Source organism: Bidens hawaiensis, unplaced genomic scaffold (genome assembly GCF_021521415.1).
Source record: "Bidens hawaiensis isolate Kalapana, Puna unplaced genomic scaffold, B.hawaiensis_p1.1 tig00004685_1, whole genome shotgun sequence".
NCBI lineage: Eukaryota > Viridiplantae > Streptophyta > Magnoliopsida > Asterales > Asteraceae > Bidens > Bidens hawaiensis.
In genome coordinates, this window is record NW_027491287.1 from 1,105,418 (window position 1) to 1,158,254 (window position 52,837).

The following is a 52,837-nucleotide window of genomic DNA, read 5'->3' on the forward strand; positions in this document are numbered from 1 at the left end:
TAAAAAAAAGGTAGGGATGTCACGGGTAGGGTAAATATAACTTTTGATAATTTTAGCTTTATACATTATTATAAAATCGTGTACTTAACCCGATTTTGAATCCGTCTAGTATCCTCAACACAATCAATACCTATTGAACTTGCGGGCATGATTGTTTATGATCTTGTATGGTTAAAAGTTACCCGTTGGAAAGTCCATCACGCGGAATTTAATCTTAAACTCACCTAAAACATTGATTTTATTAAATACCAATAGCACGTCTAAAACTACCATAGCTTTAATAGTTTCAATTTCTAACAACTTCAACATGCTATTTTTACTAGTGAAAATCTTCAAAATATCCTTTTAACCATAGTTTTATCCAAAACGTCTCGTTGACTTATCCATTCCACAATGTCCCATAAACAAGGGTGTATGATCTCTAAATACTGGTACAGACAACACTAAAAAAACACGGTCGTCCAACCTCAAAAGAAAGTTGTTCGCATACAAAAATTTCCTATACAGTATTGTTTTATTTTAGTTTGAATATTATGTTATTATAGTTAGTTTTTCTCATAAATTTATCTCTACTATAACATTTAAAGTATAATGTTTTGTAAAATTTTGAATATACCGCGAAAATATACTTCATGTCAAAATAAATTTTATTTAAAACCAAAAAACTTGAAAATTTGTCAAACTTACCACTATCTTTATATGTGGATAAGTAAAAGTAGGTGATAAAAAGACATTAAATATAAGAGGCAGTTTAGTTTAGACTTTAGAGTGAGTCCAAAAGCATAAATGTACAACTGTTTGCAACTGGACCTGCTGTAACATATGATCTGATCTGCCCATTGAAAATAATAAGATCATCTCATTCCAACAATGCCAACAAACCTGATAAAGAAAGAAGCTACCTTTAATTTAAGGGCAGTCTTGTCATTTCATTATCTTGAAAAAGAAAACACACTCTCCCTACTCTCTCTCCTCAAAAACCAAACAAATTTGCTTCAAATTTCATCTTTCAACAAAGATTTTGTAACAAATTATACATCAAAAAGTTACTAAATTTCACATGGGTTTTTCATTTTCTTTCACTAAATGATAATGGTGATGATGATCTTGAAGACCCCATTGATGAAATGAGGTGAATTTGAGGAAAAAGATTCAAACCCAAGTGAGCAAATTGCATATTAAACATAAAGTTGAAGTCTTTTTGCAATTTCCTCACATACCCAAAAGCAGTTTCTTGTTAAATTGCAGCATTATATAGTTCTTGATAAACCATTGTTGAAATGAGGTGAATTTGAGCAGAAAGATTCACACCCAAGTGAGAAAATTGCATAATAAACACAAAAGTTTAAAACTTTTTGCAATTTCCTCACATACCAAGAAACATTTTCTTGTTAAAATTCAAGCATTATTTAGTTCTTGATAAACCAGTGATGAAATGAGGTGAATTTGAGCAAAAAGATTCAAACCCAAGTGAGCAAATTGCATAATAAACACAAAAGTTGGAGTCTTTTTGCATTATTGTAAAGAATCAAAGATGAGGAAACATGGATGGCAGCTTCCATATCATCCACTCCAAGTATGTGAAAAAAAGTTCATATTTTTATGCTTGTTAAGGGTTTTTAAAGTTGAACTAATTTGTGCTTTATTGTTCATTAATATTTTCAGGTGGTAGCTGTTTCTGTGTTTTTGGCATTGGGCTTTGGATTCTATGTTTTCTTTGCTCCTTTTGTTGGTAAAAAGATGTACCAATATATTGTTATGGGGATCTACACTCCACTTGTAAGCTCCAAATTATCAATTTATTATTATTATTATTATTATTACTATTATTATTATTATTATTATTGTTTTGTGTTTATAATCTGATTTGATTGTGAAATTTAACTACTTTTTGTGTTTTTTTTTTAATTTTCATGTTTTTGTGAATAAATTTGCTAGATTATATCTGCATTTGGATTGTACATATGGTGTGCTGGTGCCGATCCAGCGGATTCGGGTGTTTTCAAGTCGAAAAAGTATGTTAAGGCCCGAAATAACAAAGAATGTAAACTAGGAGAGAAACAAGATGCAAGTGTTGGGGAGAAACATTCTATGAAGAACAGTAAGAATCAAGATTCAAGAACAGATGATAATGTGTCTCAAAATGTTGAAAAGACATCGAATTCGTGTGGTTTATTGGCTTTGGTTCCTTGTGCTTTGATGTGCCATTGCTCGAGCTCGAATGATGAATCTTCTGAACTTCAAATGAGTGAAGATGGCATGTTTTATTGTAGTTTGTGTGAAGTTGAGGTAAATTTCTTGGAGCCAAAGTAATTAACCCATTGTTTAAGAAATAGATGGCATGTTTTAATGCCGTTTTGTTTAAGAAATAGACGCCAAACGTAAGCACAAAGATAAACACACAGAATTCTCAAAGAGAATGATATTCTATTGAATAAATAATATATTAAGGAATTTTAAATTTGTCAGGTACCGCCAAATATTCGAAACTGAATATAATTACATAAGTAAATGCTTAAATTAAGGCGATAAGTGATTTATGCATTTTACACTAAAAAAAAAGAAAAAGTTGAGTATTCGGTGATGAAACTGGAGCTCTAATTGATGGAATTCGGGTCCGACAGATGGAACAAATCGCCTATGGCGTTTGTCACATGATCCAGCTCGTCGAGACCTTTTCGTCCATTACTTAGGGCCCAAAAGTCCAATTGTAGCCTAAGTTATGCTCTTTTTAAGGAGCCTGTTAACTCTTGGATCAACTTCGTATCAGAAATTAGTAATCGGGCATCGAAAATTATGTGACATGATTGTTTTCCTTTTGCAGGTTTTCAAGTACAGTAAGCATTGTAGAGTTTGTGACAAATGTGTTGACCGGTTCGATCATCATTGCAGGGTATGTTAACATTAAGTCATTAAGAATCATCAATTAAGATTCTCTAAAGACATTTGATTCAATAAAATTATGATTATCAATTTATTATTGTGCAGTGGTTGAATAACTGTGTAGGCAAGAAGAACTACAAAAAGTTCTTTACTCTTATGATCTCTGCTCTTCTTCTGGTAAAAAATTGACTTTGGTGTTGACTTTTGTCTTATGGTCAAACATTGACTTGCGCTATTGGTTAAAAAATGCAGCTCATACTTCAATGGTCAACTGGAATTCTGGTGTTGATATGTTGTTTTATTGATCACAAAAGATTTAATATAGACATTGCTAATAAGCTTGGAAGCAGTTTCTCATTGGCACCTTATGTTATAGTTGTGGTGAGTACTTGCTTTATTCTTATAAGTCAACTTAACTACTTTATAAAATTAAATTAACGCTCATATATATGCTCGTATACCATCATTATGTTTCTTATTGGTTTGTTTCTATAATAGTTTTCATGTAGGCATTAGTATTTTCTTGAAACCTAATGAAATCACATCAAGTTCCAATTTCTAAACGACCCTGTTTGACCCGTAAAAGTCAAACAGAATCACTTAATCTTAGAAAACTGTCTAGACTGTCAAATGTGTAAACTACCCTTTGTCATCGACAACTACAAAATTTGTTGAACTTTTCGTGTGACAGGCAGTTTGACGATTTTGGCTATGTTATAGTCGTCGTGGTTACTTGCTTTATAATTATAAGTCAAACAGTATCACTTCATGAAATCAAATTAATGTGTGTATATAAACTCGTATACCTTCATTTTTTATGGATGTTGTCTTTTTTATATCACCTTTTATGTAGTCATCAGCATTTTCTTGAAAACAAATGAATTCCCATTAAATTCCAAATTTAAAACGACCCCATTTGACCCGTAATAGTCAAACTGCAATGACATAATCTTAGAACATTGTCTAGACTGTCAAATTTCCAAAGTACTATTCGTAAATCGACAGCAATAAAAATATAAATTTGTTAATTTTCAGGCGGTGTGCACGATTTTGGCTATGATCGCAACGTTGCCACTTGTTCAACTTTTCTTCTTTCACATTCTTCTAATAAAGAAGGTGAGTTTCATATTCGCCATTAATATTCTTGAAAGATATTAATCTTGTAAAATTACAACTTTGCCCTTCACAGGGGATTAGCACATATGATTACATCATAGCATTGAGAGAACAAGAACAAATAGGAGTTGGTGGTCAACAAAGTCCTCACATGTCACCTGCAAGCTCTATAACCGGTTTAAGCAGTGTCAGCTCGTTTAATAATATCCGTCAAGGAGCTTGGTGTACGCCCCCACGTTTGTTCGTTGAAGATCAGGTATTTCCATTTTTGTGTCAAAGTTAAAAAAACTAGTTTTTCAATTGACCCGTTAGAGATTAAAAAAATAAATTGCTGATGTGGCACTTAGGGGTGTGTTTAAAATTGAAAAATGGATCTATAATCAAAATAACCGAACCCAAACAAAATCTGAAGCTTGGGATTTCATTTTTTAAATTAATAAAAAGATTTAGGCACAAAGTTTTAGGCCCAACTCGGGGGGGGGGGGATTCTCGGCCCAAATGATAAACCGATTTTTCAGTTTTTGGTTCAGTTTGAGCCCAAACCGACCCATTTCCCACTTCTCTAAGCATTTGGTTAAATATTAATCCCTTTTACATCCATGAATCTTTTTGCAGTATGATGTGGTCCCACCCGACACTGGTTCAGTTAGCTCACTCGGGAAGAATACTACAGTAGATGAGCCGATCAAGAAAAAGAACCTGGCAGCTGTAAAGATCAGCCCGTGGACATTGGCCCGTTTGAATGCAGACGAGGTATTGAAAGCTGCAGCAGAGGCCCGAAAGAAGTCCAAAATCATTCAACCTGTTTCAAGAAAAGAAGCCCAACAAACGGGCCAGTACGGGCTCGAAAGGGACAGCAGTATCGGAAGCAGTGAACGTCGGATGTTCTCTAGACTCGATAACAACCAAAGAATAGGAGGCATGCGGGCCCACCTTCAGGAACATTTACAGCCCAAAGCAGGCCCACATTCAGGATCGTTCTCGAGTTTGGTCCCATTGCAGCTCGAGGCCCGTAGTGTGTTCCGGCCCATGGGCCCAACCGGCTTTGTGGGATCTTCACCGGACAGTAGCTTAAACTCGCCTGATATTCATCCGGTTAGGATCTCATCATCCTCTGGGGCCCACGAGAAGACTGGGGCTGTGCCACTGTCTAGGTCCACAAGTGGCGGTTATGATGCATCGGGTGGGGAAGATAGTGACCGGGTCCCAGCTCGGTTGGTTCAAAGATCGAGGAACTGAAGTGAAACGGTTGCAAGATTCAAGACTCCGTCTTCTTAAACATTTACTTAACCGAACGAACAAAAGATATGTGACTGTTTTTGCAATTATTTCATTTGTTAGATTTGGAATCATTGTAAAGAGCAACCAATATGTTGCTGAAACCTTTAAGCTTGAGCACTTCTAGTTTTTAAAACCAGACGCCTTTGTACCACTCGGATATTGTAGCATGTGTTTTATAAAGTGTGGGACACACCAAAGCGATAGGATCCTAGAGCCGAGATAAAGACTCACAAGTGTATGCGAAACAAAGACGCATACGCAAGGCGCTCAAAATAATTCAGTGCAAAAAACCAAGTGAATGTTTAGAATGCAAAACATATAGATAAACTGCAAATAAACAACATATGTTAAAAATTTGAAAAATTGAAAAAAGTATTTTTTTTTCTATTAAATATATAAAGCATGAGTTTTCCAGTCAAAAACGTTTTCTCGGCGACCTGCAACGGAGTTAGTCCCCCGTTTCACGGATCGTTATAAACAATGCACATTTAGTTGGGACTGTCATCAGCCAAGAGTGAAATTGAGACGGTTATTTGTCAAGAGTGAAATTGAGACGGTTATTTGTCAATAGAGCATAACTAGGATTAATCTAAAACCAATTTTCTTTTATCAAAAGTTTATAGCAACAAAAAAAAATATTATAAAATACATAGTATATAAATAGATAGATTTATAAATAAAAATAAAGAAAATGTATGTGTTGCAGACTTGCAGGAACAAACAGGTGTGCATTTTCAATGTTTAATGCAATTTACTCCTCAACAACCTAGCTTACCTAACTTCGTAATAATTCTCTTTAAACTTTTTTTTCTCTTGATTTAAAACAGAAAAACAGAATTGAGGAACATAAACTTGCTGAAGGCATGGCGAACATGACGAATCATATCCATCGATCGTCTATTAGAAGCCTAGGCGCACACAAGCGCGAAGCTAACATAGTCACTGGTAGGAATATGTTTCCTATATGTCAATAGCCTGCAGTCACTAAAGCGTAATACCCCTCGCCACGACACATTGACACATATCGTAGCACCCATTTTGTTGTCCTTATGCCTAAGTAGTGTGCTTGGTTGGATTATGCATAATGTGACATCTAGCTTCTCATACAAACCAATATTGTCCACTTTGCACAATAACAGAAGTATATCGAACAATATATATACATCACAACCTTGAATCATTTGCTTCATTACAAGGCATTCACTATATATATATATATATAAGTCTTCATTACAAGATTTCATAACCACAAGTGACAACAAACTAAATCACATTACATAAAACATTCACCTATGTAAAAAACAAACTACTAACCTTAATCATATCAAACCGAGACAACCGTAACAACATGAGGAACCTTCTCATCATCCAAAGGCAAGCTCATATACTCATAACCAACATCATCAACCTCAATAGCCAATTCACCATGCAAAGCCTTACAATAATTATACAACACAGTATTCGCAGCCGCAAGCCGAAGCAAGAACATCAATATAAAGAACAAACCAAGCATCATAACAACAATAAAGCGTATATTAACCGAACACATCCACACAATCAACCCACTAAAAACCCAAAAATACAACCTCACCAATAACGAAACCGATCTCATCCCCTTAACTAAATACGAGCTTCTCATCAAAGCCGAAAACCCCCATTTCGACTCGACGACAACCACGACCGAAGCCAACGACCATTCGATATGAAAATATATAACAATTGCTATCAAAACCATACCTATGAGTACCGAAAACCACATGAAGTAAACCGAGTTGTAATCTATAACAAACCCTAAACCTAAACTATAAACCAACATATTAAACAACATAACAAGTGATCCAACTATTATAACAAAGGTTAATGAGATCAAACTAACGAGAACATATTCGATGATTGCGGTGTAAGCAAGTGGGAAGATGGAGAATAATAAAGACTTGAGGGTTTGTGAGATCTTGATGGGTTGACTAAAGAATGCATGGTGTGTGGAGTAAGAGATGGTGGCTATGGCACATAGTGAGAGTGTGTGGATGAGTAAGGTGTAGAGGATATAAGATAATATTATGGCATGGTTTTGATGATTTGGATGATGATCAAAGAAGGGTTGGTTGATGAGAGAATAAGAAAGAGGTAAGAAGAAGATGGATAAGGTTAAGAAGTGTGTGTAGTTTGATAAGATTATTCTCTTTGATTCGGATAGGACACCGGTTAAGTTGAGGGTGTGAAGTGGTGTTAGATCCATGGTGGTGGTGGTGGTGGTGGTGGTGGTGGTGGCAGATCTATTGATGAATGTGAAGTTGTTGATTACTTGTAAACTAGTTGTGTACTTGTGTTCATGTGGTTGTTTAATATTCCAGGTTATCTAATGACTGTCTGCCACGTGGAAGCTTGAGTAGGTGGAGTTGGTGTCTATGACTTTATGGTTATGTGGGTCAGGTTTTCTAGAACTTGAATCTATTGTCTTCATTAGACTTATTGAGGAGGAAAAGTCAAAAAAAAAAAATCTACTTAGAAAATTATGCTTTTGAAACAAGGTATTCTACCATAAACAACTTAAATAAACAAAAGTGCAAGAATAAGAAGGTGAAAGGAAATGTGTTGGAAAAATTTGAATTAATAGAAAAAAAAAGTCGCTTTTTTATTAAGTATAAATATGTGACTCGTGTTGAACAACGAATCCTTAATCCTGTTTTATTTGTTTTATTTATTTTGTTTCCGTATACTTGTTTAATTGGTTGTAACTTTTATTTCAAAGTATTGTAATTTATCGCTTTATTTATTTTGTAATGTAGTTCATATTATAAAATTTCCTACAAAATGTATTGGGAATTCTTGTTCAACACGTTTATCTTAAAGTAGATTGCGGATCTCTTAGAATTCACGTTCAACAAGTTTTTATACGAACTATCTAAATAATTAGACGGTCTGTCTAATCATTAGGGCTAAAGAAGTTTTGCTAGGTTTTGAGTTAATCAAATTTTAATTCGTTTTCCTTTCCAATGTTAGCAAAACTCTTTGTTTAAACCATTTTGGATAAATGGTTTTGGTTTGTTTATGAGGATTCCAACTTAGAACTTAAGTACTTAACCAAATAACTAATATACGCTTCAAATTAGGATCTTTTTCATTCGTATACTCCAGGGGTGGCAATCTTGACCAAAACCCTTTCAAATGAGTCAATTTGAGTTGTTTTAAAAGTTAAATTAGTTAGTTTGGGTAAAAGGTTTTAAATAAATGGGTCAAAATGAGTCATTTGAAATTCCATCCTTTTATTTTCGGGTCAAAATGGGTCGACAAGTTCAAAGAAATGGGTCGATGTGGGTTAGTGTCCTAAGGAAATGTGACAGGTTTCGGATCGGAACGAGTTTTCGTACAAGACAAGTTTCGGCACGAAACGGATTTCAGATCGGAACGGGTTCGGTTCAAGTTTCAAGTCAACACGAGTTTTCACCCGTGACGTGTTGGGGTTTGGTTTCTTTTGTTTCTTTCTAGTCGATTACGGACTCGTTTTTGTTCGTTTTTCAGTTTTGTTTTTGTTCGGTTTGAATTCTTTTAGTTTCGTTTTGATTGATCTTTTCGATTTCGATTGATGTGGTCCGGTTTTGGCTTTTTGTTTCTTTGTTTCATTTTCGTCGATTCTTTCGGTTTCGGTTCGATTCTAGATGGGTTTTTTTTTGTTTTTTTATTTTTTTATGAAACGAGGACAACGTATGAAACATTTTAGTGTTTTTACTTTTTTTTGTTTATGGTTTATATTTTGAGTTATAATTTTTTATTATTTTTTTCGAATATTTTTTTGAGGGTTTTTGATCTTAATAGAAAACCCCTCAAAAAAATCAAAAAAAAATAATTAAAAAAATCATAACTTAAAATATAAGTAAAAAACGAAAAATCTAAAAAAACTAAAATGTTTCCGCCGTTATTCTCGTTCAAAAAAAAATCTCGGTTTGACCCTAACCTATTTTGACCCAAACCAAAACAACCCTTTTTTAATTGATTTGTTTTGACCCAAACTTATTTTAACTCATACTCGTTTTGACCCATGACTCATTTCAACCCATGACTCGTTCGACCCAACCCAACCCATTTGCCACCTCTAGTATACTCAAAAATGAAAATGACTTTACTTTTCACAAATAAACATACCCACAAGAACATCTTTGAGCAACAAGTAATTAAACAGTAACAACTTTTAGGGCTTTCTCAGCATCCGAAGGCAAATCCATATAGTCATGACCAACCCCATCAGCAACCTCAATCGCCAATTCGCCATGCAAAGCCTTGCAGTAATTATACAACACAACGTTCGCAGCAGTGATCCGAAGCAAGAACATCATTATAAAGAACGAACCGAGCATCGTAGCAACAATAGCATGTACATTTGCATAACACATCCACACAATCAACCCACCAAAAACCCAAAAATACAACCTCGTTAACAACGAAACGGATCTCATCCCCTTAACTAAATACGAACTTCGCATCAAAGCCGCAAAACCCCATTTCGACTCTACCACAACCACCACAAAAGCCAGCTTCCAATTCAAGGAAATATAGATAATAACCCCTAGTAGAATCACACCCATGATCGCCGAAAACCACATGAAGTAAACCGAGTTGTAATCAATAACAACAAAGCCTAAGTTATCTACCAACATAATAACTATTCCAACAACCAAAACAAAGCTTAGGGAGATTAAAACTATTATAACATAAGCTAGGATCGTGGTTGAAACAAGCGGGAAGAAGGAGTAAGTTAAAGACTTAAGGGATTCGGAGATTGTGACCGACTGCCCAAAGAAAGCATGGTGTGTGGTGTAGGTGATCGTGCCAATGGCACATAGGGCGAGAATGTAACCGATTAAGGTGTACAAGATATAAGATATTACAAGTTTTTGATAATAATAAGTGTTATCATCGAAGTAAGGTTGGTCAGGGAATTGATTGAACATGAGAGAGATCGATAGAGGCGTGAAGAATAAGGATAAGGTAACGAAGTGCAAGTATCTAGACAAGATAATCCTCTTTGACTCGGATAAGACACCGGTTAAGGTGAGGGTGTGTACATGTGCTATTTCCATGAGGCTAAAGATGTGTTAGCACTTAGCAAATTATGAGTTGTGAGTTTGTGTTCTTGTGTTTGTTTTAATGTTTTATATACTATGTTTATGAATTTAATTATTCAATGATCATCTTCCACCCGGTTTCTGTCGGGTCAAATTTGCTTGAAACTGGAATCTCGTGATGAAAAACGTGTAATATTATATCATAAAGTGTTGAATTTCTTATTGCAATTTGCAGTGAATGAATGAATGAACTTAGACAATCTTTTCAAACGAGTCCAAGAACCTATATTATAAAGTAACAAAGATTGTCAATCCGGTTTACACACATTTCACATTTGTTCCATACGCGTGCGATTTGATGTTTAATAGAATCTTTACTGAGACATAAATTTTGTTTGAGAGGCGTTCGATTCGTTTTTAATAAATTTTATATTGGAGTGCTAAAGACATAACATGGCAATCAAGATATTTGTCTTCAAAGAATTATGCACATAACTTACACAAATTACAAGATTTTATAAACATAAATGACAAATATATAACTGAATAGCAATGCATAAACACATTAGTTTATACAAAACAAGGTATAAACACACCAGATACAACCGTAAAAACATTAGGCACAACAGTAACAACATGAGGGACATTCTCACCATCCGAAGGCAAATTCATGTAGTAATCAACAAACCCCTCAGAAACCTCAAGTGCCAATTCACCATGCAAAGCCTTGCAGTAATTATACAACACAGTGTTGCCAGCAGTGATCCGAAGTAAAACGAACATCATACAGCCCGAAAAAAAAATTATATCGGATACAAACATCCAACTATTTTGAAAATATAAAAGTCCAGAACAAATCCACACGTAAATCGCACCCCAAGCGCCATATAGCAGCATCATTAACAACGAAACCGATCTCATCCCCTTAACTAAATACGAGCTCCTGATCAAGGCCGCCAATCCCCATTTAGATTCAACAACAACCACGACAAAAGCCAACGACCACTCCACGTAGAAATATATAACAATCGCGGTTAAAACCACGCCCATGCTTACCAAAAAGCACATGAAATAAACCGAGTTGTAGTTAATAATAAATCCTAAGTTATGCACCAACTTAAGAATTATTCCAACGAGTAGAATAAAGCTTAGAGAGATTAATATTATAAGAACATGAGCTAGGATCGCGGTTGAAATGATCGGTAAGAAGGAGAAGGTTAATGACTTAAGGGCATCGAAGAACTTGACCGTCTCACCGAAGAATAAGTTATGTGTGGTGTAAGTGACTATGCATATGGCACATAGTGTTAGGATGTAGGCTATAAGGCTAAAGATTAGATAAGTAATTAGAGATTCGTCCGGTAGCAGTTGGCGGTGGTCGAGGCTCGGGCTTAAGATAATGAGAGTGACACAAAGAGGGGTGAAGAATATTGATAAGGAAACAAAGTGCCAGTATCTGGACCAGATGATCCTCTTTGACTCGGAGAGGACGCCGGTTAAGTTAAGGGTGTGCACATGTGTAGATGCCATGGAGGCGCGACAGAACATGGTGGTGGTGGCGTCTGCGGCAACCGGATCTAATGGTAAATTAGTTATGTACTTGTGTTTTTTTAGTTGTGTTCATGTGTTGGTTTTATGTTACAAGGTTTATCCAATATTAAACATGAGGGTCATGTTTGTTTGAAATTTTGGTGTGTATTAAAAGTTAAGTGGATTTTTTCCAATGTTTTGATTAATGAAGAAAATTTCAAAAATGGGAAAAGTCAACTGAGAAAATTATGCGTTCACACTTTTTATAGTTTTATAGTCAAATTAATGAATGGTGTCCATGAATCTTTTCTTGCTTATTTTGAACATTTCATCACAAGTAGATATGTCTTTTAGATGTAAATGAGGTTGTTCCTTGGTATATAGTTGTAAAAAAAATTGAATTTTGGAGAACAGGTTTCAGCTTGGTCAACAAAAGTAAAAACTGGTTTTTAGTAAAAACGCCTCTGGTTTAACTGGCGTTGAGCTTGGAAAACTAGAACATGTTGGAATCGTTTAGATCTTATTGAAAGATAATTATTTCACCAACAAGTTATTGACGTTATTTTCATTTGTAGTATAATAAAGAATCCATCGATAAAAGGTTTGTTGGTATGGCTTGGCTAATAATTCCATCGGTAACATTTTGAAAACAAACATTTTTGGACGACCATACAAAAGTTGTCGGTGATTAATTGTCGGTAGAGTGTCCCATAGCCCATAGGTGATCGTTTGTAAAATCCGTCAGTAATATGTTGGAAATGAGATTAACCACAGTCGTTTTTTTTATAGCTAATTTTCTTTCCACCTTTCACCCCATGTCTCAAGTGAGACTAAAACGTACATTCATTTGGTTATAAACACAAACTAATGACAAGAAAATGAGTTGCATTACATAAAGCAAAACCATATAAAACATCAATTTGCATAAGGTATATTCATGTACTCATGAACAAACCCCTCACCAACCTCAAGTTCCAGTTCACCATGTAAAGCCTTGCAGTAGTTATACAACACAGTGTTTGCCGCAGTGATCCGAAGCAAGAACATAATTAAAAAGAACGAACCAAGCAGCGTAATAACAATCTGAAGAGGTAGGTCCCAGCAGAGCCCAGTTGGACCCGCAAGACTCACCTCAAAGAGGGACGTCTGCGCAGTTGAACCCGCAAGACTAACCTTCAACAGGGACGTCTGCGCAAAGGCTAAACTCGTAAGACACCTTGAAGAGACGTCTGCACAGAAACCAACTGGATCCGCAGGCCCACCATGCTCAGAGACGTGACGTCCTTACGCGCAGTACGCAAGCTGTTCCCGCAGGAAAAGCCTCCCAATGGTCGACGTACTCCGCCTGTTCCCGCAGCAACGGATACTAGCCATCAGGGAAGGCTACCCGCGCAGCAAGGCTACACGCACAAGGCACTTAACTCTTAAATAATTCAGTAGTCACCTGAAGAAGGAGTGAGCAAGCCGGGAACACTCCCGCACAAAGCCGGGAACACTCCCGCACAAATGAGCCAGTCCGTACGATACTGGAGGATCTTTTGTACTGTACCTGACGAGGTATGGATAAAAGATCTGACCAAAGATACGACAGCTCACTGACAACAGTATGACAAGCAGCACGCTCTTGTACTGGATCACTATCAGCCGCTGCCTACTCACCAACCTGTCGGAGGACGTGCGTAGCCTGCAGTTGGTGGAACAGGAATAGTACACAGCCGGCCTGGTCACTATCAGCCGCTGCCTACCCACCAACCATCAGCATGGCACGTGCGTAGCCCACAGTTGGCAGAACAGGAATACTATTCAGCCGGCTGTACCTCCTTGGAAACCTACCTTCGGCTATAAATACCCCAACACCTTGGAACGGTATTATGATCTCATACCATCATATCTGCTCTAGTCATTTCTCTTAATATACACTTATATTCAAGAGCAATCTAGTCTGATTCTCACGCCGGAGTGTGGTCACAAGGAGGTACCCCCTTCTCAGTGACGAGCTCACGGTGTCTGTTTTGCAGGTCATCAGAAGAATAACCATCTTTGCCGGACCTAACCCTCGTGGGAAACATCTATTTAACCCCCAGATTATCCGTAATCTGCCCGGGGTCGATTAGTGTTTCTTCACAATCGTATGCATATTTTTAGAACATATCAATACAATCAACACACCACAACCCCAAAAATACAACATCACTAACAACGAAATCGATCTCATCCCCTTAACTAAATACGAGCTTCGCATCAAAGCCGCAAATCCCCATTTCGATTCCACCACGTAAGCCAACGACCATTCCACGTAGAAATATAAAACAATCGCGATTAGAATCACACCCATGATTACCAAAAACCACATGAAGTAAACCGAGTTGTAGTCAATAACAACAAGCCCTATATTATGTACCAACATAAGAATTGTTCCGACGAGTAAAATGAAGGTTAGGGAGATCAAACATATAATAACATGAGCTATAATCGCGGTGGAAGCGAGTGGGAAGAAGGAGAAGGTTAAGGACTTGAGGGAATCCAAGAAGTTGACCGGTTCCCCGAAGAAAGCATGATGTGTGCTGTAGCTGATCGCGCATATAGCACATAGCGCGAGGGTGTAGACGATGAGGAGATAAGTAATTAATAGTTTGTGATTATTTGGATGATCGTCGGTGAAGAGGCGGATGATGGAGCTAATATTAATGAGAGAAAACGAAAGAGGGAAGAAAAGAAGGAGGAATAACGAAACGAAGTGCCAGTATCGGGTTAAGATGATCTTCTTCGACACCGAGAGGACGCTGGTTAAGTTTAAGGTGTGCACTTGTGTTGATTCCATGGTGGTGGTGGGATGTATTGGTAATGTAGTTGTGTACTTGTGTTCATGTGTTTTGTCTTAGTTTATAATGCAGGCTTATTTTGTTATGTTGACTAAGTGAAGGAACTGGTCTCTTTGGGTGTGTGGTTAGGTTTTATACTTTTAATTATTAATTGAAGTTAATTTGAATATCTTGTATTGGTTGATGAATAAAAGTCAATAAATGGTAGAAGAAGTCAACTGAGAAAATTTATGAGTTTGAATATTCGAATTACATATCAATTTCTCATATTAATATATGATAGAGTTAGAAGATGAAGAACATTATTAAAAATGAATGGTGTTCATGAACATTTTTATTTATATAGAACTTAACATAAGAGAAATAAAGCTATAAACTATATGCTACAATTTAAATAAACAAAAGTGTAAGAACGAGATAAAAAAGAATGAATGTAGTTGACTAGTTGAGGATTTATGTTCAATACGTGTATTCAAAACAGATTGCGGGTTATACAAGAGAAATAACATATTTCTCAGAGTATAACATGATTGTGTCTTTATACACATGGCTTATAGCTTCTTAAAACGATATTCCATTAGGATCATAAAATACATCAATTTGGTGTGATTTGTTTATGATGCAAGTTTAAGACGAAGACGCGTTAAAACGATGAAACTATGCTAAAGTTGGAAGAAATATAATTAGTTGATCGTCAAAATTCAAAACTCATCCCAATCTTTAAAAGGACATATTTGGCAATTTGATTAAGTTCATGAGAATACTTACCAGAGGAAAGAAGATAATAATTGGTGATACATAATTCACAGCTCACAAATGAAAATGAATCAAGTAGACTAAAATTGAGATAGGGTTTCCCATCTTCGTTTAAAAGAACAATGAATACGGAAATTTAGATCCGCATATCTCATCTCCATTAGCCATTAGGTGTTTGGGATTCTTTTGTATTAAAGTGGTGTTTATGTTGATTTCTTAGTTAAATTTGATTTGATACATCATATATGCACGCTAAAAAGTATTTAAGATTGTTTATAACTTGAAGTTGGAGTAAAATGCCAAAAGCAATGAGTTTACAAGTCATTTATAAAAGTATAAGGAAGTCGAGCCGTATATGAACTAGTTAAGACCAATCTACTAGATAACGAACTTGACCGAGCTAAAAAGAGGCTCATATTGTTTTTAATATCAAAAGTTGCTGTTGTTTAATGTTTTATTCAACTGTTCTGGTTAGTTTCATACTAAAGATGGTCTAACATTCCAGTTGAGATGACACAAGGGTTAAAAAAGTATAACGCCGTTGCCGGGGATCGAACCCGGGTCACCCGCGTGACAGGCGGGAATACTTACCACTATACTACAACGACTTGCTTGTAAGTTTTATTAATTACAATAATTTTAATAACACTTAAGTGATATTGTGCTAAACTTCTTTTGGTTTAAATTCTCTAAGTTAATTTAAAATTACACGTAGAATATTATTTTTCATCATTATTAGATTGTTTTAAATATATATCCATTCTTATATATGCTAATTGTGTCAATTAAATGATGGTAGTTTTTAGCATTTAGATACGTTATTGTAATGTTTGGTTGCATCATTATGATCGCACAGTTCATTCATGTGTCATATCCGGACGATTTAATGGATATTTCAAAGTGAGGTTAATGAGACTAAACGAAAGATGGGCTGCATCAGACCACCTCTTCATTGGCAAGGTGAGCCTACTAATTAAAAAGATTGGTAGTTTCCTATCAAATGTGCAATAAAAAGGCTACAAGATGGCTATTAAATATATGAAAAACATATAATTAGCATATATAAATCAATAAATAAAGTTATTAATTCAAGAAAGAATACAACGTTGAATTATATCAGTATAATAACCTATATTAAAGAGCACTCCTAGGCCCTTAATTAGTTTGATCCTCTAAAGAACATATCTAGTGAATCAAGATCAAAAGAACTCCAAAGATAAGCTTCATCTCCCTCCTTGCTACTCGAAGACGAAAACGACTCCATACTCATCAAAGTATGCCCCTTCTCTAACTTCTCTTCTACTACATTACCTAAACTATTTTCGCTGTTATCATTCGGACCAAAGTTTGATAACTTCTCATTCTTTCGGTTCTCCGTCATCTTCAAACATTCAGATATCCCGTTAAACGCATAAAGCGAAGCGGACACATTCCGTTCGAACTTCATTCTCTTCATGGCTTCACTAACCATGGATGGATCCTCAATGTAGCTTTCCTTGGTTATCTCTTCTGCTATCTCAAATAAAGAATAGTTGATAGATGATTCAACATTGTCCACAAATAATAAATCAGTCAAACCCAAGTCAACCTCTTGGTTTCCTTCCATTTTAGCCTCATCTCCAACTACATAATGGTTGGTATCATCTCTTGAACAATATTCAGAACTTGCACTAAAACTATCATTACTATAATTATTACCATCTGGGATGTGGTCAAAGATTTGGTCAAAGTCAGAATCTTGAACATTGGATGACTCTTGAAAATGATTATTTTGAAAAGAATGTGAAGACTCTAATGGTGGAGTATAATCACCATTAGTTTCAATATTACCACCATTCTTTGCTCTAAGTCTTTGAAGAAGAAGATTAGTGATTTTGGAAGAAAGCGCTGGCGATTTGTTAGACGGATTACACGGCCAAAAGTTTGTTCGTGTGTTCGATCCACGAAGCAAACACGCAGCTTCATCATAAGCTCTAGCAGCCTCCTCAGCAGTATCAAATGTCCCCAACCATACTCTTATTTGTTGTATAGTGTCTTTAATCTCGGCCACCCATCTTCCCGAAGGGCGTTGGCGGACACCAACGAACCGTTTTCGTGCACGTATGGGGCCTCCGACAAGTGGGCCACCACCGTTGTTTAATGGATCCCATATGGCTTCATTATTACTTGTGTTTTCACTATCTTCTCCCTCCACAATATCCTTCCTCTTTCTAATCATTTTCATTGTTGGAATAATAATATCTAAGAGTTTTTTTGGCTTTGGTATAGGTAATAAAGTTAAGTGTAATATGTATGTATATATATGTGTTGAGTAGAAGTAAAAGGTATAAGATATAACTATATAAGTATGATGTATTGTAAGGATCGTCAGCCGTTTGTTGGAATATATTTGTCTAATGTGTAGTAGTGCTGATATGCTGATAATAATACAATATCAGTACGGTACTACATAACAATATATTTGAATTTGACCTAGTCATATGTAGATTAAGGCGGTTAACAAAATTATAGTATGATAAGAGCATCTCAATATACAATTTTGACGCGTTTTTGAGCTTGCGTGGAGGAGAAACCGTTATTGGTTGTGAGAGAGGCAAAACCTGGACATGGATGACGTGACAGTGTTGTCGAAACTTTCCATTGTGAATGCTTTAAGTTATAGTTATTATATACTTACATATTACATTTTTAAACATGAAAAATATAAAATCATTACAATAATTTGTGAGTTTGCAATCATAGAATGTTGGTTCTGGTCACTTGTAAGCATACACTAATACAAAACTAGTCTACACTTAACAAATTGTTACATTAAACATTTAAACTTCCTTACTAGTGAGGATATTATGTGTTACAAGTGTACGCTAGGTTCATATATGTTTGTACCCAAGTGACAAGTGTGCACTTTTTATATAGTAATTTATATCATTTTCTAAATTTTTACAATGTTATAAATTTATGTACATATCGTGTATGGTTTGCCTATATTTTACCTTCTTAGACCTTGAGATTTTACTAAGTATGGTGGTGTTGTATCGTGTATATGTTTATAACTATGAACAATGAGAACTATGCTCCTTAATTTTTTTTTCTAGACCTAAAAGGATTTTAACACCGGGATGGATGTTGTACAACAATTCCGCGGTGAAGAAGTCGACTAACATTGTTTGTCGTGGTAGCAATTCCAATATCAAATTTGAGGGATTGGAGGGAGTTATGGTCAAAGAAAAAGAATCCTATATGAATCGAACATAGTCAAATCGACGCTATAAAATTAGCGACCCTTATTTACGGGCACAAACTTTAGCTTAGATGTGCTATATTGAACTAAGTGTAAAAGGGTATTTAGTTGTGGATGGTTGGTTATTAAAATGTTTAGAAGTAACAAATTTTAATGTGTTCATCAATATATCTCACAAGAGGGTCCAAGTGCTTGATACCAACGTATTCATAAACATTAAACCAATAAAATTAATAAAAAAAAGGCTGGCATTGGAAGATTAACCCATGATAGTGAAGTCTCTAATCGTTTTGCTTTTGTCATTGATGATGGTTCAAAACTTACGATTTGGCCGATGTCAAAGCCCTTCAAAAGCATTAACAAATAATAGTATACATTTGTTTAGTATATATAAATGTGTATCCTAATATCCTTATAATCATAATGCACCAATAGAAAGTTTTAACTAGAGATGTAAATCATGTTAGGTTGACGCAGACGGGTTGTGGGTTGACAAGTTTAGTGTTCAACACGGCCCATAATTTTATTTGTGTCAAAAAAAAAAAGTTAACCGTAACCTACACACACTTAAATATGTACAACCCAAGCGCGGCCTTAAACGTGTTAAATGGGCAAACGGGTTGATTGATATTAATAATTAAGTAGAAAAGTGTTAACCGGGTTGGTGGGTTGTAAAAAATATGTTAAGCATATCTATAAACAAATTAGTGGGTCCACACGTTTAATTAAACATGTTGACGGATTGGCCTGTTTAAATAACCATGTAACCAGGTTAACCAAACACGACTGTTTCTTGAACAAGTTAAATATGACAACCAAAAACCCGATTGTTTTCGTCTCATGTCAAAAAGTGGCACCCCTAATTTCTAATTAATGCTTACGCTATTCGTATTAATATTGAAAACATAAAAACTATGTTCACGATTTAGAACATTCATCTAAAATTTGGGTACTAGACAGGATTCCAATTTGCAGCAAATCCATGATATGTCTTTTTGTGTTGTTTTGTTCTATCTTTATAATTAACACCCATAAAAGGTATATCCAAAGCTTCTAAAACATTAGTACAAAATATAACTAACTGTTAAATATTACAGTTTTTACATTGTTTACATACATGCTTACATATGTACTACAACCATATAGGCCAAACAGAAGTGCCAATCTTCGGATATTTAGATGAAACAATCAGCCGTACGTTTTGGATATTTAATAAAACCACGCATTAGTTCTAGCACGTTTGTTTGATTATTAACGCTCAAGATTTTTAAATGCGGAGCTGATAATGAAGTTCGGGTTTTTGACTCGCTCACTTTCACACGCAATGTCATTTGGCATAACTGTGAGGAGCTGAGAATAAAAGATAAATACCATATGCAAGCCCAAACATGTTTTGACATGACACGAAGCTAATAAGAAATTTGCGACTTTAGGTTATATCTATATATGTTCGGGTCAGTTTCACCTAGAAACCAGGAAAACCTTTAGCTAAACGGTTGGTGTCAACCCGACAAGTTCAGGTTTGATTGTTTAGCACCTTAACTTTAACCCATGTTATTTTTTTAAATTGTGGTTATTAACTTTGAAACATTGAATAAGTCAATAAACAAGTTGGGATATGAATGTTTTCCCATCTACACAGTCCACAAACAAATCTCAAACTTACCTAAAGCCTTAAATCATAGTGTATTTGGGAAAATATAGACATATAAAAAGATGTTGTAACCAGACGATTTGTCGTAATAAGCAAAACACAATGACAAGTCCCCTCGATTTACAAAAAACCATGACATTGTAATAATTTGCATATCCATATGATCACATATGCCATGGTAAGCTGAAAGAGTGGAATATGATCATATGGAGCCTCACAGCGATGGCTTTTGTTGATGGAAGTAACTATGTTAATGGTTTCCAAAATAGGTTAGTGTTCCATATGTGATATAATCTAATAGTAAGCAATGAAATCTAATACTTACATTTTTAAATAACATGTAAAATAGTTCTTTACTTCCAGTTTTGAGTATGAATGAGTATAAATATCAAAAAATCTAAAACCAAAACCAAGTTTCATCTATTGTATTAATTTAGTTATAACAATAAAAGTCGTTGTAGTATAGTGGTAAGTATTCCCGCCTGTCACGCGGGTGACCGGGTTCGATCCCCGGCAACGGCGTAAATTTTTTTAACCAACTTTTTTGTATTTAAAGCTGTAAATGCTTAAACAGTTAAGCTGTATAAGAAAAGTTAATAATTTATAAGTTACTAGCTCAAGTTTGTAACTACTAACTAATACAGATTGTACATGTTCCGATAAAAAGACCGCGAAGGTGCAAAACGAACACTTTTTCATCAACACTTCTAAGTTACTGAGCTTTCTAATATCTTCACCCGGGTTTATAAATGTGAAAATCATATATTTCACTAAGCGTTTATGCTATCTAAGTCGTTTTTCAGACAGTTAGACTAGCAACTAACAAAGTCAATGTTTTAGTGTGTAACAAATTAACAAAGTAAACAACAGCTTTTAGACTTGCAACTAACGAAAATTTACGACAAATCCCTTGGCTAAAACCGTCCCAGAAATTGTCACTAAAGTCATCGTAAAGCACTGTCATCTCTCTATCTTTCATATTTTCGTTATCAATATGTCTCTCGTAGTACATTTTGTTGATATCACTTAAGCTTAATTAGAATCAGCGGACTCAGAACTAAAGCATGGCCGTATGCTCTTAAATAAAGCACACATTGATATGACAAGATAAACAAAATTTAAAAAAAATGATAAAATAGGTGTTCCAAGATTAAATCTTTATAAACATACTTTTAATTATAGAGAACAGAGAGTATAAAAAGTGTCATAAACCAATACCAAAAAATTAAAAATGAATCTAAGATATTGTGCAGAGGCCGCGCGAACGCAAGCCTCCATTGCCACAAATTATGACATAGGCTCGGCCACTTGGGCCAATCTAACAAATTATGACGTAGGCCCGGCCGGCCGACCTTAGATCGACACCCCTCCTAAGTGCAATGGAGGTCACCAACCTAGGCCATGGACCTTCTTGATCGCTCATTTACCCAGTCCAGGTAAGTGAGTAATACAATAGCTTCTCTCCCAATTTGTATCACACTCCCCACCACTTATTCTTCTTGCATTATGGATGTGGGACTCTCAATTAATTTAGCCACAAATTCAAATTAATGTATGAAACTAAATTCCTATGGAAATCAATATGAGCAAATTTCAAACTCTACCTAAAGCCTTAAGTTAAATCACAACGTACTTGACAAAATCAACGGATAGAAAAATGTTGTTGCCCCGTAGAACATTAGACCAAACAATTTACTTTCTACCGAATCCGTAGGTAATATAACCAAAGGGTATGTATGTGATTGGTAATGTATTATGTGTATATATTTGCTTGTGAAATGTCGTCGCCAAAACTACCATTTTTGACTGATGGATAGACAAAAACTCATTAGTATAGTGATTGGTAATTTCTGTGAATACCGGCATAATGTGTTGAAGTGCTCAACAGTATTGGATGTTATGACATTAGAAGTTTAGAACACGTGTGGGAAGTGTTTTCAAAACAAGGTAAATTAGAAAATGTGGTACATGGAAGAGCATGTGCATGTCGATGATGTTTCATAGTTTCCTTAAACTATGAATGTCCCTGGCATATATATTCATAGCCTCGGATGCGATTGGACAACGCATTCCATGGTAGGAATTTGGAGTGATATGTGCATAACTAGTCATGTAACGTGTGATTTACGTTAAACACGGAATAGCAATTGCTTTTGTTAGATCTTAACTTGATAGAAAATATTGTTTGATGCAAGATATACATATATTATTGTTATATGATCGGTACATAATTTTGATTGATACAATGTTCAATATGAAAGGCTAACTTAATTTACGGAGCTCAACAAAGGCGTTGTAGCATAGTGGTAAGTATTCCCGCCTGTCACGCGGGTGACCCGTGTTCGATCCCCGGCAACTTTTAATCAACCTTTTTGAAGTAAAGCTTGCACCATGTGAATCTACAGTTCTACACAGCTTTTAGATCAAATATTACAAGTATCTTCATATGTTGCCTCAGATCATGATACTTATCGAGCTCTCGAATGCTGCCCGTCTTCACTCGAGTTTATAAGTCTAAAAATGTGTCCGTTTATGATATATCTTCCAACAACGATACAAATTAAGCCGCGGGCGTTTTAACAATCACAGATATAGTGATTGTGGTAAAAATATTAATGAAGTTGCAAACAATGCAAATATTATTGTTTGGATTAAATGATATACGTAACATTTGGGTCACGAGTAAATTGTTCATTGGAAGAAAAGAAACTCTAATATTTTTGTTATCATGTTACTTCTTCGTTTTGCCGAATCTATATATTATGACTTCTTTAGATTATATGAGAGATACAAGTGTTGTTTCATTTGTGATGACATCAAGGTCTTGGTTTCTTTGGGTGATATATGAAGCAAAACAACAATCACTAGAACGATCGAATTTGTGAAACTTCCGTTTCATTAATGTATCCTTACTACGTTGATATGTACTATGTAGATCTAGCTCCAAAGTTAGAAGCTTATAAATACTCAAATTCCACATTCAAGAAAATCATTTGATAACATTCTTGTAAATGCACTTATTATCACGTTACATCTAGAATGATTGGTTAATATATAATCCTTTTCATTTCATTTAATCTTGTTTGTGCTCGATTGTTTCAGAATTCAACTTATTCACGAACACAAATGAACATGTATTTATGAAATAAAAAGAAGAAAAAACAACATTTTTATTCCAAAACATTAGACACCTTAATTAAATATAAGCTAAGCACTTGAGATAATAATAGTCATAACATAAATTAAATTTATGGTTAGTTAAAGCAAGACTTTATAAAACAAACAATAAAAGATTATATGTCAAGTTGCTTATTACAAACACAATATTATAAAAACAAAAAACAAACATTTAACCAACGAACAAAAATAAAGACGTTACAAAACATTCAAGAACCACGAACGCGCCTGTTCATGCTCGTTCATTTATTAAATAAACGAACTTTCTACCAAACCGTTCACAAAACTGTTGATATAATTGGGGATCATCTTCTTCACTGCATCTGATAAAACATCAAACCCTAACATCATCCATCATCAATGGAGAAACACATTCAAATCTTCTTAAACAAGATCTCAATCCTATCAATCACCATCGCCACATTAATATTATTAATATCCATCTTCCAATTCCAATTCCAATTCCCACAAGCCTGCAATACACCAAACCCTAACCCTAACCATCCTAAATCCTCCTGCGCTGCCGCCCACCGTCCAACCACCACCATCCACCGCAAAAACCACCGCCTCTGGTCCTCCGCCACGTGGCGCAAATCCGTCAATTCATTCACCACCATTTTCCACCACCTCCAAACCCTAGATATTATCTCCAATCAAACCCACGCCGTTGTTGTGTCCGCCGGCGGTGGCCAGGCGGTGATGGCGATGAAGGAGGTCGAAGTGAGTGAGGTTGTCGGTGTGGAAGTGGTCGGCTCGCCGCCGCTGGTGGACCGAGCCGATCCGCATAAGTTGCCGTATTTTGATGAGGTGTTTGGGTTAGGGTTTAGTGCGGGGTTGGATCAGGCGGTGTTTCCGGGGAGGTATGTGAGGGAGATGGAGCGGGTGGTTCGGGTTGGGGGTGTGGTGGTGGTGTGTGTGGAAGCGTGTGGGGATGACGGTGTCGGTGAGGTTACGAAGATGTTTAGGCGGTCCGTAATGTTGTTGAAGAGGAATGTGACGGTGATAGGGTCGAAAATGACGATGATTAGTTTAAAACGCGTACAAAAGCGTATTTAACGACGTGTCTGACAACTAGATACAACAACTGTATACAGTGTCAGGTATGGAAGGGTAGGACTCCATACGACTAGTATGTCAGGATTATTATTATTCTGGATCTCACATCCATTTCGCTAGCAGAACTGTCAGGTTGGTCATTTCTTGTTCTTGAGCTTGGTTTGGCTCTTGAACGGAATTGATTAAACCTACTGTTCGTTTCTCTTTTCATCTTATGCCAGCTCTTGCAATGTCTTGCAATGAGAGACGGGTTACCACATACAAAACAAAGTTTTCTTCTATCTTCCCTATAGAAACCGTTAGAATGATAATACATGGGTTGTGGCGAATAAGGATATGGCTGTACGGGAACAAACAAGTTGTCAAATCTATGACCCCGATCATCAAAAACATTTGTATAGAAAGAGTTAACATAATCTTGTGAATAATAACCATAGTAGCTATTATCAAATTGATTGTACAGTTGAGGTTGATAATATTGATTAGTAGATTGATAAAAATTGTTTCTATGAGGTGGCACATATTTACCAGATGTACTTGTTTTTTTCCTTTTCAAAACGATTTTCATTAATTTTAGTCTCCTCGTCTTTACAATCTTTTAACGAGCAGCTGGGTAGGTTAGTATTCACAAAAACCGTCTCATGCACAGTTCTATCAACAATGGTTTCATCAAAAATAGTTTCGCAATCATTATCGGAAATAGAAACATCATTTTCATTTTCAAGAGTCGTGCTAACATGAACACTCTCATCAAATACATCATTGTTCAAATTGTTTTTGGAATCAATAGATGAATCAAAAAGTAAGTTTTTAACTCCACAACCCTTGTTTGTTTCCACACACCCCTTTTTTTCTACACAACCCGCTACAGAAGATGAACTACTATTAGGACTAACTGAAGGAACAACTGAATCAACAGTCTTTGGAGCAGCAGGAACAAATGTCTTTGATATAGGCACATGACCAATACCATAGACCATTTCTTCCCCTGGTGGTGAGTTAAAACTAAAGTGAGGAAGACTAGTATGGTTATCATTGATAGGAGGTGGAACTGCAGAACTATCATAGTCGATTCCTAACTTTACTCTTAATCCCATTTGTGCCCCCAATTAGTTTATTCAGTTTTTCAGAAGCTAACTCAAAGTTTTCTATGTCAATCTTCTTTTGGGTTAACTCAATCTCTAATTTAACAATCTTAGCGTTTAGTTAAATTACATGATTTTCATGACGTTTGGCTAAATTAGTAGCAATGGTAACTTTTTCCCTAAGATTTGCCATATCATTACCATGAGTTTTTATCCTAGTAACATAGATCTTTTCAGCCTTTTTATATTCATCATTCTGACATTTAATGCTCTGAATTTGATCTAGAATTTTAGCATTATGATTTCTATAATGAAGAACTTTGTCAATACAAGCTTGTGAGCAAAGTTTGTGTACCTCGGGAATGAGAGAGGCAGGTGAAGGAATTCCATCAGGGGTGCATGACGAGGTTCTTGTTTGACTACTTCCACTTGCAGCACACTCGAGGATAATATGACTTGCTTGACTGCTTATACCCGCAACACTAGTCTCATCTTTATTTTCTTCTGATTGATTGTTTATTCGAAGGTTGGCATCCATTGATTCAAGAGACTTGATGGTAGAAGTCAACTCTGAGAGTGTTAAGGTATCCAGGCTTGTCGTTCTCTTGATGGTAATCACACTGCCATTCTATGCGTAAGGCAATGAATCCAACAACTTCATGTTGATCTCAGACAACTCAGGGATGATACCGACACTACTCAATTTAGTAACGAGTGACTCAAATCTGTTGATGAGAGAGGCAATCGATTCTCCTTGAATATTTTTAAACATGTTGAATTCTTCTTTTAACATGTCTTTTTGGCCTTCTCTCATATTGAGACTTCCTTCAAGCTTAGAATTATAAGGCATTTTTTTTAAACTTGACTTGCGATTGTGAGTTGACTTTGACTCTTTTGAAATAAACCAAAACGCTTTCTTGTACCAGCCCGAAAAAAGAATAATCTTGTCAACCTTGAGACCCGAAGTAAATAATGCTAACTTCCCGAAATAACCTGCAAGTTAGACCCGTGTCAAACCTGGTTTTGTTTATACCAAATAAAGTTGTTTTCCAAAAATACACAAGTTCACAAGACAAAATACATAAATCATTCCTTTTTTTTTAATGTAATCCCCAAAAATTGTGAGCCACACACAATACTTCAATACTCAAATGCCAAAAAAGAATAATAATGTATACTTCAATCTTTCATTATATCCATTTTATCTTTCTATTATTTCTTTAAAAAAAAAAAAGAACCCAGTCCTTTGCTTTTCTTCAATTTCACAAGATGCAAACCCAACCTTAAATACAGATCTGAAAAGCCAAATTCAGTTAGCAACCCTTGTCCCCAGTCAAGATCGACAGACGGTGGTTGTGAGAACAGTAAGTTTGTGAGATGGATGGTGCTTGGTTACGAGATGGACGGTGGATGGTGGTTGGTTGCGAGTTGCGAAACAGAGAGTTCTAAGAACTACAACTAGTAGAGCCCGAAAGCTTTGATACCAATTGTAGGTCACTAAACCGGATCAAACAACAAAACAAACTAAGAACTAGTTGTCTTGGATCAACCTGTTCACGGGCGGAAACAACTAGTAAGGACCGAGATCTTGGATCTTGTGGTGGTGTAAAGGAGGCCGAAAGCTAAGAGGGTGGGTGAGGGGTTAGAGAGAGTTTTGAGTTAAAGAGAATATGGAATACTTGGATAATAATTCGTGCAAAGGTTGTGCTGTGTATTCTATACACACACTTTATATACTGCGTGTATTATCATACACTCTTCATTGATAATGCCCAATGGGCTCCAAATACAAAGGCCTCGGCCCAATACATATAAACGTAAATGATCTAAAACCGTAAATAAATTAATTACAAATACGAAAGACTCAACAACCAAAATTGGGCCTTACAAAATATCCCTTCAACTTTCATTTTCTTTCAAAATGATATGTTTAACTTTCTTAATGACCCGTTTTAGGTTTAACTTCCAATAAATTTATCTTCCAGCAATAATGGAAAAATATAGGGAGTGTTTAAGTTAAGGGCAATTTATACGCGTTCCATCCTCTAAAAAATCACAAACAAAAACGTCACCTTGAGTTTGCCTGAGCACTTCAGAAAAATATAACCTGTTGTAAAAGAAAATGGGTTGTAGTATTACTGTATATTACCAATCATAAAATCTTGTTTCTGTTATTCTTTAAAGTATATTGATATTCAATGTTTGTGTGTGCCATGCATTAAGTCCGGGCAACAATTGGTATCAGAGCGTCTCAAGAAATAAAAATAGAAGTATCAGTCAAGCAAGAAGAAATCATTGATCACCACTAGAAGGTTTTGATGTTTCTTTATGTTTTTCTTCTCTCGGTCATAGCAAAGCAAGAACAATAGATGTGAAAGAAAGTAAGTCGGGTTCACATTCTTAAATCGTTGTGAAAGATAGATCGATGTACGTAAGTAAGAAAGAAAGTAAAGAAGTAATCAATAAAGAAAAAGAAAGAGAGAAATGTAGAAAGAAAGAAGGAAAGCAAGTCAAACAACAAAGACATAGATCTAAGCAAGAAATGACGTAAAAACAAGAACATATAGCAATAAATTAAAACATAGCAAGAATGAAGTAATTGTAATTAGCAAGAACAAGAAGAAGCATGGTCAAATCAAGACAGTAAGTAGTAAGAACATCTAAGAAGCAAGAAAACAAAATTATTTGGTGGAAAAATAGAAGGTAACAAAGCATGGAAGTTAACAATCAAAATTTATGACGTTATAGTAAAAGGAGAAACTATGATGATGATTCAATATTGATATGAAGTATCAGTGGGCCGGTTTTAAGATTAAAGGGGGAATACTGGAAGTTAATTCTGGAGCGTGTTATCAAGAAAGATAAACGAATTGTTTTGAAAGATATGAAAGTTGAAGGGTTGGGTAAAAGGATTCAGAAATTATTTAGAAAGTTTATTCTGTTAATTTTGGTATGATATATATATTCTGAATGATAGGAAAGCAAGTCAAATAAGGAAGCATGGTTTCCAACCTAGAATGGGGTTTCTTGTTTTTTTAAGTTAAGAGGTAGTTTGTGTGCAAGTATTATTCAGTAATAAAAAAAGAGTCATGTTTTATAGGTGTTTGATCATAAAATCATGTTTTTGACATTTTTGGTTTATCGGTCTTAAGTGTTTGCATGTATCACTGAATCGGGCCTAACATACAATCCTTTCCAATCAAAAATTTATAATGTTATCATTTTGATCAAACCTTGGTTTAAAAAAGCGCGCTCAAGGCGAGGTGAGGCGAGAAGCGACCCAAGGTGAGCACCTCAACGCTTTTGCCTTCCCAAGGCGAAGCCTGTTAAAAAAGCGAGCGCTTTTTGCGCTTTTGTGCGAAGCGAAAAAGCGAGGAGGCGAAGGCTTTATGTACAAAAAGCGACCAGTTACCCCATTTTCAACTTAACCTTTATAATTAGTCATTTCTAGACTTTTCACATGTGGTAATAAACTTTTGAAAGTTGAAACACTTTTGAGTAGTATTCTTTTGGAAACACTTTCGAGTAATTTGTTACTTGATAACTTGTTTTTATGCGACTTTGATATTTCGGGCAAGTAATATAGTACTCGAAAAATTGTTCTACGCTACTTTTGGAATTTTATGATATATATATGTTGATGTTTTAGACGTTTAATATATATTATAATTTGGTTTGTATATAATATGTGGCTTATAAATAATTAAATATTTATTAAAATAAGGTCGCCTTGTGTTCAAAAAGCGTTCGCTTTTGCGCTTTTCGCCTCGGCTTAGGACCTATTCGCTTTTGTTCGCCTCACGCTTTTTTAAACCAAGGATCAAACTGCTTCAACTCCCTTCTTTTAGGTTCTTTTAGAAGGGTTATTACCAGATAGTGAGGGGAAGATAATGATTAATTAATTGCTTGTCTGGCAGTTTTTCATCTAAGTATCTTGAAAGCTTTGATTAAGTTCATCAAGAAATGATGTGGGCCCAAGTGTAGAAGACCGAGTCATGATGTTTCTGGAGGCCCAAGATCCTGCTTAAAAAGGGGCTGCATGAAAATGGGCATAACTTGGGCTACGGGCCTCCGTTTCAGACGAGCTACTAGTCAAAACGACCGTTTGAACGTGGGCCACGTTGTGGTAACCTGCGATGGATTATCCCGTTTATTTTTTCGAAATAAGGCTTCTAGATACACTTTTGGGCCACTTTTGTCTTTTTCGTCTACTTTTCGGGTTTTGTTTTGGGCTATTGTTGAGCCTTTGGCTGTTTGTTATGGCCCAATCCTATTTTGGATTCTCTATTAATATGTATTGAATGTTTGTGACTGTTCAAGTGTTCATTGATCAGAATTGAATAAAAGTACTTTATCTTTTCAAATTCTTGACTTTTGGGTCGAATTTGGGGGTTTGGAGAAGGATCTTCATAGGTATTCCAAAAATCAACGTGATTAGCCTTCGGATTCTCATAGGACGCTGCTGCATCAAGAAAGAAAACTATGTATCTCAACTAGTAGATGAGAATCTTAATTCAAACAGGAAACAAATAGAAAAAAAAAATATTCAAATTCAAATTGTTTTATAGAAGGATTAAGAAAATCTTCATTCCTTAACACCCCACTTTATCGAACTTTGAGCCCAACCCTTTGATGTTTAACATGAGTGCCGTAGTGTTGATCAGTTCTTCATGTATATAATAGAAAACATGGATGTTATGATAAACCTACAATTAAAACATACATGTCACAGCAGAGAGAGTGGCCACGGCTGATTAGTACGATCCAGACGACATGACAGTCAGCTTGTTCGGGTTCCCCTTTAGGATGTATATTAGTGATGGGGATTAGGGTTCTTGAGAAACCGAATAATATAGAGGGAGAGAGAGAGGCTCACGAATTTGATGTGAGGGTTTAGGGTTAAGTTATGTGATGTTAATTAGTCTCTCCATATTTATATACATCCAAGGGGAAACTCTTAGTTAGCAAGAAAGGGTAATTTGGTCCATCAACAATTACCTAGCTAACATAATTATAAGGTATAATTTAATTAACTTTGATCTATTATAATATAAATGATCATGTAGGCCATACATAAATATACATATCTATATATTTATTCTTACACGTAGATATTGATGCACCATAATATGCAAAAGAGACAGTTGTGGGATGAATATAATGATTATGATGAACTCCTCAACCGCAAACAAAGTACTTAAAATAGTAGGTATTGGCCACTACAATCAAATTCATTTTGTTCATTTAATTCATGCATGCATTAGTTATGAAGTTATTCACATCTTAAGTTCTCGATGGATCATACTAGCGGTCGATTGATGTCCAAGAAATCATGTATTATACTTTTAAGACGATTTTAACTACTAGCTTTCTTGTTCTTAATTAATTCGGAAATCGGAAACACATTAACAAGTAACATGATATGTAGGTGATTTTATAAAAAATAATTATAAATAAAAAAATAAAAAAATTCGTTATATTTATTGCAAAACCGCACTCAAAATATTAAATATGCCCTTGAAGCATCCACCGGCAACAACCAGATTAAGTGAAGATATACTAGTTACAAAATTTTGTCTTGGTTCATTTCAAAATTTTGTAGGTTGCATGTACGTTTCATGGTGTGTGTACGTTCATGGTTTTATTGGTTATGATTAGTTTTCTAAAAGTATGATATTCTACTTTAAGAAGATCCTCGTTGTCTTATTCAATTAAAATTCCATACTAATAATATTTTTCAAAAACAAAAAGAATAATAAAGAAAAGGCAGGAGCAGCCTGTTATGATTACATACACGTACCTTTTGTAAGTAAATATACAACTGTGCTCTAGAGTGACAAATTAGAAGCAAAATCTAATGAAACATTGTACAACTTCTACTTCAAGGGTTACGATTTAGTGCGTAGTTGAAATAGGGTTGTGAATTTCTGACACTACACCAAAACCTAGCATGAAATTTCCGGGTTTGGTATAAACGGACACTTTCGGGTCGAAACCGTAGGGCATTTAGCTCAACGGGTCGAGTTTGGGTCACCCCAGCAGATTCATGGTTAAACTAAGTAGAAATTGTTAACACAAGATTTTTTTTTTAATTAAAGTGTGAGTGCGTGTTATATATAAATTTATATATTTTTGTTGTAAAATGTAAATCTTAAAGTATTAACTATTAATAATACATTAAAAAAAGAAAAAAAAACCTTACAGGTCAAATGGATCAGGTTTGTGTCAAACCATGCTGCGAATATGCGGTTCGTGTTCGAGTTTAGGGTTTACGTGTCTTTCATGGTTTTCTGAATCAGTTGGGGTTTGTGTCAAATTTTCAGGCATCTGTTGGATTGCATCCACGAGCAAGATCCAATCAACACCTTAGACTTTCCACATTCACAACTCAATGCAACCCACCCAATCTAACATTAAAAAAATTAGTTTCTCTCTTTTCCACCTACGCAATCCAACCCAATTTATATTTTCACTCTTATTCAAATCACAAACCAACCCAAACCGATTTTCTTTAATGAATAAAAATAGTTACATATTTTTAAAAAATATACACAATAAAACAAAATTTTAACATAGCAAGTTTACGAGCCAATAATATTGGGTTGAAACTAGCGTTGTCATAAAATTTCGGGCACGACACAATAAGACATGATGATCTGTGATACTAAACACGAATACAACACAATAACTAATCGTGTCATTTTTTCCAAACACGAACACAAACCTGTTTAGTAACATGTTAACACATGTTAAAACCTGTTAAGGGACATGCTTAAACATACAATGAATAATACATGCTTAATGAAACAAAAGTGTTAAAAACAAGCATAAAAATGTTAATTAATATATAATCCATATCAATGTAACATATTTGAAACAAAAAATCACAAATCCTTAACATATTTGAAACAAAAAACTATAGAAGCAAATCATAACATCTATTAAAAGTATAACATCGGGTTATAACGGGCAAAAAATGAAATGTCGTATATAAGTATGACTTTAGGTGTATATGACTTTAATAGAAGTGTATATTTATTTCTTTTTTCTTAAATTAAAAATCTACAAATGTTACTAACATGTTAACAGGCCTTTAACCTGTTAGAACACGAATTTTATCATGTTTTAAACAGGTCGACCTATTTAAGACACGAAACATGTTAAACTCAAACTCAAACTTGTTAAAAAGCGTGTCATGTCGGGTCGTGTTAACATGTCCATGTCATAAATTGACAGCCATAGTTGAAACTATCCTTCAAAAATACGTTTTTTTATAGAACTTCGGTTTTTATGAAACAAACATCAAAATGTTCATTAAAAAAATAAAATAGAATAAACATACCTATTTATTAGACAAAAATCAGTTTTTATGTAAAATTCATTGCTGTAGTAAAAAGTTAAGAAACACGTATGGAGAGGTGTCAATAATCTTTTGGTGCAATCAATTAACCTGAAGATTGAGGTTGTTCGGCCGTGCAGGTTGAGGGTGGGCTGCTTCTCAATTTTAACCACCCGAACGTTTTGGTTGACGATGGGAGTTGTCTAAGTTGAAATATGAACTCCATCACAATGATTCGGTTGGCGGTTATAGTCTTTAACAATTGAACAACACTCAAAACATCCTAGTGTCGATAACATTTTATCTTCTATATACACCCTATAAAGGGTGTATGAATAACACATCCCTTATGTAATTGGAACAACATTCAAAACACAACATTCCATTAATGACAACTTATTTACCACCACCAACAACTAGTTATCGACACTAGGTTACCATGAAGGCATAGCTACCACTCTGATGAGTAGTTTCCATTGACTGATCAAATTGCCATTAATATTCAATATGACTAATGATAGTGTAAATTTCAATATGACTAATGATAGTGTAAATGCAAATTTCCATCAATTATGCAAAGCCAAAGCTACTTCAAGTAGCATTCCAATAAGGCAACATAAAAATATTTTCCACCTAAATGGGCAATGAGACCCGCACCTCGGGCGCTGCCCTTTGAACCCATGGTTTGTTGGTGCGTAAAATAATAATAGGCATGATCGAGCATGCGCTCCATACCTCCTAACGTAATTTGCGTTGATTAGCCGCCGCAACACTCAGGTTTTACAGACCAAATAAATAGCGTTTTAAATATGTTACTTTTTTTAGGTATTAAGCTATACGAGTATTTTAGACGTTTACTAATGTAATTTTTAGGTTTACTGCTAGTACCGTGACGAAGCTCACTTATACCTACTGAATTCGTGTTACTTTAATAATAAGTTGTATTTGCTATTTTAATATGTTTACTTTTTTTATTATAAGTTATACGAGTGTCACTATTGTCTTTTGCATTGGCGGATTACATTTTTTCGATACAGTGTTAGTATCGTAACTAACTTACCCACCAACCAAATAACAAAAGTTTTACTACAAAAGTAGATGGACCAATAGAAAAATGAGTTTGGAACTTAGGTGACAAAGTTATAAGGGCCAAAAAGTAAATTCTTGAAACTTAGGTGTCATAACTATAAATAACCAAATTACATTACTTATTAATTTTATGTAAAAGTGTTTTAGTTGAGGTTCATGTGTGAAATGTATTAATGGCGATTGTGAAACTTACCAATATCTAACACTTTCTATTATACTTTTAAATGTGATGCTACATAAAGGGAGGGGGGGGGGGGGAGATAGATTAATTTAGTTAATTATTACCTAGTGGTTGGTAAGAATTTTGTCGTGCATTTACTTATATAGCCAAGAACGGTGCAAATGTTTTGTGGCCAAATTTGCAATAGAGACGCAGCGAGAACTCAGTTCGTATCAATTCGATTTGCTATGATAATTGTTTTGTGACCAAAGTTGAATGTGTGAAAGTTTTATTTTAAAGGTGTAAAATTTTGATGGCCAAACTTGAAATGCTAAAAGTTTTGTGACAAAAGTTTGATGGCCAAAGTTGTAAGGCTAAAAGTATTGTGAGAAAAATTCGATGGCCAAAGTTTAATGTTAAAAGTATTGTGTCAAGTTAAAATACTAAAAGTTTTACTATAAAAGTTGATGGACTAAAAGAAAATGAGTTTGTAACTTAGGTGACAAAACTATAAGGGTCAAAATGTAAATTACTGAAACTTAGGTGTCATAAATATAAATAACTAAATTACATTATTTTTTAATTTCATGTAAAAATGTTTTAGTTGACGTTCACGTGTGAAATGTATTAATGGCGATTGTGAAACTTACCAATATCTAACACTTTCCATTATACTTTTGAATGTGATGCTACATAAATAAAAGAGAGAGCGAGATAGAGAGATTAATATAGTCAATTATTACCTAGTGGCTAGTAAGAATTATGTCGTACATTTATTTTTGTATCCAAGGCTATGCGTAGTAGAGGGGGCGAATTGCGCCGTATGGTGCCCAGTTAGCAAGGGGTAGAAATTTGTTTTTAGAGTGTAATGGTGTTGTAGGCTAATATATATACACACATATATATATACATATACCACACACAAACATATATAATAATAATATAAATATATATACATACATACAATACACACACACCACATATAGCGACAAGAACAATCCGCCCCCGCCCAAATCGCCCAAAAAATCGCCCACGGGGGCAGTGTTATAGCCCCTGTCGCCCATTTCTCGCCCCAATCCATCGTCCACTACATATGGCCTAAGAATGGCTCAATGAGTTTGAAGATCTAAATTGAAATAAGATTTTTGGCCTTTTCATAAGGATTATGAAAAAAATAATAATAACAAACCACTTGCTAAAGGTTTGGGGTTCTTAATTAAGTGCGAGCCTAAAGCACTTGTCTGGTTTTGCGGTCCCACAGGCTGACCCTGTTTGTAGCAGCCCACACTTTTTAACCGTCTTTGATTAACCTGATCTGATTTCACGTGTACCCAATTCCCCTATAGTACAAAGTTGATATCTAAACACGTGAAAACCAAATAAACCGATTGTTTCTAGAATCGCGTTTAGGTTAGACCTTTAAACATAAAAAACCTAAACAACCTGACACTCATTTAACCCGAACTACATCAGTTTAACATTTGGCATGTTATCAAAAAAATTCATGAATGCACGTTAATTTTCCAAATAGTATGAAGGTTATGTTAATATCTGAATTATATTAATTTTCCAAATTGTATTGTTGGTTGGAATCTTTTTGACCAAAAGGGCAGTGAGCCAAAGAAAAAAGTTAATATCTGAATTATATTAATCTTTTTAACCAGGCTCACGCTGGCTTCAGAGTTTGGCTTGGGTGTTCGTCCGAGAAACCATACTGTCGGCTGCCACTTAACAATCGTTGTACCGCCACAAGAGAAGGACTCTCTAGCGTAACACACAATGAGACGAAAACCTGGGTGGGCTCAGAATCTGAACTGACAACATTGTACAAGGCATTGTTCAAATTCTCCATTGTCAATATCCACCCAAAGTGACACAAGTGAGGATCAAAATTAAGTCTTCAGCAAAAAACTCAAGTCTTCCTACCACCAGACCACAGGTAGGAATGCTTATGAATATCTAACACCTTGTATTTATTCTTAGATAGTGATGTTACACAAGAAGAAAGGACAAATTAATTACTACAAATTGTATGCCGTACAATTTGCTGGCGTATCAATAAATCAGGTAGAATACACGCATTGCTTCTTTTTTTTTGTTTAATGTCACTATTTTACAAAAACAATATAATAATTTTTACGATTGGGGAGGGCTACAAGGTGGTGGTGATGATGGCGTTGGTGGCAGAGATGGAAGCAACAATGGGCTGGTGATGATTGCGTCGGTGGTAGTGGTGACAGCGATAATGGAGGGGGCGTTGTGTTGGTGCCGACAACAATGTGCATATAGTGGTATAGTGGGGATAAACAATGGTAAAGGGTGATGAAACTCATTTGCCTTTTTTGTCTGTATAATCACTAATTATTATCTAATCTAATCTAATCTAATCTAATAAATTTGAAAGTTGTTTTAGTTTGATTCTTTTTGACTCCTTGACTAATTTGAGTATTAACTCATTACTCATGACTAATTTAAAATGTCTGAATAAACTCACATACAATTTTGTCTTGAGTCCAAGTCAATTTCTTTAAATATTTATAATGTCATATTTTGCATAAGTAGGTATGGCTGTAACATGGGCTATAATGTTTCCTCCAACCAAAGCATTGGCCATAAATAGTTACATACTGAGATAAAAATATACCTAAATAAACTTATGTGGCCCACAGTGTATGCTGTTGGTTGATGTCTTACAGGTATATCATCATCATCTTACTCAGTATATCCCACCAATAGCAAAGTTGTAGGGTCTGAGGAGGGTAAGATGTAGGCAGCCTTACCTCTACCCCATAGGGATAGAGAGACTGCTTCCGGTGAGACCCCCGGCTCGATAGTAGTTTTGCATCAAGCCTTGGACATAAGGCACATAGCACTCAATCATCGGGACACCGGCTGATCGGTGCATGTACCCTTATCTTTCAGCTATCAACGCCACTACATGATGCCTGATTAACCGTCCGTCACTTTTAACGTTATTTTCAAAAGATTAATAAAATAACGTCAAAATTAGTGCAATTTCACTTTTGCCCACCCGAGGGTTCACACATATATACATCATATGTGCGCACCGCAAGCAGGGCTATGTCTTACAGGTATATATGGTTGTAAAATTTGTGGGGTCTGACTGTCTATTGTTTTTTAGGTAGATCCCTTTACTCTTGTTTTATTGCTAGTTTACATAAGTTGATGTTTGATTTCATTGAATTTTGTTGTTTATGTAAGTTGGGCCACATCATGCTTCATTATTATTGTATCATGTGGAGTTTAGGGATTCATTATTTTCATAATGAATTCACATGGGTTATTTTCTACGTAGGGAATGACCATACTATGGACTGCTTCATCATTATGGAACACCGTCCGGTCAAATCAGGCCAAAATTGGCGGCTTCCGGCAAGATTTCGACTAAAATCAACGGTTTCCGATGAGATTACGACCAAAATCGGCCGTTTTCCGCGGAGATTTCAGCAAAAACCCTGGTTCTAAGCGAGATTCAAACCAAAATTTGTTTTTGTATGTATAAAACTGAAAACTACATATAAAAATGTAGTCCCTACCCCACCGTCCGACTACCGATTTTTACAACACTGACTATAGGCTAAGATATATAAAAGAAGACGAAAAAGATCATCTAATAAATAATCAGGTGCATAACTTTTTCAAACAAAATTCTTTAAGCATTTCAATATGGTGAAACGCCTTAAAGCATTCCCAGCCCATCCCCAAAATTATGTGAGGGGAATTGGTAAATTATAAGTGAGAAATTTTGAATGATTGTGAGTGTAAATTATAGGGTGGAGAGAGAGATGTAGTGATTTTTTTGTAAATTTTGGGAAACAAAGTTTGTCCCTTTTTATTTTTTAATATTTGTTGAATTGGTTGTGAGTAGAGGAGAGAGAAAACTGTAATGATAAAAGTATAAAAAGTATTATTTAATTAAACATGAAAGGAAAATGTAGTATTTGTAGTGTAATTATAGGGATATGGATGGGTGACGGGCTATGAATGCTCTTATGCATACACTATGTTTAATGAGACAGAATTCGAGCCATATGGGGCACGAACAAAACATAATTGCTAGTACTATGTTACAAATTGGGTAATGACATGGCTAGAAAAGTACCCCGTCGTAGGCATATATGAATCCTATATGTAGGTGGTCGCAGAGTGAACTAGCCATGCACCATGGTTGTACTCTTGGGTTATAGGCCTATCGAATCAGTAAACATATAAATGATATGATCAAGTTTTGAATAACTATGAATATAAAACGTTATATAGGAACGTGAGCTATTGGCATTTACCAAAGGTAATGCTGATGTATTCTTTTTTATGTACTTTTTAGGTAATCATGCAGCAGGGGCACATCTTAGCTTGAGCCATGACTCTATCCACCCAGCTTTTTTTGCTCAGTAGTAGTACTTTTTTAAAAAAAATTAAAAATAAAAAAGTTATATGTATTGATTACTATCCATCCATATTATTTGATGAAGATCCTCGGACTCACCCAGATTATTTGTTCAAGATCCGCCACGATGATGATTATGAAGGTTGATAACTCAATGATACATTGTTAGATTATAAACTGCTACGACCTTGTAGTTGAACGTTTATGTTAGAATGTTAACTTTCATTAAACACCAATCTTTCCAACATAGAGACTTAAGTGTGCTTTTATTCTTAGTTCAAAGGAAACCTAAAGACTTGATACGTACCTTCCAAAACTTTTTGAACCATAACACCTTTACCTTGTATGAGTTAAATGAAATGTTGTTCAGTTACTGTTTGTAAACAATGGGTTTACGTTAATGTAATTATCTTTTCAAGTGTATATTGTGCATGCGATAACAACTGTGGATCACCCATTTAGGCTTAAAACCGCGGATTGACACCTATATAAAGGTGTAACTACGCTGAAATATTCACTATTAAATAAAACAACTATGATTATTCAAATGTTAAGCAGAAGATACTGATTCAAGAAAAAAATAAAATGTTAAAAATGAAATAAACTACATTGGGTGACCTTAAATACAGCCCACATAATAAATCATAACACCTTAAACTCTTAAAAGGTTTGAAAGTTGAAACCGGTCTAATTGGGCCAGGCTCATAAAGCCCATGCTAAAAGAAAGGAGGCCTAGCAATCAACCTAAACTTTTCATGAGAAACCCAAATCACAAATTGCCAAGGCCCGAGCCAAGCCCAAGTAGGAAAATAGGGTTAGTAACCGGTCGACCACTAACAAGTTTATACCCGGTTCTAACCGCAAACCGTTTTATATTATCGACTTCCGAAACCAGTTAATCGATTTTTTTTATTATTTTATAAAAAAACGTTTTTTTTTTGCCGGTTATTCATCGGTTCGGTTATACCTGAAACCCGTTATACCGAATAGGAGTTTCTTGTCTCAAAACCAATTAGTACCTGACCCGATTAACCAGTCTAACCGGTTATCTCCCACCAAATAATTATCCGGTTAGAAATTTTATTATCGGTTAACCGGAATGTGCATTCTATTTCCCCAAAGCTTTAAACCCTTCAAATCTAATAGTTTTCACCAAACAATCGTAATTACTTGTATACTCATTACCCACCTGGTTCATCATTCGTGTCTTGACCACGTCAGTCGAGCAACTTATGGTTGTAGCCGTGAGGCCCGACATCATAGAGGCTAAAGTGTGTGTGTATATGTTATCGTTAACATTGTTACTATTAATAACAAAATGTTTTGCATGATCATAACAAGCTAATTCTCCCATGCTTATTAAAAAATCTCTTTGAATATTGGGAATCACTCCCCTCCAAAGTCCTTTAAATCATCAATGCTAATTATTTTGGTTAGGGCGTCAATATATTGTTGATATATGTATTTGATTAATATGTAACATCTTATTTTTTTGTTGCTCACCGTAGATTAACAGCTCTGGTATCCAACTAGAAACGTATAGTTTGTGATATTGAAGTCATCATTATTAAGCACGTCCATCAATTTGACTATCTGAGTCGCTGTTGTCTTTGCACTATTGTGCATCCTGGTCTCATAACGTTACCGTATCGATTTTACACGCTCTTGATCGATGTTTGGTACATATGGCTCTCTAGAATGGGTTACCACTGATACATTGCTTTAATTGAAACAAAAAAAATTGAATTTTGGTTGAATAGATATGTTTTACTTTTGGGCTAAAGAGTTTCTTTACATTTGGGCTGGAGTTTCCATTCTTTTGGACTTTAATATTATTATATATATAGGTTACAAATTTGATGATTTTTTTGAATATGGAATATGGACTACCAAGTTTTTACTAGAAACATATATAAATTTAAGAAGACAAAACGCGTCAATTCCATGTTAAATCACTGAGAAAGTGACGTAACCAAGATTTTTTTTTCATTGAGTAGGGGATACGGGTCTCACGAAAATTATATGGGGCCGATCGGGATTTTAGCCTATAAATAAAACTTATTTTATGGAGAGCGGTCACCCCCGTATTATGTAGGTCAGCCATTGCGCTGAGATAATATTTGATGGATGGATAGGTTCCACATAAAGTAAATCGCTTCGTATGGAGGCTACTTCTAAACATCGTCCCTATTGCAACTAACATAATAGGATAAAAAAGGTTACTTGGTAGCAGGTGCTTCTTTGGTGCCTCTAATGGAAGGCTAGCCTATCGAATACACAAAAGCGTGTAGTCAATATGGGCGTAGTCGCATCCTCGAAAGCAGTGATCAAGTTTTACGGGCCTCGATTTATATGACGTTTTGGTTCATATGAAATGCCAGCAATGCATTGGTTTCGACAAGACCAGGATCTCCCATGACAACGTGTCGAAAGGCATTAAATCACAACTTTTATTGTAGTAACTGGCCCGTCTATATGTCTTTAGGTTTGATTTAGTTTGGATGTCCACTACTCAGATGGCTTGTGTTCGAGTTTGTACTTTGTAGTATTTTATCCTCACTATTTTCCTTTTTATTGATTGCCTGTAACATCCCGAAATTTCTAAAGTAATAGTTAATATATTATTTTGTCGGGTGAAATAAACGAGTTAGTGGAACGATAATAATAATAGCAAAATATGAAGACTTAGTAGGATAGTTAGATGGGATTAGATAGGGACCAAAAGGAAATATGGGCCTTTGGTCCATGGGCTTAAGGGAGTATAAATACCCCCTTAAACCCCAATCATTTCCATTCCATCCATTTATCCATCCTAATCTCTACACACCCCAAAACACACAACCCGAACCAAGATCCAAAGGCGAGGACCCGACCTCGTTGGTGCTAGATCGTCGTGACGAACCAAAGCAACAAGACCAGCTCGTGTTCGTAGTTCGACTCATTTACGGTACGTTTATATCGAGAACTTGTTCGTTTAGGTTTGGATTAGTATGGAAGTGATAGATCTGTGTTTGCATGGTAAAAACGAATCCAACAAAGCTAAACTTACTGAAAATGGTTACGATTTGATGGGTTAATCGATTGATAAAAGAACCCGTAACCTATATGCCTAAATCGCACCCTTTAAACATCGATGTTAGGTCGATTTGATGGTTGGGGTTTGTAGGCGCTGGTCAGACGATTCCGTGGATACCTAAATCGAGTTATTTGGTTAAGAAACGAAGATGATTAAGGACGAACAGTAGCTGCAGCCGACAACTTCGCCTGCAAGCTAAGTTCGCCTGATGAACTTCGCCTGCAAAGCTAAGTTCGCCTGATGACAACTTCGCCTAAAGCTAAGTTCCTAAGTTCGCCTGATGACAACTTCGCCTAAAGCTAAGTTCGCCTAAGGTTTAACTTCGCTTAAAGCTAAGTTCGTCTAAGGTTTAACTTCGCCTAAAGCTAAGTTCGCCTAAGGTTTAACTTCGCCTAAAGCTAAGTTCGCTTAAGGTTTAACTTCGCCTAAAGTTATGTTCGCTTAGAAAATAAATTAAAAACCTAATGGAAAATGTGTTAAGACAGTTAATGTAAATAAAATTTTTCCAAGCTGACCTGGCAGCTCGACCCCAGCCAGGGGCTCTGCCCCTTGGACCCTGCTAGGGGCTGCCGCCCCTAGACCCCGCTGCCAGGGGCGCTGCCCCCGGACCCCGTTCGTTGTGGGTTGTATAAAGATAGAAATACAACATGAGTAGTAGTAGTTAATTGATACATGTAAATATTATACAGTTAGCCGTGCACAGCTCAAGAAGGGAATAACGATTAACGGAGAGCGTAACAGGATTCAGGTGAGTTTCTAGCCCCATTTCCTTGTTATGTTTTCGGGGCTGTGTGCATACTCGATGTGAAGTGTGAATATACTTACCTTAAGTGGTAAGTGTATGCTATAGATGTTATACGAGGAATATATTTTATAATGCTTGTCGGTACGTGAACGATCTTCGGATATTGCACGTATCGCCAAGGATAGTAAATTCCAAGTGATTGATAGTGTGTATGAATGTTATGATGTGACTTGTTTATTACGTAAACACTGAACTGATAAGAAGTGTGATATAGGCAGGTAGAGGTAGAGTGTGTTAGAAGTGGCAAGAGTCTAGTAAGGGTGTTAGTGGCATAACGTGAGTGCGTGATAGGGAAAGCCTGTACGTGCCATCGTTATTATGTGTGTATGATTGTTGATGTGACTTGCTTATTATGTAAATGATATGAAGCGTGTTGTAGACAAGTAGAGGTAGAGCGTGTTAAAAGTGGCAAGAGTCTAGTAAGGGTGTTAGTGGCATAACGTGAGTGCGTGATAGGGAAAGCCTATACGTGCCATCGTTATTATGTGTGTATGATTGTTGATGTGACTTGCTTATTATGTAAATGATATGAAGCGTGTTGTAGACAAGTAGAGGTAGAGCGTGTTAGAAGTGGCAAGAGTCTAGTAAGAGTGTTAATGGCATAATGATAGTACGTGGTAGGGTAAGCCTATACGTGCCTTCGTTATTAAAGTGGCAAAGTGGCATAACGTTTTACGTTATTAAAGTGGCAAAGTGGCATAACGTTATACGTTATTAAAGTGGCAAAGTGGCATAACGTTTTACGTTATTAAAGTGGCAAAGTGGCATGACGTTATACGTTATTAAAGTGGCATAACGTTATACGTTATTAAAGTGGCAAGGTGGCAAAGTGGTAGGCGTAAATAAGAGGCTAAGTGGTAATGTGAGCAGGTTAGATAGTGGATTACGTGTCTGCGGATACGTATATGATGTATGTAGTGGTTGTATGATAAGTTGCTTGATTAACTAGAACTCACTCAGCATAGCTGACTTTTAGTATGCACGCAGGTGATCAGACCAAAGAACTAGCATGAGGATGGCACATGGCATGGATTGAACGGCTGGCATCTTAAGATGGAAGAAAAGATGTTTTAAATATAATGATTTGTTTTACAGTATCAGAGAAGAGATTGAATGTTTTGTAACGAATGCTTCAAGTAAACGTTTTCGCGAAAGTTTTAATCAACTCTGATTGCAAGAACTGTGTTTATGAGTAAATCCGACGCTAAAGTAGGGCTACCGGTTTGGGGCCTTACATTGCCCCCGTTAACTAATGGCATTGTCTGTCAATGAGCTAGTGGTTGGAGAAACTTAGTGTTTCATGTGACCTAAGTTCGATTTATGTCCCGACATTTAGTTTCAGAGGCACTAGGGTGTTGATGAAAGACTAGGCAAAAATGTGACTTTCACTAGTTGGATCCATGAACTAAACGAGTCTTAACCTGAATCGAAAGATAAGTGTATCCTGATGTGATAAATTTAGCCGGTAATTCATTTAAATGATTCGTTTGTCATTAGAAAACGAATTAAGGGCATGGACATGTCGTGAATTAATACGCTTTTTAGAAATATAATAATAAGAAGAAAGGGGTTCGTACAAAACCTGCCAATATATATTTAACGACAATTGTTATTCACACACCCTTTTTGGATATTCACACACCCTCTTAACACACATATTATCTTTACATACACCCTATAAAGGGTGTATGAATAACATATCCCAAAAAAACGCATTAGGGCAAAAGTTACGAAGAATTAATGAATCAGAAGAGTCACTGAATCAATATATAGTAGCATGTTTATCCATTACTACTATTGTGTACTGATTACTGAATATGCCAATTTAGTTGTGTTCATATAAGAATTTTAAAATTCTTTATGTTATTCTATATATCAGATGTGTAAACTAACAATGTATGAGAGAATATTAACTAAAAATGGTAGTTTATAAAAAATGAAGTATAAGATAACATCTAGAATTCATTCTCTTTAGTATTAGTATACTATTAATACTAGATTAATGACCCGTATAAAACGGACAAAAAATATTTAAAAATACGTCTAATAAGCATTAATCTTATATATTTGAATGAATCGTAAATGTTGTGTTTATATAAGAACGTCGGATTACTTTACATATATAAATCTTAAGGTTTTTGTATTAATGATAAATTGGAGGCATACTAAGTTATCACAATAATAGACTAATAGTACTATGATTTAACAATTGATACACAAGTTATCACAATAATAGTACTATGATTTAACAATTGAATGTATCGTTTGGTACAATTTATTACTATGATTTAATATGTCAGTAACGTTAACGGTAAAATAATGCTAAAAAAGCAAGTAACATTATTGTTAAGCTGCATAAAGTTAAAAATAATAAATTTAACATTAATACCAAAAACTTTATTAGCTTTCAAATATTTCCTTGTAGACAATGTTTTTCGTTATATTTGTAACTTTACATTATTTATCTAAGATAAGTATTTAAAATCATCTCTATTTTAAGTCCATCTCTGCTCTTGACTCTTGATAACGTCACAAAAAGTTGGCAATATGTAAAAGCTAGGTCTTTTAAGTATAAGCTAACTTTTATTAGTGATATATTGTCCTTGATTTTTGTTGATAGTCATTACAAAACAAAGTACAACACAAAATTGTCTTCTCTTGAATTTAAAAAGAAGTTTTCTATCTTAAGATGTAAAGACCACCTGTGCTAAGAAAAGTGTGAACCAATATTAGTAATAAATAACTTTCGCTTCAATTTCATGTATGCTAATAAAAGTGTAATAACCAATATTATGTTATTTTATATTTTTGCTTATTTTAGTAAAGCATGAAAATATTACATATACCCTGCAAAATACATTAAAATTTTGAATTTTTAAAATACAATAGTTTAGTTAAAAGCAGCGGCGGAACTAAGGAGTTATTGGACCCTCCGGTCCTTCAAACTTTTACATTAATAGTTATATATACCTTAACATTTTTTATAGTTTGACCCCTTAAAACATCGTTGATAGAGTAGTTGTACTGAAAAATGAGAACGAAAACAACTTGAACGGGAAATAATTCCGGCAATGTGAAGGTGACGCATGGCGCTGCAATAAAGTAATGCTAAATTGATTTTTGAGAGACGATATGCATTAGTTGTCAAGGTGGCCAATGAGAAATTGAAAAAGGAAACTATTTTGTTAAGCTTAAAGTTAATGCTAAATTGTAAATGAGATTTTAATGTGTATTACGTGATAATTTTATCCTATCTTAAGTAGTGTAATGTGCGTGCTAAGTTGCTCATATTGATGATCTTTTACACACTTGATTTGATGGAATGAGTGGAAACAGAATGGACCAACAAGAACTTAGTTTATTCAATTTGTATGATTACAATGATCTGGTGTGTTCTTGATCACAAACATTGACCCTACTTATACATCACGAACATGTACGCTCGCTAAAGTTAAGACATATCACACTTTACCCTAATTTGATAATTGTACATGAAAATTATATACTTTCGATATTGACACTTCTAGACCCTAAACTTACATAGACTCTTTAAACATAACTTAAACATAGTTTGACTTACATAAGCGACCTTAATTGTTACATACTAAATGTAAAACGTAATCAACACTTGGAAATAGGGTGTTTCGGTTGTGATCTCATGGGTGGCTTGAAGGAGATTGAGATAACAATTAAATTGAATTATATTTATCTATTTACTTTTATTTAAGTTTGGTTTAACCATCATCTATTTATTTTAGTGTTTGAGTTTGTTTATGTTTTGGTTTTAGACTATGAGTTAATGTATTATATAGGTTCTGGTTGTTTTGTTTATGTACATTTTCGTAAGTAGAATCAATAAGGAAAAATAGTCGCTTGTGTCAACCAATCTGTTGTTCGATCTATTTGGTTCAATTTGTGATCCAATTGGTAAGTTTAACACTAAAATCTACGTACGTAAATGATAGACATAGATATTTTTCGTTCACAAAACCCACCCACATGCGTAAAACATGTAGCCTCATTGGCTCCTAGGCTTATTAAAAGTAAAGTAAAGTTGTGTACGAAACCTGCCCATGTATATTTAAAAGCATCTGAGCACAAGTTAAATACTAACAATTGATGTGACAAGGAGTTATTCATAAACGACGAATTAAGTTTTAATAATTGAAAGGAAGAACAAAAAGTGAAGAGTTGTTGAAATAGTAATTAAGACCTACCAAGATGAGCATGACTATGACTGCAGAATTATTTATGTGCTTGTCATCAAATTCTGAATGGGGTTTGCTAGGTACGCCAATAGTTTTTTCAAAACACTCACCAAATCAGTCATGAATTGGGCAATGCATGGCATATTGGTGGATTGTTTTGGAAAAACTATTTTTTTTTCTTTTTTATTATTTTATTATTATTTTTTTGCCTTTTGTTGTCTTTTTTTATTATTTTTTATTTCTTGATATTGTTTGTTTGGATTTTGTGTTAGTGGGGTGTAACCAATTTTTATTTTCAATATTTTTTTGTTTTCAATCCATCGGTTTTAAAATTACAATGAAACAACAATTTTTAAATTGAAACGAAACAACATGAACAAAACAAAATTTATATAATAATATTAAATACATAACAATGAGTTCGAAAAAAAAGAAACAAAACACAAAAACAAATCTAAACGGCAGCACCATCCGCGTCGTCGTCTCATCTGCGTGTGGTGGGCTTATCCCCAACATCATCGCCATCGTCGTTCTACCGTCGTTGTAACATCTTGGATTTTTCGTATTTGTATTTGTTTATATTTACCCGACTCGGGAATGTAATTAGGAACTTTCTTATTATTTTTTTTTTTGTATTTATGAGTATTTAATTTTGTTTAATTCATTTTATATTCTCGTATTATTCAAACTCGTCAAACAATTCTATTTAAATATAAGAATTACTTTAATAAAATCAGTAGCTTAAACAAGTTTGAGAGCTTTTATTAATTACAGTCTCAAACTAGGGTTTAGGCGAATGTAAATTCGCTCGATCTTGGTATTAAACCAAGTTTGGTTCCAACACACCATAAACTTAGAACTTTAAATAATATAAAATGTAACATAAGTTAAAAATGTAAGGAAATACTTTTGTCTTTTTCTTGTTTTTTAATATCCTTGACGGATTGACCAATCCACGAAGGATTAGGTTTTTAGGGTACGAGCGACATATTAAATTATGACTGGAACAAGTGCCGTATATATTTCTGCTGCATGACTTGAATGCTTATTATACTAACTACTTCCCTATTGGTATGACAACCAAACAGTGTACGTCTGCATGCTTACATTACTCCCATCCGTGCCATTTGATTTAAAATTCTTATAAAAGCAATATAAATATGGGCCATCAAATGTCTAATCCCACATCAGTTTAAACAGCCGTTTGGATGGATAGAGGACAAATGAATATTTTAACAAGAAAAAATCGAAGTTTGGCCAACGTCCGGATACTGATCAAACGGATGTCTATCGTATCTTTAAACATCCATTTGATCAATAATTTTCAAAGTTATTGTCAATCATATGTGATTACTATATTACGCGATAACCACATTACGTGATAATTTTACTATGCCAATAACTATATTAATTCTATGATAACTACTTTATGCGTATTAGACAAGATGCAATAACTATCGAGAATGTGAAAACTCTATTGAAGAAACACTAAGTGACCCTGTACAGATTATAGATAATCTGGGGGTTAAGTAATGTTTCCCACGGATGAGGTCTAGCTGAGAAGGCTGTTCTTCAGGAGACCTGCAAAACAAACACCGTAAGCTCGTCACTGAGAAGGGGGGGGGGGGTTCCTCCTTGTGACCACCCTCCGGCGTGAGAATCAGACTAGGTTGCTCTGAATATAAGTGTATATTAAGAGATTGCTAGATAACTGGATAGCAGATGATCTTACCATTCCAAGATGTTGGAGTATTTATAGCCGAAGGTAGGTTTCCTAGAAGGTACAGCCGGCTGAATAGTATTCCTGTTCTACCAACAGTGGACTATACACAGGCCATACTGGTTGGTGGATAGATTACGGCCAACAGTAACTATGTCGGCTGCACTATTCCTCCAACTGTAGATTATGCACGTCCTACCTACTGTGGATTATACGCAGGCCATGCTGGTTGGTGAATAGGTTACGGCCAACAGTAACACTATTTCACCAACTGTAGGCTGCGCACGCCCTACAGTAAGGGTTGGTGAGTAGGCAGCGGCTAATAGTGACAAACAGTACTAGAGGGTGCTCCTCCTCGCACTGTTGTCGGTGAGCTGTCACCCTGTGATTGGCTCATGGGTTGTTCTGGTCAGATCGTCTGTCCTATCCATACCTTGGTAGGTATAGTACAGAAGATCTTTCAGAATCGTACAGACTGGCTCATTTAGGCGGGATTGTTCCCGCCTTGCTCATTCCTTCATGTGACTACTGAAGTATCTATTGTCTTGTGCGTGTAGCCCTGCTGTCCGCGGGTAGCCTTCCCTGATGGCTTGTATCCGCAACTGCGGGAACAGGCGGGGTACTTCACCGTTGGGAGGCTTTCCCTGCGTGTACAGCTTGCGTACTGCGCGTAAGGTTCTATGAGCATGGTGGGTCCTGCGGGAGCAGATGGTCTTTGCGCAGACGTCCCTGTTTAAGGTGAGTCTTGCGGGACCAACTGGGTTCTGCTGGGACCTACCTCTTCATCTATCAAAGAATGTAATAACTTACTCAATCCTTTGCATGAACCCTAATTAAAACTGATCAAATCTTCTTCCTGGTACAAAAAAATCATGAAACATGAATCAAGCTTATAACTTTCTTGATCCAACAACCCTTGAAAGTTCTATGCATAGATCTAAACCAAAACTCAAGTTTTTTTTAATGAATAGTGTAAGAATAAATATATTTATATGTTTATTGTATGACCATTATAATTATTTATATAATAAATAGATTAAAATAATAAATAATTATACCTTATTATTATATTAGCATGGTAATTAGTTAATGACCGTATTACCCTTACACTACAAGATATTCAAGTTTCAGGGGCGACGCCAATAGCGGCGACACCTAGAATTAGCGGTGACGGCTAACAGTGTCGTCGCTAATGTTGGGTATCGCCGCTATTGGCGTCGCCGCCAAAACTCTTGATCCGGGTTATAGATTTTCAATTCTTTCAGACGGTTGATAAGAAAAAGATCTAATGGCCACAATCTTTCCAAACAAACACACCACCATCTCCTCCAAATTAATACACTCCTTCACAAACAAACACACCCACCTTCACAAAAACCCACCTCCAAATTAATCTCCTTGTCAACTTCTTCTAGCTGCAACCGGTCACCACCGTGACCCAACACAACCAGCCAACACCTCGGCATCACCTGCAACTAGCCAAACAGCGGCATAGCTCCGACATACGCTGCAACTCGACGGAACAATCATCTCCGGCGCACCTGCAACTTTTCCGGCAATGCTAGTTTATATCTCATGTATATTGTACAAATTATGTTTAGTTATTAGACCGATTTGTTTGTAGAAATTATGTAAAGTTTTTTGACCGATTTAATGAGAATTTGATAGTGTGTTGGTTCAATTTCATGTTCAAACTCTTGTTCAAATTAGTTATCGTGATTCTGTTCATAAGAAAATCTGGTAATCCTAATGCAAAAAATTTTCCGGCGAAAACTTCGGCCACGCCAATAGAGGCGACGGTTTGAACATTAGAGGCGACGGTTTGAGCATTAGCGACGGGGTAATAGGGGCGCCCCTAAAAGTATTAGGGACGAGATTTCAGGGTTTTAAGGGTAACGAGCGTCGCCCCTAAAAACGCATTTTCTTATGGTGTTACTAGCTAATAAAGGGTATCCACTTGGGTGCATGTATTTAAAGGGAGATTAGCTAACATCATAGACTTACACGAGACACATATTCACAACACAAATTCATGACCCTCTTCTCTGTCAAATCGGTTTTCTCTCAAGAACCATAATCCTCATCCTTAAAAATACATCTTGAAGGAGAACTCAGTCAAGCTGATTACAATCATGTCTAGAGGTCTCTCATCTGCTATGGCTACTCTCTCTGATGTAATAGATACGCACATCTTATCAAGTTTATCATATCATTCATGTTTTTATAATCACCATGAAGAATCATTCAACAGAAAGTAATCAGTGAAACAAAACCATTTTAAACCCATAATTGGGGTAGTTTTACTTAACCCTCTTGCACTTCATAATACATTTCAAACACACAATAAATAATAAATCCTTTATTATCATCTGTTTAAAATAATTCACAAAAGTTCCGGACATCACAATTTACACCTTAATTTCAGTTAATCATGACTTAATTATCTGGTTAAAACACCTAATTAACTTTTTCCTAAATGCATTTGAAAACATTCATTTTGTTATTTCAGATATGTTCAACTACCATGTATAGGAAGTTGAATTAACTTTATAATAATAATAATAATAATAATAATAATAATAATAATAATAATAATAATAATAATAATAATAATAATAATAATAATAATAATAATAATAATAATAAATCATATCAATTAATTTATTTAACTTCGTTAATTTTATTAGCATATGATTACTTTCTATACATTTAACAATACTAAAATTCTGAGCCAACTTATTTTATAGTTTAATTTGATTATTTATACAAAAGAAACAAATCTGTTTTCTATATCAAACAAATTTCTTTCTTCTGCTGTCTAGGTACTACGTTCGGACCCACAACGATTTACTTCCTTGAATAGAACCGGTCCCTAGATGTTTATGTTTTTAGCTAATTGCCATAGAAATGGTCCCTTGGTGTTTTAGGCTTTTAGCTAAAGTTTTTGACTTTTTTCATAAAAATGGCCCCTTGGTGGCTTGGTGTTCAACTTTTTAGGGTGACTGTCATGGAGATGACACAGACTGAAAATGACAGTGTGTAGTAAATCAGTTGTTGAGACATATAAAGATTAGTAGAAATATAGATTATTACTATTCTTCTACAATCTGGGAAAAATCTTTTCACGAACTAGGACTAACTTTCTTAAAAAGGTAAAAAAAATAAAAAATAATAAAAAAACCACCAAAGATACCTGATGTAAGTGAAAAAAATTCAAAGCATCAATAAGTAAAAAGAAAGAAGTCTATGCGATTCTCATACCTAACAAGATACCGGTATGTGGAATATTCATTGTGTTAAAATGTGATAGGAAGCAGGGGGGGGGGGGGGGGGATGGACAAAGGTGTATGGGTGTACAAATGGGTCATTTGTGTGGGGGATGATATGGAGATGTCGCCTGATGCTCTTGTTTTATTATTATTATTATTATTATTATTAATATTATATATTTTTATGTGTGAATTATATATATGTATATATATATATATATTGGGCTATCACACCACTAAACTATTAAAACAAAAATCACTCATTTGTTGACTGTGCATCACATTGCACAAAGCGTCCTATTTTGTAGTCCCTTCACTAAACATAGCTTTATAGAACTCATTGTTCAACTCGTTCACTCGGATTTACTGTATTTTCCAGTAAAAGTATCGACATTAATCTCATAAGCATATTTCGACCTCCTTTTGTGTAGAGTGTTGCCAAATCTAAAAAAAATAACGACGTTAATATAAGAACATAGTCGGACTAACCTTAACACACACGCACATACAAAAAAAAACAATCTGACTAATAGAAAAACCCGAACCAATTTTTTCATTTTAATCTAACGCAAACTTGATCCGAACATTAAAAAAAATGATGGAAATACGACTCAAGCAAACATCACTCAGTCTAGAGAATAATTTTACAGACAAGGGATGATGGATTGCAACAAGATGAACATCTACAACCAATGGGAGACGGACCACCTTCAATCCTATGGATCAAAATATTCACCTTCTACATTAAGTCATTAATATTCCAAATAAGAAAGTTGGATACAAAGACTTGAACTTAAACATAGAGGTGGGGATGCATATTTAAGGCAAGTGTAATAAGCAAAACCTGTGTCACCTCATCACAAAAGATATATAATGATGGTACGTGTATGACTTTCTAAAAAAACACAGTATATCTTTATATTAGGTTGCTCGAAAATCTAAATCAGTTTACTTGTACTCACCAAGGGGTTTAAAAAGTTTGTTAATATGCTACATGCTACTCTGGTTAAACAAATAGTTATACTTTGACTTGAATTTAACCTAAAAGTTCTACCATGTGTTATATAACTTGAATATAACATTTTGTAATCATTAATTG

At 35.2% G+C, this 52,837-nt stretch overlaps 4 protein-coding genes, 2 non-coding genes and 1 pseudogene across 7 annotated transcripts; 3 read left to right on the forward strand and 4 right to left on the reverse strand.

Annotated features, from left to right (window-relative positions):
- The first annotated feature begins 731 nt into the window (after nt 1-731).
- On the forward strand, nt 732-5,473 carry LOC143627631 (putative protein S-acyltransferase 22). Of its 2 annotated transcripts, none has more exons than XM_077097412.1 (10): nt 732-1,576; nt 1,666-1,779; nt 1,939-2,289; nt 2,825-2,893; nt 2,989-3,060; nt 3,136-3,264; nt 3,919-3,999; nt 4,073-4,255; nt 4,615-5,213; nt 5,256-5,473. In XM_077097412.1, the coding sequence occupies exons 1-10, from the start codon at nt 1,535-1,537 to the stop codon at nt 5,275-5,277; spliced, it is 1,662 nt and encodes a 553-aa protein (XP_076953527.1). In that variant the 5' UTR covers nt 732-1,534; the 3' UTR covers nt 5,278-5,473. The 2 variants fall into 2 exon arrangements, with proteins under 2 accessions (XP_076953527.1, XP_076953526.1); XM_077097411.1 differs by having other exon boundaries at nt 735-1,285; nt 1,441-1,576; nt 4,615-5,473.
- A 1,131-nt stretch (nt 5,474-6,604) lies between these two features.
- Nucleotides 6,605-7,015, reverse strand: LOC143627502 (uncharacterized). Its single transcript, XM_077097299.1, has one exon. It carries the CDS (start codon nt 7,013-7,015, stop codon nt 6,605-6,607), a length of 411 nt encoding a protein of 136 aa, XP_076953414.1.
- Nucleotides 7,016-15,987: 8,972 nt separating this feature from the next.
- TRNAD-GUC (transfer RNA aspartic acid (anticodon GUC)) lies at nt 15,988-16,059 on the reverse strand. Its single transcript has one exon. It is a non-coding gene; the product is annotated as a tRNA-Asp (tRNA).
- Nucleotides 16,060-16,610: 551 nt separating this feature from the next.
- LOC143627503 (ethylene-responsive transcription factor ERN1-like) lies at nt 16,611-18,294 on the reverse strand. The gene has a single exon (XM_077097300.1). It carries the CDS (start codon nt 17,673-17,675, stop codon nt 16,611-16,613), a length of 1,065 nt encoding a protein of 354 aa, XP_076953415.1. The 5' UTR covers nt 17,676-18,294.
- Nucleotides 18,295-20,797: 2,503 nt separating this feature from the next.
- On the forward strand, nt 20,798-20,868 carry TRNAD-GUC (transfer RNA aspartic acid (anticodon GUC)). Its single transcript has one exon. It is a non-coding gene; the product is annotated as a tRNA-Asp (tRNA).
- A 727-nt stretch (nt 20,869-21,595) lies between these two features.
- On the reverse strand, nt 21,596-21,790 carry LOC143627660 (U1 spliceosomal RNA; annotated as a pseudogene).
- A 2,432-nt stretch (nt 21,791-24,222) lies between these two features.
- On the forward strand, nt 24,223-24,579 carry LOC143627504 (uncharacterized). Its single transcript, XM_077097301.1, has one exon. It carries the CDS (start codon nt 24,223-24,225, stop codon nt 24,577-24,579), a length of 357 nt encoding a protein of 118 aa, XP_076953416.1.
- The last annotated feature ends 28,258 nt before the right edge of the window (nt 24,580-52,837 follow it).

Excerpts from the sequence above, each read along its gene's own strand:
- LOC143627631 (XM_077097411.1), top strand. The coding sequence starts at position 1,535 with ATGAGGAAACATGGATGGCAGCTTCCATATCATCCACTCCAA. Across the intron at positions 2,894-2,988 it reads GGTTCGATCATCATTGCAGG|TGGTTGAATAACTGTGTAGG; the intron begins GTATGTTAACAT and ends ATTATTGTGCAG. Across the intron at positions 4,256-4,614 it reads GTTTGTTCGTTGAAGATCAG|TATGATGTGGTCCCACCCGA; the intron begins GTATTTCCATTT and ends ATCTTTTTGCAG.
- LOC143627502 (XM_077097299.1), bottom strand. The coding sequence starts at position 7,015 with ATGGTTTTGATAGCAATTGTTATATATTTTCATATCGAATGGTCGTTG.
- LOC143627503 (XM_077097300.1), bottom strand. The coding sequence starts at position 17,675 with ATGAAAATGATTAGAAAGAGGAAGGATATTGTGGAGGGAGAAGATAGT.
- LOC143627504 (XM_077097301.1), top strand. The coding sequence starts at position 24,223 with ATGGCGATGAAGGAGGTCGAAGTGAGTGAGGTTGTCGGTGTGGAAGTG.